This window comes from Papaver somniferum, chromosome 1 (assembly GCF_003573695.1).
Source record: "Papaver somniferum cultivar HN1 chromosome 1, ASM357369v1, whole genome shotgun sequence".
Lineage (NCBI taxonomy): Eukaryota > Viridiplantae > Streptophyta > Magnoliopsida > Ranunculales > Papaveraceae > Papaver > Papaver somniferum.
This window is the reverse complement of record NC_039358.1, coordinates 194,462,498-194,534,586: the sequence shown is the minus strand read 5'-3', so window position 1 is coordinate 194,534,586 and position 72,089 is coordinate 194,462,498. Positions and strand designations below refer to the sequence as shown.

The window sequence follows — 72,089 nt, the reverse complement described above, 5'->3', positions numbered from 1 at the left end:
ATTGTGAAGCCAGACCCAACTATTTGCTTTGTAGTTGCGTGATATGATCTTGCATTTTCTATCGTATTTAGTACTATCTTCTTTAAGATTGGCTCGAGATTTATTCTCTTATAGGCAAGATAAAAAGTAATGACAAACATCTTCGTCTCATCGTTTGTGATTCCACAATATCTTGTTTCGCTACCATACGATTAAGATTATTGTGAGGTGATTGATATTTCTAGGATGTTCTTCGGGAATATAAGTCTGGTATATCAATTGGTTCCTGTTCACCTTGATTTATCAAAAAATGGGACAAAAATCTTAGGTTTATCTGTGGGAGACAGATTTATCTATACAATAGACTTTTCTATGTGAGACAGATTTGTTTATCAAGTCTTCAACTTTGGGTCGTAGCAACTCTTAGTTGTGGGTGAGATCAACTATGGGAATCAAGTGCGTAGAGTCCTGCTGGGATTCAGAGAAGTAAGGAGCGCAACTTTACCTTGATCAGTGCGAGATTGGTTAAGGCTCAACTACATTCCAGTCTGAAGTTAACTTAGAGTAGGCTAGTGTCTGTAGCGGATTAGTACAGTGTGGTGTTCAAATCTAGACTAGGTCCCAGGGTTTTTCTGCATTTGCGGTTTCCTCGTTAACAAAATTTCTGGTGTCTGTGTTAATTTTTTTCCGCATTATATTTTGTTATATGATAGAAATATCACAGGTTGTGTGTATTTTCAATCAACTGGGAATCCAACCTTTGGTTGTTGATTAAATTGATTGACACTTGGATATTGGTTTTTGATACCATCCAAGTTATTTCTTATATTCAATCAGGCTCGCAAATTCTTATTTGTTTGATTGCGGATTGAATTGAGAGACGGGGATACGAACTCTTGGATATATTTTCATTGATTGAGTCTGATTGTCTAGTTGATTCTCTTGGAATTATATTGGAGTTTTTCCATACAGATTGCTAAGCAAAATATTGGGTGTGGTTGTTGTACCTCCGTTTTTTCAAGGATCAATGTCAAATAATTTGGACTAACGTACGTGTATAATTTACTGAATTACAATAACTATTATAATGCGAAAGACAAAGTAAATGACACTGCAGGATTTTGTTAACGAGGAAACCACAAATGCAGAAAAACCCGGGACCTAGTCTAGTTTTGAATACTCTCATATTAAGCCGACATACAAAATATAATACCAACTTCGTATAGTTGAGACCAAGTAGACTACCCCTAGCTACTTAGTTTCCTCAGTATCTCTGTGACTTCGATTTCTAGAGTCATGCACGTGAATAGCAAGTCCTTTGGATCGTATTCCAAACAACAAAGGAAGAATCTGGTTGGTAATCACTCTAATCAATCTTTGCTATAAAGATATTTTTTGAGTTGTTTACAATGGCTCTTCTGTTTAAACTAATGAACTCCTTTGTCTGGTTAGATTAACCTAAACTTTGATTATCGAAATAACCAATATTTAGATTTGCAATCAATCAATATAGATCTCAACGAGAAACTATAAAGCGATGCCGATCTTAGACAACTAGGCAATCAAGTCTATCAAAGATAAACATGATTATAGTTGGTTCCCAGCGGATCAAGGTTTGTGCACACAGTTCAAAAGATACGAAAACAATAAGAAATACTTCGTCGTCTTCAAATTTTCCCTTGTCTTCAATAACAACATGCACAACACAACTTGAATCCTCTTGTGATCAATCACACACAGAACGGAGTCTGTTAACAATGGATTATCATAATATGTCTTTAGATACGAATATGGTTCTAAATATCCCGTTAATACTTTGATCTAATTTATATCAGAAGAGAAGGTTCTCAAGAATAAACAAACTAGTCAATCAAAGTTTCAACAATCGTTAGTCAATCAAATCAATAACCGAAAACTAAAATAACAATGCAATTATCTAGTTTCCCACCAACGGTGCTCGTAAAGCTTCTTTATCCTACGAAAGTATTTAAATGGGCGGTCATAATAGATTTTACCAAACCATATTTCCGAAAAATCCCTTAGAAAACTTCTATTATTAGTCTATCACATTAACTAATAATATTTTCCAGAGGATACACTTTAATTGCTGGTAATTAGAACAAATGTTTTGAAAATCATAATTAAATGTTTTTCAATTTTTCGGTATGGGATCACCTTGAGTATCAAGGAATATATTTGAGCAATTAATGATAAGGGTTATGTACATGTTCAAATAATGTCGAAATCTAGAAGTTTCTTAGCAAACCCTAATTCCAAGCTTCACAAAAAACATAAAGAGATATGTGAATATTGGAAACTAGGTTTTGCTCCTTGGGATCGATTCTACCATGGCTCACAATGTAAGTTGTGACCGGTTATACCATGCTTTCCAAACTATGTTGTGACAGGTTACACCTTGCTTCCCGGAGGCAGGTTGTGATCGGTTACACCTTACTTCCCGAGTTAGCTTGTGCTCGGTTACACCTTGGTTCCCCAAGTAACTTGTGAACGATTATAACTAACTTCCAAAATTAGCTTGTTACCGGTTATGCCTAGCTTCCAAAAGGTAGCTTGTGACCAATTACAACTAACTTCCCAATGTATCTTGTGACCGGTTACACCTTGCTTCACAAAGTAGCTTTTGACCGATTACAAGATGCTACACAGTATATGCCATGACTAGTTATTCCTCAAATCTCAACAAGTTAAGATAGGTTCTACCTTGTCTTCTTGTATTGGTCATTCAAAAGATTCAATAAAGAACCTGACCAATCATGATTTCCTTTCGATTATGAAACAAGTTCATATATGTACTTCCTTTAAACAAATGTTATAAAACATTGTTTCTCTAGGGTGAAATCATACCTATATCTTACACATAACCAAGTAAGTAAATACAAAGATTATGTTGATGTCGTATTTACGAAGTTCCAAAATATAAGTTTTTGTAATTCGTAGTTCAATAAATTCTTTGACACTTTGATCATAAAGATATGACCAAATCTAACCACTAGAGTATTATGTATACAACTTCACAGTTATGTTTTCAATGTAATCCGACTTGAAAGATATGTTAGGAATAGAAACAAGATCAAGTCAATATTACTAACCTCAAGTATAAGGATGATGTCCTCGTTGCGCTCGTTAATTCTTCACATTCTTCAGGTCTTCGGAGTAATACTTGTACGTCTCAACATTCTTAGACTTTCTAGTCTAACCTAAACAAATTTGACTCTAGTATTTAATCAAGCGTTTCTAGATGAGTTTTGATACTAAAATATGATAACCAAACTTGACATACCAACGCTTGGTGGGTTCAACCAAGATATGCTCTAACAATCTCCCCCATTGTCAATTTTAGTGACAAAACTCTATAACATATGGAGATAAACGAATTACAAAATAACTCATTCTTCATACGCTTGATTCCAAGTTTCAACAATATAATAACCTGCATATACTCAAAAATAAATGTCGATGTTGACATTTGAATAACTAAAGCTTTCACTCCCACTAAAGGCAAGCTAGGTAAATATTAAATCCGAACATCTTTGTTATACACCTTTTGTAGTATGAAATACTACACAACATGATGATATGTTTCTCCCCCTTAGTCTATGCTTTAATCTTTCGTTAGATGTAACATTTAAGCACATATATCCTTTCCTAGTGATTAAAAATCACTTTTTTACCCCATATATTTCTCCCCCTTTTTTGTCACAAAAATGACTAAGGTTCGAGCAAACAAAAGGACAAACCGAAAGGATCTTACAAATCCATAAGAATTGTACAACCTATAAGAGTTAAGCATGAAGGTTTCACATACCATTTTAGATAACCAATACTAAAACCGAAACTACAAAAGTTATTTAGCTTTAGTATGTTATCAAGGAAACAATTTCCCAAAACAATTTTCCCTTTAGTCCTACAAACCGACTAATTCTTTTATCGAACCGATTGTGTTTGTATAATTGCTTATTTCGATAAGACACAAATAGAGATTGGGATTAATTCTATTTCTCTTATCTGGCTCTAATTATTCCATAAAATAACTTGGACCTTTTCATTTAGACAAGACAAAGGCTAGGTTAGTTAACTAGTTTATCTTTTCAAGGAATTCGATTAGATTTGAGTAACTGAATCCTCCAATTGATAAGTCTAACTAAGATCAGAATTAACTTAGTTTCTCTTATCCGGAATCAAATGGACTAAACACATGACCCCGTAATTTCGTTAAGCCAAAAACAATAGAAACAAACCAAATAAATTAACTTGTTATATTTTTCCTTAACTAAAAAAAATTGAAATAAATATAACCAATGAAAGCACCGCAATTTCACCGAATTTCGTTAACCAAAATCACTTGATACCAAACAATAAAAAAGATACCAAATCATAAGTCAATAAATTGACACCGTTTTTCTTAACCGGAAACAATTGAATCACGATAATTAATCCATACAACATAAAGGAAGATTCAATTGTACCGAAATTTTGTTAAGATAAAGCAAAATATATGCAATAAACTCAAGCTTTTCTTAAACAAGAAAAACGATTAAATAAAAATCGTTACCTCAAATTTCGCGGCCACTTCTCCCCAGAAAGATAAATCGTTTAAGCGCATGCTCAAATAAGAACTCTCCCCCAGTTTGTTTTCATCCTCTCGCAAGGACAAAAGAACAACAACAAGAGCAACCTTTACCAGAGAAAGGTTGAATCGGTTTTAACTAATACGTGCCAATAGCGAATATTTAAACCCGAACCACATATGTTTTCTAAATACAGCTCATGTAAACATAAATTTATTATCAACATACTTGACTTTTCACATTGAGTTTCAATCGGAACACCTTATGATCCTTTGATAAAGCCTGCCAACAAGGGCTAGAACTTAATACCTCTAAATCAAAAAGCCACACAAATCATAAGGGAACCACAATATGAGATCGAATATTTAGGTTAATAAAACCCGAAACTAACATCTCACAATCGAAAGCAAATAACATAAATATATTCACACATGCTATACAATCGGAAACTGTCAAATAATGAAACACACAGAGTTATACAAAAATATTTTATTTATTCATAAAAAATTGATAGTTTTATTCAAATATACCTTATACAAAATATTGAAATAAATCAACAAATTGAATAGTCTATTTATCGAATCAAGTATCTCATCATATGACTTAATCCTTAGAGGTTCTCCGATTGTTCAATGAGATTTCTTCAGTGTCAAGATTTTGAGTTTCCTATTTTCTTTCAGCTGCCTGAATCGCCTCTTTAAAAGATTCAAATCCACAATCTTCTTCAGAAGTTTTGACTCAAACCATTCCTTATTCTTTACAAATGTTTCTAATTGTTCATGCGCAATTTCTTTTTTTTTTTGGTAAGTCCAAAATTGTATTGATGAATAACAAATATTTACAAAAAGTTTACAAGAAAAGAGGTCAAAAGACCCCAAAAACTTACAAACTATTTAAATCTGAAATAAGAGACATTTGGATATTCTAAATTTCTTAGAAAATAAGGTCTCTCATCATAATTCAGCCCTTCACCATTCCTTAGTAAAAAAACCTCTTTTTGCCATGGAATCTGCCGAAAAATTCGCCTCACGATAAGTATGAACAAACTGAATCGAATCATAGCTGTCTTGAATCCTACGCCATCTTTATCTAGCAAACCAAGGCACGGAGTTCTCAAAAGCCGTAACCGCACCAATTTTGAATCAGAGTGAACCAAAACTTTTCGAACATCCCACTTCCTTGCCCATTCTAAACCAACTATCACGCCATATAATTCTGCCAAAAAATTATTTGTTTTCCCCAGGCCAATGCTCATGGCTCCAACAAAATTACAATCATGATCACGCACAACAACTCCCGCTCCAGAAATACCAGGGTTCCCCTCGGCAGCACCATCGCAAAAAAAAAAGTAATTCATCCCTGTTAGGCGGAACCCAAGTGCATTCAATTGGCTACACTAGTTTCACTTGTCTATGACGAACACGGAAGCAGTTCAGAATCTCTAAATATGCTGAAGTATTGTGCATAAAACTCTTCAAGCGCACAGCATAATCATGGATCAAATGAAAAACTCATTGCTTAAACAATTGAATACTGACGGTTGTGTTTTGGAAACATGCCATATTCTTTGTATTCCATAGCTCCGAGCGAATAACAAGGTTGGTTAACAGCCATAAATCTTTGATAATTCTGCTCCTTCCTTTGGCTGATTTATAAGAGGTAACCAAATCATAATGAGGTTGTAGATTAAACAAACCTGAGCACCACTGCCAAATTTGAGTTGCAAACGTACAACTCCACAAAATATGCTCCAATGACTCTTCAACCACCTTGCAAAGATAACATCTGTTGGCTATTTCATCTTTGAATCTGCTCTTCAACTTGTCTTGAGTCGCACAGGCCTCTCTTAAAATTTTCCAATTCTGCGCAGCTAATTTAGGGTGTATTGCACTTCTCCACAAAAGGCCATACACATCTGAAGTTGCATACTTTTTTCTAACAAGTTCTTTAGCTGAAGAAACCGTGAAGTTACCCTTCAACTCTGGCATCCACACCTTGCAGTCAGCTCCTCCTTGTAACACCGGAAAGTTGTTTAAGTCCACTCCATCCCTGACCAAATTCTGAATATGTTCTCCCTGCAACTGCCAAGAATTGCTAGCAATAATCTCACTAACCATGACCGTACCATCCAGATCAGAGTCCCCTAGCACATCTGCAAGACATTCAGTACCATACCACACATCAAAATAAAGAGATGTATTCCTTTCGTCCACTAGAAGTACTTTGGTATTCTTGTCCACAGTGTTATGAATTAATCTAATACCCGGAAGGATCGAAGAATTCACACCATATTGCTTAATACGGCCTAGTCGAGAAGTATATTTTGCCCATAAGAAACGAGCCCATTTCTTGCTAGAAGAACGAATGCTCCACCATAACTTCATAAGTAGCGCTTTGTTAGTGACAGCCATACTGGTAATACCCAAACCTCCTTCATTCAAAGGGCATCAAACTTTAGGAAAACCGACAACAAATTTTCTTGCACTTCAACATCTCCGGACCAAAGAAAATTGCGAATCACCCTCTCAGCTTGTTGGATGAACTTCTTAGGCCACTTATACACTGTTGTGAATGGCATAGTTAGCAACCACTGAATTAATAAGTACAATTCTGTCATGAAAAGAAAGCAATTTTCCTTTCCAAAAAGCAAGCCGGTTCTTAATTTTATCAATCACATTGCTAATGTGACGATACTTAACAGCCCCGGGCATGATTTGAACACCTAGATACTTGTCTGGAAAAGTAGAGACCTCCATACCAAGCAAATTGGTGATTATTCTACAACGACTCAAAAAACCACCACCATAGTAAACCTTACTCTTTTGACGACAAACAGTTTGGCCCGACGCTATTTGATATTTACCAGTCAAATCAAGAAAATTATTGAAACTCCTCATATTTTCCTTACAAAAAATCATTATGTCATCAACGAAGAAAAGGTGAGTGGTAGAAATACCTTTTTTTGAGAGCATTGGCATCATCTTCTTATCAAGAAATAACTTGGTAAGGTTTCTACTAAGAACATCTTCAATCAAAACAAAAATAAGAGGGGGTAAAGGATCACCTTGCCTTAAACCTCTATTAATCTTGAAGAAACCCTCTGGATTTCCATTAAGAAGTATAGAAATACGAGCCGAGCTAAGAATCGTAAAGATCCAAGAACACCAACTCTTAGAAAAACCATACTTCCGAAAAACTTCCAAGACAAAAGACCAACTAACCGTGTCAAAGGCTTGAGTGATGTAAAGTTTAAGACCCACATTTCCATCTTTACGCTTAGTTTTAAGCTCATTTAATTCATGCGCAGTTTCAAAATCTCGCATTGGCATAAATATGAGCTCAAGAGATAATTGATTTCTCTTATGTTCCCTTGAAAAATAACACTTAATCTCAGAAGGGAGATAGGTTTCAAGCTTCTATAATTGAAAATCGATATCAATATTATTTTCACCCATCTTGAACCGCAATATTTTTGTGGAGAAATAATCGATTTTTTTTTCAAGATGTTTTATATATCAAATAAAACTTGATTTCCAAGTTTCGAAACAACCAAAAAGGTATATTTGATATTAAAAACAGGTGAGAACATACTCAAATTCGTAAATAAAATCAAGGAAGATTTTTCCTAAATATTGACATCAAGTGGGTCCGAGGATATCTTGTACAAATTTATCATTAACCGAAAATATTACTCCAAAATGTGAACATAATGCAATTTTTTAGAAAATACTTGTACAGTTCATGATGCAGATTGATCAAGTACGGATTTCACAAATCTCTTATATTCCCTTGTGCTCTTTGAGAACTTCCTCATTTATTCAAGTCGAGCACAATTATGAGGAAGTTCCAATCAACAAACTTAGTTGTTGAATTGAGCTCTCATCAGCTCAATATTGCACATGGAACAATATCTATCATAGTAATCAATAGCTTTTACAAGATATGCTTGATGTTTTCGGACACTCCTTTTTCTGGAGCAATTCCAAGAATAGTTTTCACAATTTTGTGGATCACAACTTGATAAATTTGATTTAATTGATAGTTCTATTAGAACATGAATAGAGTCGTAAGTGTGATTTGAAACCATTTGAGTCATGAGTTGAGTAGTACTGTTAGATTGACCCAATTGTTTCTTGGAATAAGATAACATCTTTTGATGAGATTGTTTCTTTGATCCTAAATTGGAAAAACTATCAAGAACAAAGTTAAATGGTTTGAAATCATTAGTTTGTGTGCATTCAAGCTGATCTTTGTCTGTTTCAGAAAAATAATCCTTGTCACTGTTAGAAACAGTATTTCTTGACTGGATATTAGTCAATGGATTATGTTTTGAAACACATCTCTTTTGATTCTTGTAGGTGGTTAAACTGTTTGAATCAAGATATTGTTTACTTGTTAAGAGATTCTGAGAACTAGAATCACATATCCTTGTCTTAACTAATAAATCTTTTCTGACATTAAAACAATTGTCAGAATTTTCAGATTCCCTTTCAAGAGGAAATAAGACTGTATTCTCATCTTGAGATTGACTAATGTGATTATCATCCTGTTAGGAGGTTCATGAATTTCAAGAGTTTCTTGAAGCACATTTTTTCATGAGACCTGTATTTTATCAAAGAATATTTGATAATCCTTTTGGCACATGAATAATAAATATTATCTTTTAGATTATATTTTTCCATCAAGCTTTATGAAAAATTTAATATCATCACTGTCATCTAAATTTGAATCGTGCATTATAGGTGTTTGTTTTCTTATTAACTTGTTGTGGTTAATATTGCCTGAGTTGTGTTCAACAAATGAACTGATAGTATTGAGTGATTTATCAGCATTTGAAAACAAACTGACTTACTATATAGTATGATGTAAATACAGTATATCATCTTGTTCTACGTTAACTGAATCTCCCATAGATTCAAATATTATAGGTTGGATCGCACCAAACACATATTGTTATATTTTTTCATGTTTGCCTGCTCTGATACCAATTGAAAAGAAGAGGGTACCCAAATACACCAAATCTTTTAAATATCAACCTATAAGTCTGGTATCTTAAGTGACCGTTTATGGACAGAGTTGATACAATACAACTTAAGTCATATACCTTGTGTGCTTGTTTATGGACGAGGTCGAAACAATACAACAACAAGATATTTACTTGACAATAGTTACGGTAATAACCGATTGACTGTTATGATCAATGTCAAGTAATTCAGATTAACGTACGTGTGTAATTTACTTAATTATAGTAACAATTATAATGCGAAAAACAAAGTAAATGATACAACAGGATTTTTATAACGAGGACACCGCAAATGCAGAAAAATCCCGGGACCTAGTCCTATTTTGAATACTCTCAGAATTAAGCCGTTATACAAAATATAATACCAACTCTGTATAGTTGAGACCATGTAGACTACCCTAGCTACTTAGTTTCCTCAGTATCCCTGCGCCTTCGACTTCTAGAGTCACGCACGTGAATAGAAAGTCCTTTGGATCGTATTCCAAATAACAAATGAAGAATATGTTTGGTAACTACTCTAATCAATCTTTGCTATAAAGATATTGTTTGAGTTGTTGACAAAGGCTCTTCCGTTTAACCTAACAAACTCTTTTATCTGGTTAGATCAACCTAAACTTTGATTACCGAAATAACCAATATTTAGATTCGCAATCAACCAATATAGATTTCAAAGATAAACTATAAAGTGATGCAGATCTTATACAACTAGACAATCAAGTGTATCAAACATAAACACGATTCTAGTTGGATCCCAACCGATCAAGGTTTGTGCACGCAGTTCGAAAGATACGGAAACTAATAAGGAAAACTTTGTTGTCTTCGAATCTTCGTTTGTCTTCAACCTGCACAATACAACTTGAATCCTCTTGTGATCAATCACACACAGAATGAAGTTTGTTAACAATGAATTATCACAAGATGTCTTTAGATCTGAAGATGGTTCTAAATATCCCATCAATACTTTGATCTAGTTTGAGTGAGCGTTATATCAGAAGAGAAGGTTCTCAATAATAAACAAACCAGGTGCAATCAAAGTTTCAGCATCCGCTAGTCAATCAAATCAATAACCGAAAACTAAAATAACAATGCAATTATCTGGTTTCCCACCAACGGTATTCGTAGAGCTTCTTGATCCCAAAAAAGTATTTAAACGAGCGGTCGTAAGAAATTTTGCCTTTAGGGTACTTCCCTCTCCGGATAGACGGCTCCACCAGAGACAACAAGAATGAAGTTTTCCTAGCTCTTAGGATAGTTTGAAAGAAATGAAAACTCAAGTATTTATAGACCAAGGTTGTTCGGACAACAAGGAAATTCCAAAACTAAAAACATTCTTAAGATATTAACATTAAAGTACCTAATTTCGTTTTTCCTATTTCCAATTAATTGCCAAACCATATTTCCGAAAACTTCCTTAGAAAACTTCTATTATTATTCTAGTACATTAACTAATAATATTTTCCAGAGGATACACATTAATTGCGGGTAATTAAAACATATATTATGAAAATCATAATTAAATGCTTTTCAATTTTTCGGTATGGGATCATCTTGAGTATCAAGGAATATCTTTAAACAATTAATGATAAGATTTATGTACATGTTCAAATAATATTGACATCTAGAAGTTTCTCAGCAAACCCTAATTCCAAGCTTCACATAAAACATAAAGAGATATGTGAATAGTTGAAACTCGGTTTTGCTTCTTGGGATCTGTTCTACCATGACTCACAATGTAAGTTGTGATCGGTTATACCATGCTTCCAAAACTAGGTTGTGAATGGTTACACCTTGCTTCCCAGAGGTATCTTTTGATCGGTTACACCTTACTTCCCGAGTTAGCTTGTGATCGTTTACACCTTGGTTTCCAAAGTAACTTGTGACTGATTGTAACTAACTTCCAAAATTAGCTTGTGACCGGTTACACCTTGCTTCCAAAAGGTAGCTTGTGACCGATTACAACTGAATTCCCAATATAACTTGTGACTGGTTACATCATTCTTCACAAAGTATCTTGTGACCGATTACAACATGCTACACAGTATAGGCTATGACCGGTTATACCTCAAATATCAACAAGTTAAGATAGGTTCTACCTGGTCATCTTGTATTGGTCATTCAAAATATATTCAATAAAGAACCTGACCAATCATGATTTTCTTTCGATTATGAAACAAGTTCATATATGTACTTCCTTTAAACAAACGTTATAAAACATTGTTTCCTAGGTTGAAATCGTACCTGTATCTTACACATAGTCAAGTAACTAAATACAAAGATTATGTTGATGTCATATTTACGAAGTTCCAAAAGATAAGTGTTTATAATTCGTAATTCAATAAATTCCTTGACACTTTGATCATAAAGATATGACCAAGTCTAACCACTGGAGTGTTGTACATACAGCTTCGCATGTTATTTTTCAATATAATCCGATTTGGAAGATACGTTAGGAATGGAAACAAGATTAAGTCAATATTACTAACCTCAAGTGGAAGGATGATGTCCTCGTTGCAGTCGTTAATTCTTCACATTCTTCAGGTCTTCTGAGTAATACTTGTACGTCTCAACATTCCTAGACTTTCTAGTCTAACCTAAGCGAAGCTTACTCTAGATGATCTTTGATACTAAAAGATGACAACCAAGCATATTTGAACCACCTAGTGAACATATTCGATGTTTTGAAAAAGGGATAAAGAATTCCAGTTAGAGTTGGATGGAAATCCAAAACATTATAAGTGGCTAGAATTAGCTGAAAGATTCCTGCAAATCTGTTATATGATGAAAGATTACATCAGAGTATTAAGATGGGTTAATCAATATCATCCCAGTGAAACTAATGAAGAAAAAATGAGTATCCCTAAAGCTTTATGTTGCAATATAAAGTAACTCTTTTTTTTTTTTTGAGAACTAACTTCTCAATCCTTTTTATTTTAGGATGCTAGAATTCAAAAAACTTTGGGAAATACGGCATAGAGGAAGTTACGATCTCGAAATGTGTTACACATGGCTTAAGAGAAGAATTCTGGGATTTATAAGAGACCTTTGTGTCGAGATTCGTTAGAGATTATCCGAGCGAGATCCATTGAATACTTATGCAAATAGAGATTAGGAGTACGTAATCTAAGTTTTTATTTAAGAGTTGTATTAATAAATCATTTGATCATTATGTACTCAAACTACCTTACATTTGAATGAGTAATGAGAGTCAAAACATTTCAAAGTTCGTCTTTTAAATCAAAATTTGTATCTTCCCAACCAAGTAGATTTTTCAAAATTTCAAAGATTGGCCGTTAAAAATAGTACTTCAAGAAGGGTTCGGCTCGAAAATCGAATGAAGTATCAGCCGAACCATATAGATATAAACAAAATTTCAAAAAATGGCTATTACAAATAGTACAATCAAGTAAGGTTCGGTTCAAAAATATATCCGTTGTTATTGTTAAACATATATATATACCCACATATGGTTTATCATTATCAAAGCACATCTCCTGAAAAATAGTAACCTCTAGTCTTAAGTATACTCTAGAAGAAGATTTGTCTCTTTGCAAACACTATGTAACATACTATCCGGAGAAGGGTGCTGAGGGACGGGTAAAGGGTCTAGAGAGTATGAAAATATTAGCCGAACCCAAATACTTGGGAAGTTTTATTTTCATAACTGACACAGTTCGGCTTTTTTTTTATATTCATATATAAGCGCTTTCAGCCGAACATTTGTCTGTATGTTACGTAATTGTGTTTAATCGACGTTCGGCTTACATGTACTAACAATTTTGAGTCGAACCAGACGAGTCGAACCACTGGTTCGGCTCTGAATAGTTTTTACAGTATAGCCGAACCTATCACTCATTATTCGCTTTCTTGGAAGCTTTACACCAACAAACAAACAAATTAAAAACGACAAAATATTTTATCCATAGTCAATGTTTGAGGATACAAATGAAAAAATATTCAACTCATCAGATGCGCTTTAGGATAAAGCGGACAAATTACTCTAACAGATAATGAGGATGAAGATTATGAAGCGGTTATTGAAGATAAGGAAGAATAGGTTATTGAAGATGTGGCAAGATTAGGATTACCATAACACTCTTAATACATCGGGTGGATATGTGTTGTTTATGCATTTTGTTTTCGTAATATGACGAGGATGATATGAGATTAGGAATGCTATATAAAGTGTAGATTTGGATGCAAACTTCTCCGAAGTTCCATTTATGTTGCGTAATTTTCACACCAATCCATTGAGTAATTTTGTTCGAGCCTAGGCCAAAGGCTAAAGAACATAACAGAGATATTGGGCGACCAGGTCTAAGCTTGAAACTGATATAATGGCATCTTTGAACAAACGCAATAACAAGTCTTCTATCTTTGACACCCTCATGGAAAGGTTTTGTTAGCGCCGCATCGGCATTTGCATCCAATGAACAATTCAATTGAAGGTCTCCGGGATTAAAAAAAAAAAAAACCCTCGTGAAGGTCTCCGAGAATAAAAAACCACATATCGGCATTTGCATCCAATGCTTACTTGTGATGACAACATCCTTATGTAAACACCGTTCAAAACTAATGAACTCTCGTGGCACCCCATGGTCCCCACCCCACCCTACCCCACCCCACCCACCATCATTGACTTATAGAAATCCTTGTTTCGGCGTACTGTTTGTAACAATCTTTTCCTTATATAATTTACTTCGTCACCTTAGACAATCGGATGGTTTCCATCTTTAAAAGGTCCTAGTTGTTCCGCGGCGACATGGAAACCACAATGGTCATCCCCTTCGACGTCGTCCATGGATATGATATACTCATGAATGGCTTCGGGTAGGTCTTGCAAATAGTTGTTGTAAATCATATTGGTAGGTTTCAAATACTTTCCCAAACTATCTCTTTTAGGACCTTTCATTTTTCCCTCCGCATATACGGTTTTTTTCTCCTTTTGCTTGGGTACCAGATTACTCTTGGTTGTTTCTATTTGTTGAGATGGAAACATCTTACCCTTAAGATTGACGTCTCCTTGCGACGACGGAGGAAATAGAGGACCATTATTCTTAAATTCTTTGTTACTTGTTTCACCTTTATCATTGCTCAGTCGACCACATTTCTTTGAGAGTTTCACTGCGTCCATTTTTTTTTATCTTCTCCAATTCCTTATTCTCTTCTTCGTACTTTTCATTATGGTGCTCGACCCCAGATGGATCTCTTCCCTTGGAAAGTCCATTGGCTTTTTCTCTAAGCTCTTTTCGGGTTTCTTTGGAGGGTGGCCTACCTTTTTTTGGCCCCTTTTCTGTTTCGTGTAGACCTTGTTGGGTGTGAGGATAGAGGATTAGCATCATGTTGTGCCATAGGAATTTTTTTTTTGATCTCGGAACATCCCCAAAGTATTTGTGTCCCAAATCTCTACATCATCGTCCTCGTTGGGTATAGGGTCACAACTCAATTGTTTCCAAAAAATATCAACATCCTCAAAAGGTACAATACCATCCTTGTACCGAAAAAGATTGTGCCGGCACGGAAGTCTCATGCTTTCCCTCATTTTACAAACACACTCTTCTTGAGAGTTATCATCCAATTTCTCCATCAAATCCACTTCCACCATTATTTTTTCAAATCACAAATGAGAAACCCTATGGGTTAGTCCCCGCAGCAACTTATGATCCAAAAACCCATTATGCTTCATCATTAGACTTTTTTTCGAATAACGCTTTAATTATTATAACATCACTCATGAAATATTCTTCTATTACGTCAAACACCGTGAAGAATATGTCCATGCACCCAAATAGATTCTTTTTCAAACGATAGTGAGCCGACTCTACCATACTTGTAGCTTGGTTGTCGAAGTGCTTGTGGTGGTTTTCAAATGCACTAATAAATCTATATTTTTGGGTATCCAAGAATTTCTTGCGTAAATATATAACGATTTCCGTGTGTTTGACGCCCTAATTCATAATGAGTTTTTCAATATTCTATTCATACACTTCTTCGGTGATTGACCATTAAAAACATCCTAATCGTTGGAGAAACATGCCCGCAACCTTTCATTGGCATCATATTCTTTCATGAATTTCTTCTTCTCCACTTCTCATTCTCCATTCGGTAATTTTGCAATCTTCTCTAGCTCTTTCAACTTGAGCGGTTGAATTATCGGTTGGCATTTTTTCCTAACATTGTTCCATATGTGAAAGGTACAAAGAAAGACTTGTGCACGCGGAAATACCTTCCTAATAACAAACATCAATGCGGCCTCTTGGTCGGTTACCCTGATCTTTGGAAGAACATCCTCCCGAAAGATTAACTTTACTTGTTCCAATGCCCAAGCATAGCTTTTTCTCACCGAAATTTATTTTTTCCTTTATGAAAAATGGTTGGATAGGCACTTTAGAAATACTATTTCAAATCCTGTGTTTTTTTCCTATTCAATATGCCTCAAAGGTTTTCCATATAGACCCAAATTAGGATTCTTTACAATACAATCTACGAAGTTTACAAAAGTACAACCAACTCTAGCACCGGTTGCGTGTTGTTGCAAGTGTCGGGCCTACTTGAGATGATTATAGCGGTCCTATGAAGTTTACAAAAGTACAATCAACTCAAGCACTTATAGCGGGTTGTTGCAAGTGCCGCTTGGAACTCTGCAGTTTGGAATGTCTGTTAACTCTTGACCTGGGCAGCTCCAACTACCTCAAGAGAGAGACGTTGGAAATCTTAAGGTTTTGGAGCACTTAAACACCAACCATTCTTATGTACATGTTGTTCTTTATGCTGCTTTGATAGATAATATCTGGGAAGGTTGATTCTATTCAAAGGATTAAGCCTCTGTTCAAACAATATAACCCTTTCAGTTGAAAAACATAATATTCATGTATATTTGTTTATTTATATATTTATTTATTCATTTTCATTTTATTTTTGTCATCTGGGGTAGCTCTAGGGTTTCTAATTCCTACTATTTTTGTAGCATAGAAAATAGCACAAGAGAAGTGAAACATGCACATCCACGCAAAAAGACAACCCATAAAAATCAAGTCCTAACAAAGAGGTTCAACTGCTTTATACTACTTCACACTATACATGAAAAACAACTTAAACCTGCAACAATTAATCTATGCAACATATTCAATGACAAAGGCCTTGAAGATTTTGAGAAATGATGAAGAAAGTCAGTACATGACGACTCTTAGAAGAAACTGTTAATAAACCTAAGTGAGAACAAACGGACAAATATAAAATTATGTTTCTCCATACCTATGGTTGAATATATACTCAACTCTCGTGATACATGGAAAAAAGGCTGGCCAAAATTATGCATTACCACCCATGTTCCCCATGCACATGTACCTAACCTGCATCATGTGGGGCAATAATAAAGAAACCATTAAAATATATATTGAAAATAATAAACAACAAAGAGAAAAATTATGGTTAAATTAGACTGACAATAACAAACAACAAAAAACGATAACTGGTTCAAAACATATGATGGCCGCACTGGTAAATGAATTTTGTAAAAGGGTCTACTGCTTACCTCCAGGTATTCATCCATCCCATACTTGGAACCCTCTCGTCCAAGACCAGATTGTTTAACTCCTCTAATCGGTGCCATGTAAGGGTAAGAACATCAAGTTAAACCAACAAAATTGCAGATCATGGCTTTAACTTACGACCTTTGGAATGGGAATAAATTTCCCATAAATGACTCACCTCTGTTGATGTTATTCCTTCTTTGACCCCAACTATTCCAAACTCAAGTGCTTCAGATACACGCCAAGAACGTTGGACATTTATTGTGAAAACATGAGCAGCAAGTCCTAAATATACACACAGAAAAACACAGAACAGTGTTACTTTCTATTGAATAAGTCTTGCACATGAAATATTTTGATGGATACTAAATTATTAATGTGCACTTCCATGAATTATGTAAACACCATAGGCATTTGTTATTTCTAATTACAGCAACTAGCTTCACTAAATCACTGCAGAAAAGGGAACTCCTTGCAACGTTGAACTTTTAGGAAGTATGACAGAAAACAACGATTATATGGAAATTTACCTGCATTTGTGTTATTAGCAATGTAAATTGCCTCCTCTTCAGTTTTGAAACGCAAAAGTGGTGCAACAGGGCCAAATACTCCTTGGATGTTGGAGAGAATAATAAAGAATATTTAAGGTGATGTGCAAGTCGAGGCGAGACAACAAGGTATTATAAGGTACACATTAGATAGCATTTCTTTGATAGGATATATCGCATAACCAATTTGAAATGCGAGCAATTCAGAGTTGTGTACGCACCACAACCACTAGTCGATTTGTATGTGTTTAGTTCTTTCAACTTCTAAAATCCAAATATAACAAACTTTTAAATTACCTAATATCACGTATTATAGCGATTAAATGTTCTTCCTAATCAATACCCATAAAGCAAACTTTTCTGTGCTTGTCCTATTATCATATATAGTCACTCATCAAGCTGCTACTAGGACTGATGGTTTTTTCTTCCAATTTTGGGACAAATTTGGTCAAGTAGCATCCATTTTGATTACATTTGGTCAAGTAACACTAACCAATGATTGCTGATTTCTAAGGTGAACTAAACTAAACTTTGAAGCACCAGCTCTAATCAATAATTGGCGGTTTCAAATGTGAACCAAAATTCATTGTGATGCACAAATGCTCACCATCTGCCCAAATGAGATTATTTAGAAACATTATCAAGGTTTTAAGTTTATCCTGTTTTCTGAAAATAGGACTACAGCAAAGTGAAAGCGTTACTCCTATTATTTTGCAGCATAGGCTCAGTACACCACCACTGCATCACCAATATATAAAGAAATATGCAGATTTTAGGGTGGATAGGTTACCATGTGTTGTGTATTTCAAATCATAAGAATTGTGTCATAATGGCAGGAGTTAAGGTTGTTAATACAGTGTTTACCATAGATCAGATAGGATACCGATAAGAAACCAACATTCTTAATAGTTGCAGTGATGTTGTGACAACACTCTTGATGGTGGAAGAAAAAGTATATGTACACGGGGTGGTCATAAACATGATACATTTGGAACCAAGTTATTTTCATTAGAATCATACAAATAGCTTCTTATATATAACATACGAGAGAGTAACTTAGGATTCATGTTAATTGATGATTATCTCTTAACCTTTCAGATGCTACACCTAACCTTAAATGTCAGATGTATACTTTTTTATCAATTAAGCTGAAGATAATGATATCTCCTAGTGACATGCTTCTTCTTTTGCAATACCTACTAGCAGGTTAGCCGCAAATGAAACCTTATAAAAATTAATGTATATGCTTTTTTGTTTTATCAATTAGGTTGAAGATAATGATATTTCCTAGTGACATGCTGCTTCTTCTTCTTCTTCTTTTGCAATACCTACTAGCAGGCTAGCCGCAAATGAAACCTTATAAAAATTAATGTGTATGCTTTTTTATTTTATTTACCTTGCTATGAGCATCTCGTTGTTGACTTCACCGAGTATAGTGGGCTCATAAAATGTCATCCCAAGGCTATGTCTTTTACCACCCAGGAGTACTTTTGCTCCCTAAAATAATAAAAAAGTGGAAAATTTTAAGAAAGTCATATCTCAGCACAAGTTTACCATCCGAATAATTGTTAAAATAAATACAATAAGCATATGAAATGACTAAAAATAATAATCAACGCGAATAAGAAGAAGAGCGATAAACCATACCTTTGAGGTAGCATCTTGAAGGAAATATTCAACCTGAGTGATTCAGAAAACCGCAGTCAATCAATATGGTTCTCACGAAAAGATAGTCAATAAACAGTTCAGAGTTAAACAACAGCTAACCTTTTGCACGACATCATCATTGATTAGTGGAACCTGTATAAGGTAAACAATAATTATACATCACTCAAAATCCTAAATTGGCTAATTCAAAGGGAAAACTCATAATTCAGAGTTACACAAAAACTAACGTCTAACGATTATGTTTATAGGTAACAAACCTCTATTTATAACAAATCCAGGTGTTAACTGAATACATAAGGTCCATGGGTGGTATATGCAAGTAAAAGTTATGCTTGAACATGAGTTGTGTCCCATGACAAAGATACCACATCAGATCTTGACATCGGTACAAGGTGTGTGACGCATCTATGGCAAAACAAAAAACATGGACTCGGTCGTAAACTGTTAAGAAGATACTGGTATTTTGGTAATTTTTTCAGTGGTGATTTGTTTGAGATTTAGCGTTTTTAATGCTGTCATTCAGATTCCCCTCGTAGCAAAGGACACTAATAGTTGTTAATGTTGTTAAAAATCAGAAACAAACAGACAAGCTAGGAAAATCATGCTCCTTTGATTATTAACATAATAATTAAGGATAGAAGAACGCCATCGTAACACTAATATGTGACTCAGGAGACTTCCTAACATGCCAAAATATATTTGACCTAATCAACAATTACTGGGTTTGCTTTTTCCACATCCTAATCTGCAGTCATCTGAAACTGACCTTCTACACAATCCTGAACTTACCCAAATCTGATGAAGCCTCATTCTTTCTGCAGTGTGAATTTACTTCTCTCTACTATCATTTACCTTCTGGTTACTAAAGTTTTTGTGGATCTCTAATACACAACCACAATAATCCTTTTCTGAACAGAGGCTTGGACTCGAACTTGAATGGAGGTTAGGTGATTTTGCATAGAGAGTGTTTAGCATCAATTTAGCATAATGGATACAAAAATAATTTTTCAACAAATTGGAGGCCAAGTAAATCGATACCTGTGAAACGCTTTCTGTGAAACCACACCCAACTTCAAGTTTTTTCACAGGAGTGACGAAAACATTAGCGAATTTTTCATAAATACCTGTATTATATCCGAGAGGCATATATCAATAGCAAATAGAATATAACAGATACAAAATCCTAGAGAGAGAGAGAACGAATCAGCTACAGCATCTTGAACGAAGTAGCTACACAACACTAGGAGAAAAAGCACAAACATGGTAATCATACTGTTGAATGTTTACTCCATCATAGTTACCTTCTTGCACGATAATCCTATTTGCACAGACACAAGTTTGGCCATTGTTACGGAACTTCGCTGCAAGCAGTAAATGCGATGGTATATTTAAGCAGAATGTTATAACCATGTTAGGACTAACTGAAATTTGTGAGGATGTTACAAAGAAAAGATTTGAACTACCTTTCACAACTTGAGGGTTCTAATTATTCTTCATGATTAAAGAAGAAAAAGAAAGGAAAGAGATTATTCTTTGACAAGCATTGACTACGACTCCGGTTCTGATACTTCCTGATTTCTCAAAGGAATTTTCATTGGAATGTGATGCTTATGGGAATGGGTTGGGTGATGTTTCAATGCAATGTGGAAAACCAATTGTTTATTATAGCAAAGGATTGTCTGGAAAGAACCTTAATTTATCTATATATGATAAAGAGATGCTTGCAATAGTTTCTGCAGTTCAAAAATGGAGACCATACTTACTTGGTAGACATTTCAAGATTTTTTGCCGTTCAAAAATGGAGACCATACTTGGTAGACATTTGAAGATTTATGTTGATCATCAAAGTCCGAAGCATTCTCTGAATCAGAAAATGCTATATTCTATATCCATTCCCCTCCTTTAATGACACCAAGGGAATTGAGAAATTCAATATCTTAACTAACATAAGCCCTCGGATCTACTATGTTTAAAACCGGAACCATTGGATGATAGAAACCAATTCCGTGTGAATGTTTTCGTTACTTCCCGACTATACCCTTACCTTTTCGTTACTTCTTCTTCTTCTCCCTCAACTATCTCACACTCACAACAGACATTAAGAAAGTCACCCATTAACGAATTTGTGAGCAAATGATAGGATAACATCAACTTTTTCTTCCCCCTCACCTTCTCCATCAACATATTTCGTATTCGGCATCAATTCCATCTCTCTATCTCACACCAAAAAGTTTAACTTCTTCTTCTTCCTCACATCTTCCATGAAAAAACCCTAGAACTGAAATTAGAGATTGGTTCAAAAAATGAATCGGATGCTTTCAATCGATCTATTTTTAATTGAAGAATGGTGGTTCACAGAAATAGGGTTTGATTGAATTTTCATCTTCTTCATTAGGTATGTAATTCCAAACTCTTAATTATTTGATTTTTACTTGAAATAGGGTTAACCCTGAACCAAAACCAGGACAATAAAAAATAATATCATTACTGTCTTTTTTAATCCGGTTATTTGAAATTAGGGGGTTTTCTCAGTTAGGGCAAAAGAAATAGGTAAATTTGTGTTTGGCACTAAGTGCATGGTTTCCAATTTGGGTTCACATGTGTAGCTCAGTTTGTTATGCAATTTAGATATTAGGCGTTCGTGATTTGATTGATATGCAATCTGATTGCTATTTTAGGTTTACGTTTCCCATACCAACTATATCATTTCTGTTTCTTTGGTACTGCTGATTTGTAGGCTTAGGCACTAATTTTAGGTATGATGTACTGATCTAGGTTGTATCAATAGGTTTTTAAAGAATTGTAGTCACACTCTGTTGCTGTCAGTTTAAAAGCACTTACTATGAAGGTCATTATTTCATACACCGATCTCGGTTTGCTGTTGCAGGCTGTAGCATTACAGATGAGGTGTATTATGTAGTAGACTGGGCACATATCTTGGTTATTAATGTTTGCACCACAGACGGTTGAGTAATAAACAATATAGGGGGAAGATATATAAGTTGTTAAGTGTTGCCAGATAGAGGGGTACATCTCTTTATGACTAGTAGGCTTGACATAATTAAAGATTGACGTTAATTTACATCACTTTACGAATAGTATGCTTGACAAATTGATTGATTCATTCACGAATCAATCAAGATAACTCGGTACCAGTTGAAATTCATTTGAACATTATTAGCAGAAATATGAATGGTTCTCACATTCATTTTAAATCACATACACAATTCAGGTTTAATTGCTGCTGCAGATGGAAACTGCACGCCCTTGCTTTGTAGTTTGGAGACAAAACATGTCCAAAGAACAGCTGGCTGCTGAACGAGAAAGGAACTGGGTTTGACAAAAAACCCATCGGCTAAATACGATGGAGGAGCAGCTGCCACCAAAAATAAGTTGAACTTCCCTTGGCTGAATGTCGACGAACATTACCGCTGGGTTTATTGAATTGGGACCAGAACATAGAGGTACGTTCTTAGCATGAATTCGACGTCTTTCATTGTAGAATAATGATTCTTTATACAATGGTCAAAATACTTCCAATTGATAGAACTTTCTTGGAAATTTTTTAGCTCCCTTACGTACATGGTAAGAAGATACAATTGTGTTTGATGAGCAAATCAACTGATCCAGAATCCAGAAGACGGTCCCAATGAGAGTAACCAGGACTATATGCAGGAAGGTACGTATATTTTTAGCAAGTTATTGTACAATACTGTGAGGAAAGTTCATCTTGGGATCATTTCAGGCATTCTTCGATTGACAAGAATTTACTGTACTTTAGACTATATATATGTTGAAAGTGCGAAGTTTTATGTGCTAAACTTCAAAAAAAATGTGATATTCGCTCATTTTGTTTACATCTGTGATACAGTCTAACTCACACTAGCTATGAATTAATGGAGAAAATACTTAAAGTTTACTAGATTAGAACCGATGGCTAGAGCCTGCATCAGTAATATATGTTGTATGATATCATGCCAGAGTCTGACTAGGAACTGGAAGCTGAAGAGACACTACAGCTGCTGGTCGCTGAACATCGTATCCTAATGTGAAAATGCATTGATAGTCGGACTTTATCGTGGCTTGAAGAAAGAGAAGTCCAGAACTTATGATAGGCGCAAAGAGAAGTCCAGAACTTTTGATAGATGGAAGTCGCAAAGATAAATTTGAATTTATGCAGGATTTCTAGATTCGTGAGTTCGCAAGGCGTTACAGTTGAGCAAGTGAATCAAGAGTAGGTTCTGCAGGATGCAGCTTTTACTTGGCAGCTATTTGTATATGGTGAACAGATCTAGGAAGATTCGTGAGTTCCCAATGCAGGTATTAGGTTATTAGGCTTAGATGCTAAACATATAATGAATAGATTCATAAGAAATTAAGTGTTCACATGGTGTGGGGTGCTGAAGATGATGGATATAGAATATACACAACTCATTCAACCAGGAGCTATGTACATTACTTTACTGTGCTATTTGACTGTACGATTATAACACATTCTGTTAAGAGTGTTATGATTTTCGAACATGGAAAATGCATATATTTAACTATTGTCCACCGAAGTGCAACGCACGTGCACTCCACTTGTTGTGATTCACTCACAGCATAACTGCCCGGATTCGAATCCTAAAGAAAGGGGAAGAACTCTACAATTCCAAACATTTCAGTCACAAACCAGATATCAAGGAATTCTATGTACAATTCAATCAGGAGCAATTTTGATACTAAAAAAATGTGAACAATATCCACAAAGGAAAAAAATCTTTACATTAACACGGAAACTTGAACAATATTTTCGAAATGGAACATCATCCTTTAGCAGCCCGTAACTTGCAGAACAAAATAAATGAAAGCCAATAGAAGTCCCATTAGTTATATGCTGGATAGTCCGAAAAAAACTGGAAGCATGAGACTCTTACTAGATGCAAAAAGGAGAAACTGGAACATAGAGCATCCAATAGCACCAAAAAGAAACATATAGCAGAAGTGCTAAGAGAGAAAATAATGAAACTCTTACATATTAGGACACCAAGTAGAGAATTTCAAGAGAGACTGGAACGTACATAGGACTGACGAAGCACAATTACTAAACTAGCCTATATACTGTGAAATGCACTTCTTAATTCCTGGTATCTGCCACTAGCATTTTATCAATTAATATTTTGAATAAGAGTACGATTTTACCACAGGATATAGTCTTAATCAAGCGTAGAACAGAAGCTAACATGTGAAACCTTGATGTATGATGACTTTTCACGTAACCAGGTGGAACTTTCAATATTTGTCAATGTATAGTTAGTTATTCAACAGTTTGTGCAGTTTGTGCAGCAAAACTGACCATCAATTTTTTCCCAACAGCCGTTGATCCCGTGAACGTGATCTTCTTTACCTATGGTGCAGATTACTGACCATCTCAGTTTCTAATGTTTTAACATTTGCTGCAATATAATGTTTAAATATAGTGAATAATTCAGTTTGCTAAGTGTATCAAACCTGTGAACTTTTTAAGAGACTGTCTCCGATTTCCGAAGCATTCCCCATAACCACATTAACAGCACCCTGAAATAGCAAAACAAAGAATTCCAGAAAAAATCAGTTGAATCAGAAACTCATAATCAATCCAGTGGTAACGAACTAAGTTAGATTATAAACACAAGGAAAACCAACAAAATATTAATTCGACTTTATTAGAACATGGTCAAATGTTCCCTTGCGTCCTAGTAAACCGGTGCATAGTTAACGAAAATACTGGAAACACTTTTACATCGTCATAAAGCCTGACACAATTAACCAACAAAGATGAATTGAGAGTTCACAATATACTATACTAGCAGACGTGACTTCAAAAATGAGCAGTCAAAGGAGTAAACTATCATGATCATTTCTTGCTCATGTTAAGACAACGTTGGCCTTAGCGGAAAATTACCTGATATTACCAGGAAGTTCGTTAGTGCGACTAACGCCACTTTTGTTGATATATACAATAAAAACAGCAACATTGAGGAGAGCTTTACATTTTAAATGGAGATGCTAATGTCCCACTAGATTGATCAACAGTACTCTAATTTACTCCGACAATATAAACTTAACCCAGTAAGGAAATTTATTGAGGCTTCTCCTCATCATTCTCTCTTTCTTCTATCTTGTTTTCTTCAACGAATATCATCTTAGTCTTATATGTCCACGATATAAAAATCACATATCGAAGTTACTTCCACGAGACTGATAAGGTTTCTAGTATACTGCTGAAATGATCCACTAAGCAAACTTTCAAAAGTATACTAGTAAGAAGTACCGGAGGTATTCTAGCTTGAATTTGTTAGGCTTCTTGACCAATCACTAGAAGTATCTTAAAAAGTAGAACTAAGAACCCTAGACAAACCCTTTGAATTGGAGGTTAACCAACTATTGAGAAGAGAGTTTGAGATAGAAAGTAATGGAAGAGTTTTAAGAAAACTGAGTTCTATTAATTGTCTGCCGAAAACAAAAACCAGGAGCAAGTATTTATAGTTTAACTTGCTTGATAAACCCGTAATAAAAACTGAATTAAAGAAAGCTAACTTAAACTAGGAAACATCAACTAAATATGGTAATTCTAAATAAGGTAAACCATTATGAGGAGTTGGTGGTGTAGCAACATCCCTCCCTGGTTGAAAAAAATGCTTGTCCTCACGCATTGAGCTCTGGAAATCGCGAGATCAACTCATATGCGTCTTCCCATGTTGCTTCTTCAGTAGTGTTATCCTTCCATTTAATTAACCATTTGGTGCTTGAGCTCCTTTTTTGAACATTCTTCTTTCCAAAATAGCCTCAGGTTCCCATTTATCATAGTCAATAATATTGGGTAAAACTATCTCAGCAATAACAGAAGAGCCAAGTTTAAGTTTCAACTGTGAAACATGAAAAACTGGATGGATTCTACTTGCGGCAGGTAGTTGTAGCTTTTATGCAACTTCTCCTATCTTCCCAATGATACAAAATGGTCCATAGAATTTAGGAGAAAGCTTTGAGAAGGATTGATTTGATACAGTTGATTGTCTATAAGGCTGTAGACGTAAAATCCTTCATTCTTGTTTGTGCAGCTTGAAGATGAAATTTTAAGAGCTTCAAAACACGATCTCTAGCTCGTAAATTGAGATCAACATCATGAACAACTGTGGAACCAGGTAAATAACTTGAAATAGTTGGAGGAGCTCGACTATATAATGCTTCATATGGTGTCATATTGATGGATGAATGATGACTGGTATTGTACCACCACTCAGCCCACGACAACCACTTAGACCACTCGGTTGGTTTAATACTAGCAAAGCAACGTAGATAACATTCAAGAGTTCTATTTGTTACCTCAGTTTGTCCATCTGATTGTGGGTGGGATGAACTTCTACATAATTGAGTGTCTTGTAAAGAAAAATATGCTTCCCAGAATTGACTCAAAAATATTGGATCACAATCAGTGACAATGCTCTTAGGCATACCATGTAGACATACCACTTTTCTGACAAACACATCAACTATATCAGCAGCAGAATAAGGATGTGCAAGAGCGATGAAGTGTGCGTATTTTGGTAATCGATCCACAACAACCAAAACTGAGTTTTTGCGATTAGATGCTGGAAATCCATCTATAAAATCCATGAAAATATCCAACCAAACATCACAGGAATAAGAAGTGATTGCAACATCCCTGGAGGAGCTATTGATTCAGACTTACTTCTTTGACAAATGTCACACTGTGCAATGAATTCCTTAATCGAGTGTTTCATCCCTTTCCAGTAAAAGTTTTGTTGCAGACGCTTATAAGTACGTAGAAAACCAGAATGACCACCTAAAGGTGAAGAATGAAACTCTTGAAGAAGTTTAAAACACCATGATGAAGTAGATACTACCACAATTCGATTCTTTTAGCGGAGTACACCATCAATAAAAGTATAATGAGTTTTACTGTTAGGTTGTACTCGTAGTTTATTAATAATGAATTGCATTTCAACATCATTGTCGGTCTCCTCAATAATGGCAGTAACACTCGAAAAAACTGGTGTAGAAAGTGCAGAAAAAGTTGGCCATGTATTACGAGATAAAGCATCTGCTGCAACATTTTCTTTGCCTTGTCGAAAGATAATCTCATAATCGTAGCCTAACAACTTACTTAACCACTTTTGCTGCTCCATAGATGAGATTTTCTGATTCAGAAAATGCTTCAGACTTTGATGATCAGTATAAATCTTGAAATGTCTACCAAGTAAGTATGGTCTTCATTTTTGAACTGCAGAAAATATTGCAAGCATCTCTTTATCATATATGGATAAATTGAGGTTCTTTCCAGACAATGGATAAATTAAGGTTATTTCCAGAAAATCCTTTGCTATAATAAGCAATTGGTCTTCCACATTGCATTAAAACAACACCCAAACCATTCCCAGAAGCATAATATTCCAATGAAAATTCCTTTGAGAAATCAGGAAGTATCAGAACTGGAGTTGTAGTCAATGCTTGTTGAAGCAGATGAAAAGTATTAGTGGCATCTTCATTCCATACAAATGCATCCTTCTTTAATAACTGAGTTATGGGTGCACAAATTTTGCCAAAATCTTTGACAAATTTTCTATAATATCCAGCTAAGTCTAAGAATCCTCTTAATGCTTTAATTGTGGTTGGGATAGGCCAAGATGAAATGCTTTGTATCTTCTCATTTTCGACTGCTACTCCTTGAGATGAAATCACATGGCCAAGATAACCAATTTATTGTTGAGCAAATGTGCATTTGGATTGCTTAACAAACAACTGATGTTGTCGTAAAACTTCAAACATTGCAGATAAGTGCTCTAGATGTTCTGAAATACTCTTACTATAGATCAAGATATCATCGAAAAATACTAGAACAAACTTTCTTAAATAAGGCATGAAGATATGATTCATAAAACTTTGAAATGTGGCTGGTGCATTTGAAAGTCCAAATGGCATAACCAGAAATTCATAATGACAATCATGTGTTCTAAAAGCAGTTTTAGGAATATCTCCTTTGTATAATCGAATTTGATAATACCCAGAGCATAAATATAGTTTTGTAAAAATGCATACATCATGGAGTTCATCCAGTAATTCATCTACCATAGGAATAGGAAAACGATCCTTGATTTTTAGCTTATTCAAAGCTCTATAGTATACACATGCGCCATGAACCATCTTTTTTACGAACCATTAAAATGGGAGAAGAAAAAGGACTGGAACTAGGACGAATCAAACATGCTTGTTGTAACTCAGAAACACTCTTCTCGATTTCATCTTTTTGAAAATACGAATAACGATATGGACGCACATTGACTGGCACAGAACCTGGTATTAAAGGAATATGATGATCATGAACTCTTACCGGAGGAAGTGATTCTGGAATCTTGAAAATATCATCAAAACTAGCAAGTAGCTGTTGTATCTCAGGTGGTAATGATTGTATCTCAGATATAGGTGGAGAAGGAGTAATGATTGAAGTATTAATTTCAGATAGTTGTAAAAATACGCCATAAATTTCTTTTTGGGGTAATCTTTGCATGGGAACAGTATCCAGTATCATTAATGCAGAACAATTATTACCAATTAGTTTGATATCTGCACCGGCAAACTTGAACTTCATTAACAACTTCTCAAAATCCTAAAGTTCGTAACCATTATACCCCTAAAACCGCATCACAACCACTAATAGCCAATACTTGAAAATCAGCTGAAAAGGAATAATCTTGTAATTGAAAAGGCACATCCAGACACAGGCCTTGAGTGCTAAGTATACCTCCATCACCAACTGTAACTTTCAGCGTATTATCATTAGTAGGAACTCAATAACCACATTGTTTGGCCAATGAAGGACTCAAAAAATTATGAGTAGAACCAGAGTCTATTAAGAATGTAAGTGGTCGAGCTTTTGAAAAACCATTGATGCGCATTTTCGAAGGAAAAGTAGAACCCATAAGAGAATTAAAAGATATGGAAGAATCTGTGACCTCTAAAGTAGGAAACTCATCAACAAAAGTAGGTGTTCGAGTTGAAGATTGTTCATCATCGATGGATTCAGCAGTTGGGGGTCATCTAACAACAACAGACTAGGCTTCACACACACATGACCAGGTTAAAAAACTTGATCACAATTAAAACAAAGACCTTTTCCTCTTTTTTCCTTCATTGCTTCCCATCAAAGCTTTTTATATCCAGGAGGTAATGGAGTTTTCTTTACCTTAGAATTGGTTTTTTTTTTTTTTTTTGTAAGTCCAAATTGTATTAATAAATTACAATATGTACAAAGAGGTTACAAGAAAAAGAGGTCAAGAGACCCCAAAAAACTCATAATCTACTTGAATCTAAAATACGAAACATGAGGAAATTCAATAGAAGAAAGAAAAACAGGTCTTCCCACATGATTCATACCTTGACCATTTCTTAATAAACAACCTCTTTTTCCATGATATCCGCTGCAAAATTAGCCTGTCTATAAGTATGCTCGAAAGAAATTGAGTCATAGAAACCTTGAAGAATCTCCCAACAAAGCTTGATCATCCAAGGAACATTCGAATTAGAAAAATCAGTGACTTCACTTATGGAATCAGATCGAACAATAATGTGTCTCATACCCCATTGTACAGCCCATTCAATCCCCACAAGAATACCAAATAATTCAGCCATATAGTTATTTGCAACACCAAGGCCGATACTCATAACACCAACCACATTGCAATCAGCATCCCTAGCAACCACACCTGCTCCCGCACGACCTGGATTACCCTTAGCCGCACCATCGCAACAGAGAGGTAAAACGTCTCTTGGTGGAAGACTCCAAAAACACTCCAAAGGCTGGATATTCCTAACCCTCCTATGTTTCACTCTAAAGAAATTTAGAATGCTCAAATCATACACAGAGTTGTGCATGAAACTTTTTAAACGCACTGAATTTTCATTCACCAGGTGAAAAACACGCTTCTTGAAAAACTCCAGATTTGTTGTTTTCTTCTCATAAACAATTTTGTTGCCAGTAAGCCACAATTCAGCCCGTACAACCAGAATTGTTGTTAACCAAATATCTTTGATCATGCGACTCTTCCCCTTGGCAGCTTTGTAACAAGTAATAAGATTCAAATGAGGATTCAAGTTAAAAATATAGGTGATCCAGTCCCAAACCTGAGCAGCAAAATGACAATGCCACAAAAGATGTGCCAGCGTCTCCTCCTCTGCCTTACACAAGTAACATCCATTCACCAGATTAATTTTTAATCTACTTTGAACCTTGTTTACGTCGCACAAGCCCCCCTTTCAATCTTCCAGTTTTGTGCTGCCAGATTTGGATGCAAAGTTTTACGCCATAAAACATCATAAGTATCCTCCTGAATATACTTCTTGCGAATTATATCCTTAGCAGAACGCACTGAGAAACGCCCCTTCAAGTCTGCCATCCAAACTCGCTAATCATCACCCCCCAAAACTTGCAGTAATTCAGCCAAGTTCACCCCAGCACTTTGTAAGTTATTAAGATGTAAATATGGAATGACCCAATCATTGTTACTAATTAAATCACTGACTTTAACAGTGTTGTCCAGACCTTATTCACCAAGCATTTCAGCAATGCTAGTATAACCATACCAAATATCAAAATATAAGGAAGTAGAACGCCCATCACCTAGGAAAACTTTTGTATTTTGATCCACAACATTATAAACTTGCTTAATCCCTGGTAAGATAGAAGATTTCACACCATACATCTTGATTCTACCCTCTTTTGTGGTATACTTGGCGAAAAGAAAACGAGCCCATTTTTTTTTAAAGACCGAATATTCCACCACAACTTCATTATAAGAGCCTTGTTGGTAACTCCCATCTTTGTAATGCATAAACCCCCCTCCCTAACCGGACATCAAACTTTCTCATAAGCAACAACAAATTTTCGGCTCACTTCACAATCCCTGACCAAAGAAAAATACGAATAACTCTCTCACATTGATCAATAAACTTACGAGGCCATTTATAAACCGCCATGTTATGCAGTGAGTAGCTAGCAATCACCGAATTAATGAGCACTACCCTATCTTGAAAAGAAAGTAACCTCCCCTTCCAAACCGATAGTTGCTTCTTAATCTTCTCAATCACATTACATATATGACGATATTTAACGGCTCCAGGCATAATTTGAACACCCAAATAACGATCAGGAAAAGTTGAAACTTCCATTCCTAACAAGTTCGTGATAGTCCTACACCTGCTTAGAGAGTTACCACCATAATACACCTTGCTCTTTTGACGACAAACAGTTTGCCCAGAAGCAGCTTGGTATTTACCCAATAAATTGGGCAAATTATGAAGACTTTTCATATTACCCTTGCAAAAGATCATAATGTCATCAACAAAGAAAAGATGGGTAGGATAAATACCTTTTTTAGACAACATAGGAGTCATCTCTTTCCTATCAAAGAGCATAGTGAGGTTTCTGCTAAGGACATCTTCAATCAAAAGAAAAATAAGAGGCGATAAAAGATCACCCTGTCTCAAACCTCTATTAATTTTGAAGAAACCCTCCGGGCCGCCATTGAGAAGGACCGAAATACGGGCTGAACTGAGAATAGTAAGAATCCAAGAGCACCAAGATTCCGAAAAACCATACCTTCTAAAAACTTCCAAAACAAAGGACCAACTAACAGTGTCAAAAGCTTGAGAAATATCAAGTTTTAGACCCACATTTCCATCCTTACGTTTAGTTTTTAAATCATTCACCATCTCCGAAGCCACAATAATATTTTCATGAATATTCCTACCTTTCATGAAAGAAACTTGTTCTTCTGAAACAAGTTTATCAAGAAATCCACCAAGTCTTGTAGCCAAAATCTTAGTAAAAATTTTAAAGAAAAAATTTCTAAGACCTATAGGACGAAAGTTGCGAAGAGTGTTAGCACCTCTCACCTTGGCCAAGAGAATTAAAAGGCTAGAATTCGAACCCTGGGGAATAATATTATGCTGCCAGCAGTAAGTAATTGCATTAATGAGATCATGTTGAATGATGTCCCAACAATGCCTATAAAAACACCCAGAAAAACCATCTGGCCCAGGTGCGCTATTAGCACCCAAGTTATAAACAACCTGCTTAATCTCCTCTGCCAAAGGAATAACATCCATCACGATGCTCTCTTCAGCGGAGATACTCTCATGCTCATAAAGAAAAAGACTATCATCAATAGGTTGCGCATCTCCATTGAATTTTGATTCAAATAATTGAACCGTATAGTCTTTTATCAAGTCAAAATCAGTAATAGAATTCCTATTCTCATCCACCAGCTCCGAGATCACATTGTTAATACTACGAGTACGAATATTAGCATGGAAAAAGGCAGTATTACTAGCACCATCAACCAACCATTTGTTTCTTGATTTTTGTTTCAACATAATAGCATGCTGCATACGAACCTCATCAAGGAAAACCGAAGCTTATTTCATAGCATTTAAAAGATCAGCATCTTCTGGATGTTCATCTGAGAGCTGGAGCGCAACTTCCATTCTCAGCTTGGCTTGCTTTAAACGAGCATAAACATTACCAAAAGTTGAAAAATTCCAGGCTTTAATTGCAGCTTTAAGGCACTTCAGCTTGTAAGGAAAAATATAAGCAGGAGAAACCTCCACTGGTTCATTCCAACTGTCCATTACCATACGCAAGAAATCTGGATGAGTGAACCACATCTTCTGAATACGAAAAGGAGCACGTTTTGGCCTTGTATTAGAAAAAGGGTAACCAACAAGAGTAGAATGGTAGGAAACTTCCCTAGGAAGAGCTTTACACCTCCAATTCTCAAACTTAGTTAACCAAGCCTCATTGATAATCGCTCGATCGAGCTTACAAAGAACTCTATGAACACCAGATTGTCCATTAGCCCATGTGAATTTAGAACCTAGTGAGTCAGCTTCAAAAAGATTATTATCATCCATCCAGTCACTAAACTCCGTAATGACTGAAGTTATGGGTTCACGGCCTCCTTTTTTTCCATCATTTCACAAGATACAATTAAAATCTCCCATAACTAGCCAAGGAGTATTATCATTAGAGGAAGAAAGTTTCTGCCATAACCTTCTTCTAGTAACTTGAAAGCAACTAGCATGAACAAAAGAGATAAAAACTCCCCCTGTCTCAATCGTAATTGCTTGTATACTAGAATTAATAATTACCACAATAGCTATATCCTCTGACCAGAAAATCCAAATATTACCCTTAGTAGAACCTTCAGAATTATTAATAACATCTTTTTGGTAACCATCAACATGAAGTTTTTGTAAGAAATGCAAAGTACAATGCACTTTAGGTTCTGCCAAACAGAAAACTTCAGGCTTAAATTCCAAAAACAACTCTTTCAACTTGCATTGAGCATTATCACGCGCAATGCCATTCACATTCCAATATAAAACACAAATTAAAAACCAGGCTTGGATGGCTTGGTTATCTTTGCTTGCTCTCCAGGCATTATACGAGGAGAACTTCCTTTAGCAGCCCGTTTTCCTAAACTTGAATCAATATCCGAAACTTGTTTAGACTGGGCTGCCTGTTGATCCCCAGTCTTATTACCCTTACAATTAATTTGAAGAGACCGCATTCTGTTTGTTTCTAACGAAGACAGTGCACCACGATCCTCCAGACTAGACGACGTACCATCCGTAGCTTTAAGTAGGTTGAACTTGTTTCTTGTCAGAAGTTGTTCACCAGCCATAAACTCATCAGAAAGAGGAGTTGAAGAATTAGTCCTATCAAGATTTGGAATCTGATTTCCAACCAATCCTGACTTAGTTTGCAGTGTCCTAGTTTCACCCACTAAGCCACTTTCAACTAAAACTGAATTCGAGTCTAACACCTGTTTAGTTCTCGCCAATTCAACAGATGCAGCTTCCATATCAGCTTTGGACTTTGCAATAACAATCTCCAACTGCTTAGCTTTCTCCAGCTGAACAATATACTCCTCATTAACAGCCTCATCCACCCTCTTATGTACTTCAGGAACCACAAGAATGTGAGGAGCACTCTTCCTTTTCTTATGCTGTGCAGCCTGCCAATCTTGGCCATCAGTTACAGCGCCATTAGAAGTACCATCGCCATAGCGTAAATCAGCAGTACGATTATCACTTCGATTCTGACGAGAATTTGGACGAGCATTACCATTCTGTTGATTAGAAGAATTATTCTTCTTCCCGCATTCTCCATCAGCGTGACCAATAATCTTACAATACGGATAGAATTTAGGCCTTTTATGGATGTCGAATTTTTGCCAAAAATCCAAACCACCCACTGTTACATGAATAGAATCAGTATCAAATTCAGCGAAATTGATATCAATAAGGACTGATGCATAGTAGCCATATTCATGCGCTAAGGTGCGCTGATCAACAACAATTGGCGTGCCTAGGGTTTTAGCCATAGCCAACAACGTTTTCTCCAGCCCAAATTCCATAGGTAAACCAGGAAATTTCACCCAAACAGTAGCATGAGATGTTTCTGTTTTGAGGATCAAAACTAGGGTACCATTCCAAAAGATTAAGCTTCTGGTGATCAACAATCCAATCCTCAGCATCAAAAATCTTACTTTTATCTTCTTGTGATAGTAACTTGATAATGAAGAAACCCCTAACCATAGGGATGAATTGAACACGACCATTCCCAAGCTGTCGTTGAGATTCCAATTCATTCTTCGCATCAGTAAAGTTAATATCCTTGAAATCCAGTTTCCCAATGAGACTAAATCTCCACACTTCGCAACCCTCCTCACAGTATTCCTGCGGAAGAATCACAGCTGGTTTACCCTCTTTCACCGTAGGGTTTGGTAACTTGCTCAAGTCAATAGTTGTTGATGGTAACATTTTCCTTCCTTGAAGTTTTTCAGCATACGCTAGCGATTTAGGTTGGGAAGAATCAAGTTGATCCCCCATCTCGAATCACCAAAATGATGATCGAAGACAAGGCGCGCAAATTTTTTTTTTTTTTGAAAAAAGCCAAAACCCTAAAATCGCCAGAGCACTATTTGACATACTCCTTTCTAAAAGAAGAATCCTTTAAATATTTTTGTTGAATATCAAATTTTGTAATTGTACAAAAAATCTCTCATTCTTCCTTTGTTAACTGAGTAGATAAATTGGCACTCACCTTGGGTTGTGCCGTAACAGCCCAAAGTTTTGATATGTTATCTAGAGTAGATATAGTATAACTTTTTTTTTCTGCTACACCGGCAGCGTTCACATATTTAATGTGTTGATACGGTGGCTAGTTTAGATAGATCATCAATATTTGTAGTTCTTATTTTGTTTTTAGGGTACTGGGTATGACCAAAGTATACAAAAAGGCTAAATAAAATGGCATTGTAAGCAATTCTAGCACTGGTAGAAGAGAAATCACTAATCAAGTATACGATGTCATCCTTGTTAACGTTACTTACCACAGGGTGTCATTCGTTGTAGTTCCTCGTGATGATGGTATTGGATAAACTATCTCAGCTATGTTCAGCTAGTTGGCTTATGAAAGTCAGAGTAGAATTCTCATCCAATCCGTACATTAGCCGATGTGTTTTTTTTTTCTTTTCAATCTTGCTACGCACACCGAAGGATTTCACCGAGTGAAACAAAAAAGTGGGCCAACCCTTCACGTGGTTAGCAGGGGCTGTTTTTAGGGACCACTTTTTGTTTCATGCGGTGCATTTTGCTCGGTACATTTTGCGGGACAATCCTTTGGTGTATATATCATTTCTGTTTTTTTCACACTTTATATTGAAATTACCCAGATAAACTTGGAGTAGGATTTGCTTCTGTGACTGCCTTTAATAAGTTAAAATTAGTGCTTAGAATTTTAGATGCTAATGTGGAGTGAATTGAACTTTTGATGCTCTTTGGCAATTCTAGAAAGTCTGAGTATGATAACATCTTCTAACGTTGCACAACAAACAAAGCTGGAATTTTGCAAAGAAAGGTGATGGTGTAATGCGATCCCTACCATTTAATTTCAAACTAAAAAATAAGAAGAGGGGAAAATGTACAACTAAGTTCGACCAATTCTATACCACCAAAACTAATAGTTAAGCGGTAAATCAAAATGATCATATAACTTGCTACTCCAACCAATTAGTTTCGCACTCCGTACAATGTTAATTGGATGTATAGTAAGTGCTCTTTGATACATCAAACTATATTCACAAAAGTTAACTTCGTATCGTCATGTCAGGCTAATTCATTTTGTTAGCGCCGTGATTCAGGACCTGCAATACCGAAAAGTAACCTGGGTTAATAATCTAATTTTATGGAAACAAACGTAGTCTACCAAATAAAATGAATTGTTCATAAAACGTTCTCATTGTATTCTCAAAAAGAAAATAGTGGTCACACAATTCATAAATTCTACACACATTAAGGCTTCTCAGAAGGGTAAATCCCACATTGTGCTAACCATATACAATGAACACTCGCACCTTCATTCCTAAACCTGGTAGTAAGATTTAAGCACACTAATCTTCATAATAGGAGTAGAACCATTTTTTAGGGAATAATCTAATTTTATGACCCGTACAATGAATAATCTAACAGAACCACTAATTTAAGCACACTAATCTTCATAATAGGAGTAGAACCATTTTTTGCGGAAAGAAGAAGTGTCCTCATTTGTGACCCGGATCGGTCACTAATGAGGATTGGAATTGGTAGTAGATTGTTTAAACTGGCTAGATCGTGGTTGCTGTTCTGAAGTTGTCAATAATAGTTCCTCTTGATTTAGTGCTTTCTTGAAGTCTGAAGCCAAAGTAGGAGGTTCAAGTAATTTCACCACAGAACCAATCTCAGGTTTTAAAGAGTGGATGAACAAATTAATCAAGTGAGCTTCAGGAAAATCTACAAAATTCAATAGACGTTCAAAATCAGGGATGTGATCCTTAACCGTACCTTTTTGTTTAATTGTGCTAATTGCCATCTTAGCATCAACAAACTTCTCAGGAGAAATTCGTTAACGAACTAGTGAACAAAATTGTGGCCATGTGGGATTGAGAATTGTAGTGCGCTTCCAACGAAACCATGCATTAGCATCTCTCTTCAGATGAGCAGCTGCAAGTTGAACCTTCATATTATTGGCAATAGAGTGCCAAGAAAAATATTGTTCAGCTTGAAATAACCATCCATCAGAATCATCGCCATCAAAAGAAAAAATTTTCAGATTAACTAGCGGTGTACGAATTGGAGTTTCAAGAACGCCAAGAACATTAGTATTAGAACGTTGAGTATTTTGTTGAGGAATACCATCATTGGATTGAAGCTGAGGAAGAAATTCTTGAAATACAACACGTAATAAATTCTTAAGTTCTGAGCTCAAAGCTTTTGTTAAACTTGATGTTAGAGCCTTTTCATGTTCAGCTAAATCAAGTTTACGATTATTTCTATCTTCCTCACGAACCAACTTGTCCTCTGCACGAAATTTCAGAACTTGTTCTTCGTCATGTTGATGATGTTTGGTATTGGTTTCAACCAGTTTATCAAGTGTCTCTGTAATACCGTAAGACCATCTTTTACTAACGCAAGATTCTCTGTATAAGACATTGTGAATGAAAAAAATTGGTCGAAAATTTGGCTAAGATCTATGAACCAGGTGTTAGGATTCTTGACCAATCACTAGAAGTATCTTAAAAAGAACTAAGAACCCTAGAGAAACCCTTTGAATTGGAGGTTAACCACCTATTGAGAAGAGAGTTTGAGGTAGAAAGTAAAGGAAGAGTTTTAAGAAAATGAGTTCTATTAATTATCTCCCGAAAACAAAAACCAGGAGAAAGTATTTATAGTTTAACTTGCTTGATAAACATGTAATAAAAACTGAATTAAAGGAAGCGAACTTAAACTAGGAAACATCAACTAAATATGGTAATTCTAAATAAGGTAAACCATTGTGAGGAGTTGGTGTCGCAACAGAATGGAGAGCTCAACTGCTGCTAATGTTGTCAATGGTGTCAGTTCAGAAGGATTACTAACAACTGTACAACCACATGCAAGAGCTGGGCCAACCTGCCAAGGATAAAGATAGAAATGTGACCCTCAAAACAAGCATGTGAGGAGCGGACATCAAGGTTCCTTGGTGATTAAACAGACATACCTTTCGAGTGATCATGGCCAAAGGAAAATTCCAGGGTGTAATTGCTCCAATAACACCTACGGGCTGCAAAAATCACAATAGAGAAAAGGGAGAAAGATGACAAACTGTATATGGAGAAAATTTCTGAAAACACCTTTCTCTTTCTTTTTTAGTGTATGAGCTTTATCATTAAGAAATTAGTGCTAATTAATATTTCAATGGGTATGTAATGAAAACTCATTGAATATCAGTGCCAAATTCAGCTGCCCGACAAGAATAAATTATTAGATGTAAGAAATGGTGGGACTTTAGATGGACCCACAAAAGAACAACAAAAATTATATATGAAAACAATAAACATGAGTATTGAGAGAAAGACTGCTTCATGTACTTTTCCACTACACTATTATTGATACCACGTAAAACAGATTTTGCTTTAGTCAATTCTAAAACTATATGCAGATATATATTTCCGCATTAACATGACTTTTATTACATATACACAATTGTGGATTTCACTTTACATCATTGCACTCGCACATGAGTGCATATGTTTATGTACTAGAGAACGGGAGATAACATATTGTGCTTACCTGTTTTAGAACAAATAATCTACGATCAGTTAGAGTGGTTGGTATTATATACCCATATATTAGTTTTGCTTCTTTAGCATAAAACTCAATGAAATTAGCCGCATAGGTTACCTGTAACAGAACCAAAGAGCTACATAAGTTTAAACTTAAGTCATGATGAAACCAATCCTTTTTAGAACTACTTATAGCAATGGATAGATTTGGATACCTCTCCAATAGCTTCCTTTAAAGGTTTTCTTTGCTCCAATGTTATGAGTTTCCTAAGATCTTCTTTGTGAGCAATCAGCAAATCGTACCTTCAAATGTGTGTGAAACAGACGTGCCATGCGTAAGAGATAGTCAAATTAGATTTAAAGGCATCACTGAACAAGTGTATTTTCATATTACGTAATGGTGCATGGGCCACATTAACTTGGTAATATGAAAATTGGCAACAAATATAACTTAGCTATCATCTAATTTGGTGTTAGAGCATTGGTCGGTCGAACTCGCAAGCCTTGTTATATCAAGTATGTTTGTCAATATTAGTGATCAAAATTATATGTCTTGATTTCTAGTTTACTTATGACTAAGTATCGTCCTAGGATAGTTAAGTGTAGTTGAGCTCCAGACTCCATGGCGATCATCTTACGAAGAGGAAGAACTACTCGAGGAACCAGTGGAACTTCATTCGACTAAAAAGGTGTGTGGAGACTTGAACTTAGCTATCACTCAAAAGTATACTCTACCTCCTTCTCTTGAGACAATAGTCGTATAAATATGATAGTTTTCATACATACACATTTGCTATTTCGAGCCAAGTTTACTCGCCTATCTTTTTCTCGAAATATGTGTTGGTAAGCTTTTGCTTTAACCACTTTCATTTTTACCCGTGACGAAAGTCATGATAACGTTTCAATCTTGAAAATAGCTTTGATGACGATAGTCGTGAATAACGATTGTTATAACATCATAGAAGAATGTTTCAATGATTGAAATGTAGAGTTGAGATTACCAACTATGAATATAAGCATATATAATGTGTTCGCACATTAGTGTATGAATCCATGTGCCAGAAACCAAGTGTGTGCATACGGTATTGGTGAAGGAGACAGGTTGGGTACGCGTACCAGCGGAAGTTTTCAACCGAAAGATTCTGCTGAGTTTGTAGTTTGCAAACTAGTAAACCAGTCACCTTAGGTACGCATACCCGTACGCGTACCCACGGAAGTTTTCGAACCGAAAATTTCTGCAGAGTTTGTAAACAAATCCGGTAGCTAAGGTACGCATACCCGTACGCCTACCCAAGCTGATTATTTCACAAATCGGTAGTTTATGAACTTAAAACAATAAATTATAAGGAATGCAATCTTTGCAAACCGTGGGTATATTGTTCATGAATTTGATTCAAATGGATCAAACCAATTTTGTTTCAATTGTGTCTATGAATAAATACCTAAGCAATTGAACAACTCTTCAACTAGTTCTTATGAGTCTATTGAACTAGTTATGAGAAAGATGAATACGTTAATATGAAAGTGTTCATATGGCTAACCATTGGTTAACTATTTGTGAACCAACTGAGTGTACACTTTTAGTTACGGTTACTCAAACCTAAATGAATATATTTCATTTGTGTGAGACAAGATAGGTTTCGATCTAACGGTTGAAAGATATTAGCTTGAATAAATCAGGTTTTTCATCTAACGGTGAATATTGAATGCTTTGTTACCAAGGTAACTTGGATTGCAAACCCTGATTTGAAAACTATATAAAGGAGACATCTAGCAACTGGAAAAACTAATCCCCGCACCTCCTGTGTGATACTAGTTGGTTTTTCTAGAGTCGATTCTCCTTTAACCTTAGGTTTCTTCTCGAGACCCTATAGGTTAACGACTGAAAGACTTTATTGGGATTGTGAAGCCAGACGAAACTACTTCTCTTGTAGTTGAGCGATCTGATCTTGCCATTTTCTATCGTACGAGTTCAATTGAATAATTGACTTGAGATTATATCTCCGATAGGGCAAGATAAAAAGAAATCACAAACACCTTCGTCTCATCGTTTGTGATTCCGAAATATCTAGTTTCGCTACCATACGATTTAGATTATTGTGGGGTGGTTGATAATACTAGGCTTTTCTTCAAGAATATAAGTCCTGGTTATCAATTAGTTCCTGTTCACCTTGATTTATCAAAAGACGGAACAAAACTCATAGGTTTATCTGTGGGAGATAGATTTATCTATTATCGTAGACTTTTATGTGTGATACAGATTTGTTTATTAAAGTCTTCGACTTTGGGTCGTAGCAACTCTTAGTTGTGGATGAGATCATCTAAGGGAATCAAGTGTGTAGTATCCTGCTGGGATCAGAGACGTAAGGAGAGCAACTGTACCTTGAATTAGTGTGATATTGATTAGGGTTCAACTACAGTCCAGACCGAAGTTAGTTTGTAGTAGGCTAGTGTCTGTAGCGACTTAATACAATGTGGTGTTCAATATGGACTAAGTTCCGGGGTTTTTCTGCATTTGCAGTTTCCTCGTTAACAAAACTTCTGGTGTTTGTGTTATTTTTATTCCACATTATATTTTGTTATATAATTGAAATATCACAGATTGTGCGTTGTATCGATCAATTGTGAAATCCAACCTTTGTTTGTTGATTGGAAATTGATTGATCCTTGGATATTGGTCTTCCGTACCATCAAAGTTTATATCTCTTGTATTTGATAAAGATTCACAGATTTTTATTTGTTTGAGTATAGATCAAATCGAGAGATTGAGATATTAACTCCTTGGTATACTTTTTATTAAGATTGAGTCTTGACTGTCTAGTTGATTCTCTTAAAAGTATATTAGAGTTTGTCCATACAGATTGCTAATGGAAATATTGGGTGAGGTTGTTGTATCCCCGCGTTTTCAGTTGGAAATCAGAAAATATTGGCCACTCTAACGTTTGTAATCAGGAAATAAAGGCAGCACTTAACGGAAGTATGTAGCTCCAACTACAAAGGGTGCTACTTGCTAAAATCTGGCATATTGAAAAAGCCCAAACTCTCAAGAATACACTGGATTTCCTTAGTAAGCAAAATACTGAAGGTTCTAATGTGTTAGTTTGTTGAATTAGAAATTAGAAAGGAAAGCATCAATATTTGTAACAACGACTGTTTTGAAAATGGATGTATACTGAACACTGAATAATTCACACAATAAACTTAAGACTTAAACACTAGCTAATTCTTCTCTTAATTGATTGTGATATAAATGACAATCAAGCCATTTATAGGTCTGGCATAACTGACCCTCGTGGCCTATTTATATCTAGACTACTGGAACTAAGTTTCAACAAACTCTACATCTGCTAGATAATTCTAGCAATTTCAAGTAGTCCCAAGTAAATAACAACGGAAATCTTTTCACACTATGTTGTTTGGTACGAGGCGTAAGACGTGGAGTTGGGGTATAGATATGTAGCCGCAGCGAGGTGGAGCCTCCCCAAGATATGGTTCACGAGCCTTGTCAGAATTAATATGCTAATGAAGGAAGTGTTGAACTACAAATATTTTCGATCATGGTGCTCAGTGAGCCTACCGGTATTATACATAAAACTTAAAAGAACTCCACATCTAATAATGGCTATAGACCCCCCATAATATCTTTCTTTACATACACCTACATCTTCCTTTTATTAGTAACTGTATCTTGCATTGAGAAGTGTATTTTAAGTGTCTACTTACTAATATTCCAAATATAGTTAGACAAAACACAGTTCATAAGCAGAGCAATACTAGAAGACTTCTTCAAGATCACAGGTTTGTTGTACCATTTGCGCATACATTTGCTCCGTTCGTTTGAAGTAAGCTTTCTCCAAGCTGTAAGAGAAAATATATGATATGGTTATGCAATATATATTTTTTAATTTGATGGTTTTTCTATATTGTCTGTTGTTAGAGCACTGCTCGGTCGAACTCGCATGCGTTGCTATCTCAAGCATGTTTGTCAATGTTAATGATCAAAACTATAAGTCTTGATTTCTAGTCTACTTATAGATGTCTCGGACTACGACATAGATTGTATAGTTGAGCCTTAGATTTCACGGCGTTCATCAATTGAAGACGAAGAACTACTAAGGAGATCTTGTGGAACTTCATCAACAAAAGGTCTATGGAGACTGAAACTCATCTATTACTTGGAAAGTCTATTTCTACTCTATCTCCTATATTGAGACATAAGTCGTGTTACGATATAGTTTTCTATTATACACATTTGAGATTTCGAGCTGAGTTTAACTCGCTTACATATTTTTCGGAATATGTGTTGGCAAGCTTTCGCTTCGACCAAGTTCATCTTATATTCTTGACGCAAGTCAAAAGATGATCATGTGAAAATTTCCAAGTAACATCTTGCATGGTTTGTGTAATACAATCATTTGGTGTAGACTTGGAATGTTTCGTTATGATTATTTTAATAACTTGAAAATCGGTTTGATGTTAATAGTGTGTGAAAAGGGCTATTGTCATCCTCTAATAAAGTTTCAATGATTGAAATAAGAGTTTAGAACACTTAACCATTATTGTATATGACATGTTGTGTACTCTTGCACATATGTAATCCATGTCCGGGAACCATAGTATGCGTACCCGTACGCGTACCTGTTGGCTTGAGAAATCCAGGAACCTAAGTATGCCTACCCGTTTGCGTACTGGCATAAGGTTCATGTCCGAATATTTATGCTGGGATTGGAAGTACGCGTACTCGTTTGCGAACTGGCGAAACCCAATCTTGGTCCGGGTATTTCAAGTATGCGTACCTGTTTGCATACTTGAAGGTTAAAGTTTAAACATTTATAAAATAAGGAATGTAATCTTTGCAAACCGTGGGTATAATGTTCATGAATTGATTCGAGTGAATCAAACCGATTTTGCTTCAATTGTGTTCTTGTATACTTCTATGAGAATATAGCAATTGAACAACTCTTTAACTAGTTTCATTTGAGTCATTTGAACTAGTTATGGTTAAGATGAACAAGGTTGATATGAAAATGATCATATAGCTAACTTCGGTTAACTATTGTTGAGCCAACATGGTGTACACATTTAGGTATGGTTACATAAACCTAAATGAGGGTATATTTCATTTGTGTGTAACAAGCTAAGTTCGATCTAACGTTTGAAAGATATTAGCTTGGTTGAATCAGGTTTTTCATATAACGGTGATTATTGAATGCTTTGTTACCAAGGTAACTTAGATTGCAAACCCTGATTTGAAAACTATATAAAGGAGAACTCTAGCAACTGGGAAACCTAATCCTCACACTTCCGTGTAATACTAGTTACATAAACTAGAGTCGATTCTCCTTTAACCTTAGGTTTCTCAAGAGACCCTGTAGGCTAACGACTTGAAGACTTCATTGGGATTGTGAAGCCAGACCCAACTATTTTCTCTGTAGATGCGTGATCTGATCTTGATATTTCTATCGTGTTGAGTACAATTGAAAGAATTGGCTCGAGATTTATATCTCTGATAGGCAAGATAGAAAAGTAATCACAAACACCTTCGTCTCATCGTTTGTGATTCCATAATATCTTGTTTCGCTAGTCGATTAAGATTATTGTGAGGTGATTGATAATACTAGGCTGTTCTTCGGGAATATAAGACCGGTTTACCAATTGGTTCATGTTCACCTTGATTTATCAAAAGACGGAACAAAAACTCATAGGTATTTCTGTGGGAGACAGATTTATCTATTCCAATAGACTTTTCTGTGTGAGACAGATTTGTTTATCAAGTCTTCGACTTTAGGTCGTAACAACTCTTGGTTGTGGGTGTGATCAGCTAAGGGAATCAAGTGCGTAGTATCCTGCTGGGATCAGAGACGTAAAGAACGCAACTGTACCTTGAATCAGTGTGAGATTGATTAGGGTTCAACTACAGTCCAGTCCGAAGTTCATTGGTAGTAGGCTAGTGTCTGTAGCGGCTTAATATAGTGTGGTGTTCAAATATGGACAAGGTCCCGGGGTTTTTCTGCATTTGCGGTTTCTCGTTAACAAAATTCCAGTGTCTATGTTATTTCTTTTCCGCATTATATTTTGTTATATAATTGAAATATCACAGGTTGTGCTTTGTATTGATCAGTTAGGAAATCCAACCTTTGGTTGTTGATTGAAATTGATTGATCCTTGAACATTGGTCATTGGTACCGTTCAAGTTACTTCTCTTATATTCAATCGGGCTCGCAAATTTCTATTTGCTGATTGCAGATTGAATTGAGAGATAGAGATATAAACTCTTGTATATACTTTTCTCTAGATTGAGTCTGATTGTCTAGTTGATTCTCTAGAAGTATGTTGGAGTAAGTACTCTCAGATTTCCAAACGAATTGTTAGTTGTGGTTGTTGTACCCTCGCATTTTCATTTGTAATAATAGTTTCTTTGCTCTTTATCTAAGTGCTAAAATCTCTTTCCATCAGGAACTCAGAAAGTTCTTTTCCAAGAATTATTTGTTCAATCTTTAGCTGCTATAGACATTGTTATGAAAATTATCACAGAACCAAAAACAATTACATGAATTTCACGAAGACGAGCATAACATAACATTTATCTTTCATGTGGTAACATAAATCCTCCAATCAAATTCCCTCCAACCTCAACAGTCTAATTGATTTTATGACAGGTTATTTAAGCTAAAATTACTAAGGGTCCATGTGGTGTCTTAAGCAAATTAACTATCTGCAACTGACACACTTATTGTACCACCAGAATTAGCAAGTCTTCATTGGCAGGTTCAGTTTCTTTACTTTCAAGGGGACAATGGGCCAAGACATGTAAGTGGGTCTCATATGTTCAACAACACAACAAAAAAGAAAAACCATTGTGTCACCTTTAGGTCCTAAGATGAAAATTATTTAGAAATTCCTAAAAGCAACGTAGAAAAGAACTTTCAACGAGATTCTCTTCAGACCAGCAATAAGAAATTATATCACCAACACTATGACAAGTTAGGTTGCAGGATATAAAGCTACATACTTTTAAAAGCTTCAGAGGCTGATGATATTGCATCCATTATCTCCTTCCTACCCATGCATGGGACATTTGTTATCACCTCTCCTGTGGCGGGGTTGTTTACCTGTCATCACAGGAAACTTCTTCAATTTCTAAGCAACATCCAACAACATAATTCAACTATTCAAGAAACTATAAAGAATGTGAAATTGTCCATAGGAGGTTCTTTCTTTCGAGGGGAAATGATGAAGGTCATGTAGAGATCATACGATGTCAACTATATCATTGACAGGTCGAGTTAATCATTTTCCTAAAAAATATGGGTTATTGCATGATCCAGTCGGTATATAGGTTCAAACAACATTACCTTCTAACTAAAATAGTTATTGCATGATACTTGGCTTGTTTGTTTGTTTTTTTGAAGCAGATACTTGGTAGTTGGTATTAAGTCATTGCATCTACATTTCCATAAAAACATTCCTTCTCTAAAAACAAAAAAGAAAAAAGAAAACACCACAAATAAAAAAGAAAGTATAACTTCTAATCTTTGTGGTATGTTAATTCTAAAAGGTTTAAAAGAAGTAATATGTATCATACTGGAAAGGAAAACAGAAAAAAAACAGGGTAGGACTACTACTGTCTGCAGTTATAATGTTAGAACTTAAAATTACTAAAGGTAGCAACTAAAACTGGTCACAAAAAAAATGGATAGAAAAAGTAGATATTAAACATGTATGGTCTTTCCAGCATATGCTTGAACCCATTTCCCTCCTATAAGTCCTTGGATTCTTAAGAGACTAGGATCGCTAAGCATAGAGACAGCAAGATCAGATCACACAACTACAAAGATAATAGTTGGGTCTGGCTTCACAATCCTAATAAAGTTTTCAAGTCGTTAACCTACAGGGTCCCGAGAAGAAACCTAAGGTTAAAGGCGAATCGACTCTAGTTATGCAACTAGTAACACACAAGAGGTATGGGGATTAGGTTTCCCTGTTGCTAGAGTTCTCCTTTCTATAGTTTTCAAATCAGGGTTTGCAATCCAAGTTACCTTGGTAACAAAGTATTCAACAATCACCGTTATATGAAAACCCGATTCAACCAAGCTAGTATCTTTCAACCGTTAGATCGAACTTAGCTTGTTACACACAAATGAAATGTACCCTCATTTAGGTTTATGTAACCGTAGCTAAACGTGTACACCAGGGTTCATCTGTATTCCAAAAACAACTATGTGAGTGATAAAATATCAATACACTAGGGTACATTAGTTATCTAAGAAAACTCAACCCATGATAGGCACCTTAATATCAGGACCTAATGGAAGAAGTGTACACTTGTTTCGAAGTGTGGTATAATCGATTCCAAGATTGTAAATATGAAAAAGGATTTACAAAGAAAAATAAGATGTCAACATACTTTGAACATGATCAGTAACTCTTATCTTTTAACTAAATTAAAAGATATTCCTTAATAACTTAAGGAGATCCTGGACCGAAATAAATTAAAAATCTTTTAATTCAGGTTATTAATTTTATATGCTTTTAATTACCAGCAATTAAATGCATATCTCTGGAAAATAAAAATTGGTAATGTGCATTTACTAATTGGAGATATTCTAGTGAGGTTTCGGAAATATTGGACAAAGAATTTCCAGGAATTATGAAAACTGACTTGGGCATTTATTGCATATCTTAAGAATAATTGTGTTTTAGAAATTCCTAGGTGTCCAAACGTCCTTGGTCTATAAATACCCAAGTTTGCATTTCAAGAAAACTATCCTAAGAGCCAGGCAAACTTCATCTTTTTGTTATTTCTGGTGGAGCCGTCTATTCGGAGAGGAAAGTACCATCATTAGGAGAAATCTCTTACGACCGCACGTTTAAAGACTTCTGTGGGATCAAGAAGCGTCTACGAGTACCGTTGGTGGGAAACTGGATAATTGAAGTTTATTTTTGTTTTTGATTGATTTGATTGACTAATGGTTGTTGAACTTTGATTGCACCTAGTTTATTCTTGAGAATCTTCTCTTCTGATATATGATTCACTCAAACTAGATCGAAGTTTCGACGAGATCTTTAGAACAGTTCGTAGATCTAAAGACGTCTTGTGATAATCCATTGTTAACAGACTCCGTTCTGTGTGTGATTGATCACAAGAGATTCAAGTGGTGTTGTGCAGGTTTTCATTGAAGATTAAAGAAGATTTGAAGACAAAGAATATTTCTGATTTGGTTTATATTTCTTTGGGTGTTCACGAACCTTGATCGGCTGGGATCCAACTAGAATCGGATTTATTCGATTGATTAGTTGTGTAAGATCGACATCACCTTATACTTTCTTGTTTGATTCTATATTGATTGATTGCAAATCTAAACTCTGCTACTTCGGTAGTTGTTGGATAGATTGATCTGACCAGGCAAAGGAGTGGTCTATATACAACCGTTATCCGCACTCTTACCTCAACTGGAGTTGCACCCAATAATGATGCCACTTTAGCTGAACTTCGATGCAAGCACCCCTCTGCTCGTTTTCCAGTAATCCCATCTACTCCACCTTCCCAAACTACCATGTTAGCTTCGGATGAGTTGGTGTTAGGCAGATTGAAGAGTTTCCCCAAAGGGACCTCCCGTGGAAGAGATGGTTTTCGTGCGCAACACCTTCTCGATGCTCTTAGTGGAGCTGCTGCTGTTTTATCGGATGAAATAATTGCATCTATTACGGATGTGGTTAACTTATGGTTGGCAGACTCCTGTCCTTCTGTTTTGGGGGCTTTTGTGGCTAGTGCGCCTCTCACCCCACTCACCAAGCCCGATGGTGGTTTGCGTCCGATTGCAGTAGGCCAAATTTGGAGAAGGCTTGTTTCTAAATCCGCTGCTTCATTCATTGGCCAAGAGATGAGTTCTTATCTGGGTGACTTCCAGTTTGGAGTTGGAGCTAAATGTGGTGGAGAGGCGATTATACATGCTGTAAATCGTGTGCTGGAAGAAAAAGGGGACCAAGATAATCTTTCCATGTTGCTGGTAGAATTTTCTAATGCATTCAATCTCATCGATAGAACTGCAATGATCACCGAGGTACGTAATTTATGTCCCTCTATATCCCGTTGGGTTGAGTTTTGTTATGCTTCGCCGACACGCCATACTACATGGATCATGTACTTTCTTCAGCTCCGAGGGTTCAACAAGGTGATCCTTTGGGACCGCTTACGCCAACTTAAAATTTTTAAAATAACTAGGGTACATTAGTAACTAATAATATCAGGACCGGTTACGCCAACTTAAAAATATTAACTACTCAACAGTTAGTAGAACTAATATCATGATAGGCATTCAATACCCAGGAGAAGAAGATCTAGTCTTAAGCTTATACCTCTTTAATGTTTAGAACTTAAGTATTTACTTCAACTTGAGTTCTCTCTATTACTTTGGGAAGCATTTGAGATCTTTGTAACCACCACAACTTAATACAAACAATCACTCATACCCCGTGGACGTAGAAAAAAGTCGAACCATGTAATCTCACCTATAAATGTAGAACTTTTACATTGTGTATCTTTAGTCGACGAATCATGGCAAGACTTAAATCTTTGTGACGAAGAAAATAAGCTTCACGGACAATTAAAATGAGTAGTCGTACTTGTGATGACAGCATCCCTATGTAAACACATATCGGAGAATAAAAACCCACATATCGGCATTTGCATCCAATGCTTACTTGTGATGACAGCATCCCTATGTAAACACCGTTCAAAACTAATGAACTCTCGTGGCACCCCATGGTCCCCCACCCCACCCCACCCACAATCATTGACTTTTAGAAATCCTTGTTTCGGCGTACTATTTGTAACAATCTTTTCCTTATATAATTTACTTCGTCACCTTGGACAATCGGATGGTTCCCATCTTTAAAAGATCCTAGTTGTTCCGCGGCGACATGGAAACCACAATGGTCATCCCCTTCGACGTCGTCCATGGATATGATATACTCATGAATGGCTTCGGGTAGGTCTTGCAAATAGTTATTGTAAATCATATTGGTAGGTCTCAAATACTTTCCCAAACTGTCTCTTTTAGGACCTTTCATTTTTTCCTCCGCATATACGGTTTTTTTCTCCTTTTGCTTGGGCACCAGACTACTCTTGGTTGTTTCTATTTATTGAGATGGAAACATCTTACCCTTAAGCTTGACGTCTCCTTGCGACGACGGAGGAAATAGAGGACCATTATTCTTAAATTCTTTGTTACTTGTTTCACCTTTATTCTTGCTCAGTCGACCACGTTTCTTTGAGAGTTTCACTGCGTCCATTTTTTTTATCTTCTCCAGTTCTTTCTTCTCTTCTTCGTACTTTTCATTATGGTACTCGACCCCAGATGGATCTCTTCCCTTGGAAAGTCCATTGGATTTTGCTCTAAGATCTTTTCGGGTTTCTTTGGAGGGTGGCCTACCTTTTTTTGGCCCCTTTTCTGTTTCGTGTAGACCTTGTTGGGTGTGAGGATATAGGATTAGCATCATGTTGTGCCATAGGAATTTTTTTTTGATCTCGCAACATCCCAAAAGGATTTGTGTCCCAAATCTCTACATCATCGTCCTCGTAGGGGATAGGGTCACAAATCAATTGTTTCCAAAAAATATCAACATCCTCAAAAGGTACAATACCATCCTTGTACCGAAAAAGATTGTGCCGACACGGAAGTCTCATGCTTTCCCTCATTTTACAAACACACTCTTCTTGAGAGTTATCATCCAATTTCTCCATCAAATCCACTTCCACCATTATTTTTTCAAATCACAAATGAGAAACCCTATGGGTTAGTCCCCGGAGCGACTTATGATCCAAAAACTCATTATGCTTCATCATTAGACTTTTTTTCGAATAACGCTTTAATTCTTATAACATCACTCATGAAATATTCTTCCATTACGTCAAACACCGTGACGAATATGTCCATGCACCTAAATAGATTCTTTTTCAAACGATAGTGAGCCGACTCTACCATACTTGTATCTTGGTTGTCGAAGTGCTTGTGGAGGTTTTCAAATGCACTAATAAATCTATATTTCTGGTATCCAAGAATTGCTTGCGTAAATATATAACGATTTCCGTGTGTTTGACGCCCTAATTCACAATGAGTTTTGCAATATTCTCTTCATACACTTCTTCGGTGATTGACCATTACAAAGCATGCTAATCGTTGGAGAAACATGCCCGCAACCTTTCATTGGCATCATATTCTTTCATGAATTTCTTCTTCTCCACTTCTCATTCTCCATCCGGTAATTTTGAAATCTTCTCTAGCTCTTTCAACTTGAGCTGTTGAATTATCGGTTGGCATTTTTTCCTAACATTGTTCCATATGTGAAAGGTACAAAGAAAGACTTGTGCACGCGGAAATACCTTCCTAATAACAAACATCAATGCGGCCTCTTGGTCGGTTACCATGATTTTTGGAAGAACATCCTCCCGGAAGATTAACTTTACTTGTTCCAATGCCCAAACATAGCTTTTTTTCACCGAAATGTATTTTTTCCTTTGTGAAAAATGATTGGATAGGAACTTTAGAAATACTATTTCAAATCCCATTTTTGTCCTATTCAATATGCCTCAAAGGTTTTCCGTATAGCCCCAAATTAGGATTCTTTACAATACAACCTACGAAGTTTACAAAAGTACAACCAACTCTAGCACTGGTTGCGTGTTGTCGCAAGTGTCGGGCCTACTTGAGATGATTATAACGGGCCTATGAAGTTTACAAAAGTACAATCAACTCAATCACCGATAGCGGATTGTTGCAAGTGCCACTTGGAACTCTGCAGTTTGGAATGTATGTTAACTCTTGGCCCGGGCAGGTCCAACTACCTCAAGAGAGAGACGTTGGAAATCTTAAGGTTTTGGAGCACTTAAACACCAACCATTCTTATGTACATGTTGTTCTTTATGCTGCTTTGATAGATAATATCTGGGAAGGTTGATTCTATTCAAAGGATTAAGCCTCTGTTCAAACAATATAACCCTTTCAGTTGAAAAACATAATATTCATGTATATTTGTTTATTTATATATTTATTTATTCATTTTCATTTTATTTTTGTCATCTGGGGTAGCTCTAGGGTTTCTAATTCCTACTATTTTTGTAGCATAGAAAATAGCACAAGAGAAGTGAAACATGCACATCCACGCAAAAAGACAACCCATAAAAATCAAGTCCTAACAAAGAGGTTCAACTGCTTTATACTACTTCACACTATACATGAAAAACAACTTAAACCTGCAACAATTAATCTATGCAACATATTCAATGACAAAGGCCTTGAAGATTTTGAGAAATGATGAAGAAAGTCAGTACATGACGACTCCTAGAAGAAACTGTTAAGAAACCTAAGTGAGAACAAACAGAAAAATATAAAATTATGTTTCTCCATACCTATGGCTGAATATATACTCAACTCTCGTGATACATGGAAAAAAGGCTGGCCAAAATTATGCATTACCACCCATGTTCCCCATGCACACGTACTTAACCTGCATCATGTGGGGAAGTAATAAAGAAACCATTAAAATATATATATTGACAACAACAAACAACAAAGAGAAAAATTATGGTTCAATTAGACTGACAATAACAAACAACAAAGAACGATAACTGGTTCAAAACATATGTTGGCCGCACTGGTAAATGAATTTTGTAAAAGGGTCTACTGCTTACCTCCAGGTATTCATCCATCCCATACTTGGAACCCTCTCGTCCAAGACCAGATTGTTTAACTCCTCCAAACGGCGCCACCTATGTAAGGGTAAAAATATCAAGTTAAACCCACAAAATTGCAGATCATGGCTTTAACTTACGACCTTTGGAATGGGAATAAATTTCCCAGAAATGACTCACCTCTGTTGATATTATTCCTTCTTTGACCCCAACTATTCCATACTCAAGTGCTTCAGATACACGCCAAGAACGTTGGACATTTATTTGAAAACATAAGCAGCAAGTCCTAAATATACACACAGAAAAACACAGAACAATATTACTTTCTATTGAATAAGTCTTGCACATGAAATACTTCGATGGATACTAAATTATTAATGTGCACTTCCATGAATTAGGTAAACACCATAGGCATTTGTTATTTCTAATTACAATAACTAGCTTCACTAAATCACTGCAGAAAAGGGAACTCCTTGCAACGTTGAACTTTTAGGAAGTATGACAGAAGGAAACGATTATATGGAATTTACCTGCATTTGTGTTATTAGAAATGTAAATTGCCTCCTCTTCAGTTTTGAAACGCAAAAGTGGTGCAACAGGGCCAAATACTCCTTGGATGTAGGAGAGAATAATAAAGAATATTTAAGGTGATGTGCAAGTCGAGGCGAGACAGCAAGGTATTATAAGGTACATATTAGATAACATTTCTTTGATAGGATATATCGCATAACCAATTTTAAATACGAGCAATTCAGAGTTGTGTACACACCACAACCACTAGTCGATTTGTATGTGTTTAGTTCTTTCAACTTCTAAAATCCAAATATAACAAACTTTTAAATGTATTTTACCTAATATCACATATTATAGCGATTAAATGTTCTTCCTAATCAATACCCATAAAAGCAAACTTTTCTGTGCTTGTCCTATTATCATATATAGTCACTCATCAAGATGCTACTAGGACTGATGGTTTTGTCTACCAATTTTGGGACAAATTTGGTCAAGTAGCATCCATTTTGATCACATTTGGTCAAGTAACACTAACCAATGATTGGTGATTTCTAAGGTGAACTAAACTAAACTTTGAAGCACCAGCTCTAATCAATAATTGGCGGTTTCAAATGTGAACCAAAATTCATTGTGATGCACAAATGCTCACCAACTTCCCAAATGAGGGTTATTTAGAAACATTATCAAGGTTTTAAGTTTATCCTATTTTCTGAAAATAGGACCACAGCAAAGTGAAATCGTTACCTCTATTATTTTGCAGCATAGGCTCAGTACACCACCACTGCATCACCAATATAGAAACAAATATGCAGATTGTAGGGTGAATAGGTTATCATGTGTTGTTTATTTCAAATCGTAAGAATTATGTCATAATGGCAGGAGTTAAGGTTGTTAATACAGTATTTACCATAGATCAGATGGGATACCGATAAGAAACCAACATTCTTAATAGTTGCAGTGATATTGTGATAGCACTCTTGATGGTGGCAGAAAAAATATATGTACACAGGGTGGTCATAAACATGATACATCTGGAACCAAATTATTTTCATTATAATCATACAAATAGCTTCTTATATATGACATACGAGAGAGCAACTTAGGATTCATGTTAATCGATGATTATCTCTTAACCTTTCAGATGCTACACCTAACCTTAAATGTCAGATGTATACTTTTTTATCAATTAAGCTGAAGATAACGATATCTCCTAGTGACAAGCTTCTTCTTCTTTTTTTCCAATCCTACTAGCAGGTTAGCCACAAATGAAACCTTATAAAAATTAATGTATATGCTTTTTTATTTTATCAATTAGGTTGAAGATAATGATATCTCCTAGTGACAGGCTTCTTCTTCTTCTTTTGCAATACCTACTAGCAGGCTAGCCGCAAATTTATAAAAATTAATGTTTATGCTTTTTTATTTTATTTACCTTGCTATGAGCATCTCGTTGTTGACTTCACCGAGTATAGTGGGCTCATAAAATTTCATCCCAAGGCTATGTATTTTACCACCCATGAGTACTTTTGCTCCCTAAAATACATAAAAAAGTGGAAAATTTTAAGCAATCCATATCTCAGCACAAGTTTCCCATCCGAATAATTGTTAATATAAATACAATAAGCATATGAAATGACTAAAAATAATAATCAACGCGAATAAGAAGAAGAGCGATAAACCATACCTTTGAGGTAACATCTTGAAGGAAAGATTCAACTTGAGTGATTCAGAAAACCGCAGTCAATCAATATGGTTCTCACAGAAAGATAGTCAATAAACAGTTCAGAGTTAAACAATAACTAACCTTTTGCATGAAAACATCATTGATTAGTGGACCCTGTACAAGGTAAACAATAATTATACATCACCCACAATCCTAAGTTGGTTAATTCAAAGGGAAAACTCATAATTCAGAGTTACACAAAAACTAACGTCTAACGATTATGTTTATAGGTAACAAACCTCTATTTATAACATATCCAGGTGTTAACTGAATACATAAGGTTCATGGGTGGTATATGCAAGTAAAAGTTATGCTTGAACATGAGCTATGTCCCATGACAAAGATACCACATCAGATCTTGATATCGGTACAAGGTGTGTGACGCAGCTCTGGCAAAACAAAAAACATGGACTCGGCCGTAAACTGTTAAGAAGATACTGATTTTTTGGTAATTTTTTCAGTGGTGATTTGTCTGAGATTTAGCATTTTTAATGCTGTCATCTAGATTCCCCTCGTAGCAAAGGACACTAATAGTTGTTAATGCTGTTAAAAATCAGAAACAAACAGACAAGCTGGGAAAATCATGTTCCTTTGATTATTAACATAATAATTAAGGATAGAAGAACACCACCATAACACTAATATGTGACTCAGGAGACTTCCTAACATGCCAAAATATATTTGACCTAATCAACAATTACTGGGTTTACTCTTTCCACATCATAATATGCAGCCATCTGAAACTGACCTTCTACACAATCCTGAACTTACCCAAATCTGATGAAGCCTCATTCTTTCTACACTGTGAATTTACTTCTCTCTACTATCATTTACCTTCTGGTTACTAAAGTTTTTGTGGATCTCTAATACACAACCACAATAATCCTTTTCTGAACAGAGGCTTGGACTCGAACTTGAATGGAGGTTAGGTGATTTTGCATAGAGAGTGTTTAACATCAATTTAGCATAATGGTTACAAAAAGAATTTTTCAACAAATTGGAGGCCAAGTAAATCGATACCTGTGAAACGTTTTCTGTGAAACCACACCCAACTTCAAGTTTTTTCACAGGAGTGACGAAAGCATTAGCGAATTTTTCATAAATACCTGTATTATATCCGAGAGGCATATATCAATAGCAAATAGAATATAACAGATACAAAATCCTAGAGAGAGAGAGAACGAAGCAGCTACACAATATTGAGTGATTGCATCTTGAACGAAGTAGCTACACAACACTAGGAGAAAAAGCACAAACATGGTAATCATACTGTTGAATGTTTACTCCATCATAGTTACCTTCTTGCACGATAATCCTATTTGCACAGACACAAGTTTGGCCACTGTTACGGAACTTCGTTGCAAGCAGTAAATGCGATGGTATATTTAAGCAGAATGTTATGACTAACTGAAATTTGTGAGGATGTTACAAAGAAAAAATTTGAACTACCTTTCACAACTTGAGGGTTCTAATTATTCTTCATGATTAAAGAAGAAAAAGAAAGGAAAGAGATTATTCTTTGACAAGCATTGACTACAACTCCGGTTCTGATACTTCCTGATTTCTCAAAGGAATTTTCATTGGAATGTGATGCTTATGGGAATGGGTTGGGTGCTGTTTTAATGCAATGTGGAAAACCAATTGCTTATTATAGCAAAGGATTGTCTGGAAAGAACCTTAGTTTATCCATATATGATAAAGAGATGCTTGCAATAGTTTCTGCAGTTCAAAAATGGAGACCATACTTACTTGGTAGACATTTCAAGATTTTCTGCGGTTCAAAAATGGAGACCATACTTAGTAGACATTTGAAGATTTATGTTGATCATCAAAGTCCGAAGCATTCTCTGAATCAGAAAATGCTACTCCCTCCGTTCCGATTTAGTTGCTGTTTTAGGGTTTCTTTTTTGTTTCAAATTAGATGATAGTTTTAGTTTCTTTTCCCAATTTTCACTAATATGCCCCTGCATTGGAATCACATCAGAGAATTAATTCTCATAGTAATCAACAAAGAAAAAATTACTTCTCATTGTAATCTGCTCCATGGAGAATATATACTCTATGTTGGTTGGTTCTTCATTTATCATCTCTTCATCTTCTGCTTCAACAAAAGAAAGTTCATCTTCTTATTTTCAAACACCATGGATGAGGATATGCTAGATTATCTACTGTCTTTGGCTTACACTCTTCTACGATATTATCAAGTTACTCCATATGGTCGACCAACAAGAAGAGTGAGTGGAGAGATTGATGTAAATTTGCCGCCAAGAGAAGATGGTTTTGAGAATACGGCACAGGCTCGTCAACAAGTAACTGATGAGATGTTGAAGATATATTTACCCAATTTTTTTTATTAAGAAACACCTAATACCTCCCCGATCTTTGTTTTTTTTTTTGCTTGGGTTTTTTCTTCCTGCTAAGTCTTATAGCTCTGTATCCATGACTGTTTGTATGGCATTTAGCTGCTGTTTTGGTTGCTAATCTTATCAATAGTATCCTTTCTTTATTGATAAAAAAAAATGCCTGACACTTTACAGTTTTCTAGTTTTTCTTTTCATAACTCTATGTCCATAATTTTCTTTTGTACTGTACATGGTAAAAACGGTTTCAAGCAAAATGCTTCTTTTCTTGTGGTGCACGAGAAGCTTGTGAAGACACATCTTTTCTCATTTTTACTTTCCAGGTGAGACGTTATTGTCCGTAGGTTGGGGAAATGAAACTGTGGTAGGGAAAATTGGAACAGACAGTTAAGAATATTGCACATCTATTTTTATTTTTATTTTTTCTTCTTTGGAGTAAATGAGCACTGGATGTAAATGATAACTTCTGCCTTTTAGTTCAGGGTCTCTTCATTTGTGTTCATGATATTTTTAACATGCATATGTCTAGTTTATTTTCTTCTGCTAGTTTCAACTTCGTTGGTACTTCCTCCACTAGCAATTTGCAATATCATATTTTCTCTCTCAAGCTTCTTGTGTGTTTTGTCTTGTTAATTGACTGAGAACCTCATCTACTATTAGTGTAAAAGAAATGCCTGCCCCGTTCTTCTTAAGATAACTGCTCTATTGTTCCCAATGCTCTCCTCTTCCCACTGCTCTCTTGTCAGTACAACACAGGTACGCTGCAGTTCACTGCAGAGACGAAACCATAGAGCTTCATGACGAAATTCTCAAAGTGGACAGTGTCTATAACCCAAAACACTAAGACTGATTGACATTACAGCAATTTACTGGCCCAAAACTAAGACTACGCGACATTTAAAGACATAAATACTGCAAAGCAGAAGAGAATGCTACTGCACATTCTCAAAGTAGACAATGTTACTGCACATTTTTTTCTACTGCACATTCTCTTCTGCTTTGCATTAGACAAAGTAGACAATGCTACTGAACATTCTCAAAGTAGACAATGCTACTGCATATTCTCAAAGTAGACAATGCTACTGCACAAACTAGAGAATGCTACTGCACATTTTTTTTTCTGTGTTCACTATATTTGGACCCAATTAAAATGTTGATGTTTTGTGCACTGCAGTAAGCAATCAACAAATCTAGCTCATTCTTTTCTTCATTTTTGTCAGAACAACAACTACGTGTTCTACAGTATTTGCACTATTTATGTAGCAGAGAATTAGCAGAGGAAAAAACAGGTTATTGCAGTACATAATTAACCCATTAAACCTTACTTCAACCACATTTTGAGCACAACATTGCCTGACTCGATTACATTACTGCAAATTAATGAAAATAAATCCGGCAACTCTAACACACTAAGCATCAAAATAAAACTACTGCACTCATAACCTGACACTAAACTTGAACCCATCATACTTCTGGATTAAGATTTTCATTAAGATTTTCACTTCTGGATTCCAAACTTGAGCCCACCATGTTTCGTTCAAGAGTGGACCAGAATTCAGGCATCCTGTTAAGTTCCACTAATACGTCGTGAAGCAAAGCACTATCCGCTTCAATTCTCATTGGAAGATTACCTTCACGCTCTAACTTGTCCTTCCCGATGTGCGGCAAAACATAACGGATTTCTCCACGAGCTTTCATAACCTCCAACATGCATAATTGGTGGGTCAAGAAGACCTTATTGATAATGCGTGGTTCCATATCGTTGTAAGCCTTTTCTACCGCGACAATAAGCTCATCAATGTTATTCATTCTCTGACGATGTTGTATACTCTGAAGTGTATTGAAGTAGCCGAGGTCCAAAGTATTCATATCTGGACTATTTGCAGGTTGATTCTTCAGTTGAATATCGAACCCGTCGATTGATGCCGCATTCTTAAATTTTTCGTCATCCTTCGAAATATGAGGCTTCGCATTATCTTGTTGAATATAAATGGTACGTGTATTCCCGGTAGGCTATTTAGCACGAATTGCCGGTAGGACTTTGTCGATTAAAAACTCCATTGAAACCTTTTTATCAACTGGATCAATCAGTTTGGTTTCAAGTGTATCGGCTTTCCTATTCTTACTGTTTCTTGCTGCCGGCACTTTTTTAACCATTGCCCATATGCCAATTTTTCCATCAAAAATTAGATTCCCTGAGGAATCATATTGCGGACGTGCAATTGCAGCTGTAAACATAATATTAGGAATAAATCTCTTGCTTTGACACTCACGATGAGGTTTGGGTTCATCGGGAAGAAGATAATATCTCTGCGATATTTTTGTCATGTTAAACCACTTTTCATCAATATGTACATAATCGAACATATCCTTAAACATTGGTTTAGAATTAAAAGTACTTGTATCAAGCATGTCAATACAATAGTTTAACCTCTTTATTTTTCCATCGTCATTCAAAGCTGGTCTTACTGCACTTGTGTGTGGCTTGACTTTGCCTTCTTTTATCCTCCTATGCAATGTTGTTGTTGACATCTCTATCTCTGCCGCTAATGTGCGAATACAAGTACGGCGATTCAATGGAACTGCCAGTACCCTGTCTCTATCGATTTCCACACGTTTGCGACCAACTCTTGTTGGCTTCCTAGAAGATACATCAGCAGGCATGTTTGAGTTATGATTTTCTTTTGATCGATTCCAAATACGAGAAACAGTTGAAACAGACGTCTTGAATATACCAGCAACTCTTGGTATGGAACCTCTTTTAACTCTTCCATTATTGCTATGGGTTAACAGATATTGATAGATATCTAAACGTTCATCATTTTTGAGTTCTCTTGATGCTCTTATTATTGGATTATTAAGAACCATGTCGTCATATCTTGGTACTGCCTCTTCATCACTAGTATTGGATGCTACTTCTTCATCACTCGTTTCTTCAACATCAGAATTTGATAAAGAAAGGTAAGCTTGAGTATTTTCCATGAAAGTATCCATTCTAAAGGGAAGAGGAAAAAATGAACATAAGGAATTGGAAGAGATGAAAGAATAATTGGGGTTTATAAACAAATTGAAAAAAACAGGAGCGAAATAATTTTGGTTAAGAAAATTTAAATTTTGAATAAGTTTTCAAGTGACGCTTCATTCTTGACCTGTGTAATTTTAGGAATTGGATTTGGAGGGAATATTTGGTCCAATCAAAATCCTTGTAGGAATATTTGGTACAATCAAAATCTTTGGAGGGAATATTTTTCTCTAATCAGGAGAGAGTATTTGGCTTATCCACTTTCATTTGATTGATTCTAGAATTGGAGGGAATATTTGGTTGAATCAAAACCAAAGATTTGGATACATACTCAGTTGTACATCCCAAGATTAAGGTTTATCCAAGATTATGCACGTTGGCTAAGGTTTATCCAAGATTAAAAAAGCCAAAAATTAGCCTCGCAACATTATCTTGGTGCATACGCTGCTGAGCTCTCCGTTACAGATTTTCTAGGAGCAATAAATAAATTAGGAACAACCAAGCTGGTCTTACGGGATTGAGAGATTTCATATTTTCAAAAAACACAAACCTAGGTCATTTAATTGTTTAATTAGGAATTAATATGGGTATTTTAGAAAAGATTTTCCTCTCTTTATTATTTCTTAATATCCGTGAAAACTCCTAAAACAGCAACTAAATCGGAAGGGAGGGAGTATATTCTATTATCCATTCCCCTCCTTTAATGACACCAAGGGAATTGAGAAATTCAATATCTTAACTAACATAAGCCCTTGGATCTACTATGTTTAAAACCGGAACCATTGGATGATAGAAACCAATTCCGTGTGAATGTTTTCGTTACTTCCCGACTATACCCTTACCTTTTCGTTACTTCTTCTTCTTCTCCCTCAACTATCTCACACTCACAACAGACATTGAGAAAGTCACCCATTAACGAATTTGTGAGCAAATGATAGGATAACATCAACTTTTTCTTCCCCCTCACCTTCTCCATCAACATATTTCGTATTCGGCATCAATTCCATCTCTCTATCTCACACCAAAAAGTTTAACTTCTTCTTCTCCCTCACATCTTCCATGAAAAAACCCTAGAACTGAAATTAGAGATTGGTTCAAAAAATTAATCGGATGCTTTCAATCGATCTATTTTTAATTGAAGAATGGTGGTTCACAGAAATAGGGTTTGATTGAATTTTCATCTTCTTCATTAGGTATGTAATTCCAAACTCTTAATTATTTGATTTTTACTTGAAATAGGGTTAACCCTGAACAAAACCAGGACAATAAAAAATAATATCATTACTGTCTTTTTTAATCCGGTTATTTGAAATTAGGGGGTTTTCTCAGTTAGGGCAAAAGAAATAGGTAAATTTGTGTTTGGCACTAAGTGAATGGTTTCCAATTTGGGTTCACATGTGTAGCTCAGTTTGTTATGCAATTTAGATATTAGGCGTTCGTGATTTGATTGATATGCAATCTGATTGCTATTTTAGGTTTACGTTTCCCATACCAACTATATCATTTCTGTTTCTTTGGTACTGCTGATTTGTAGGCTTAGGCACTAATTTTAGGTATGATTTACTGATCTAGGTTGTACCAATAGGTTTTTAAAGAATTGTAGTCACACTCTGTTGCTGTCAGTTTAAAAGCACTTACTATGAAGGTCATTATTTCATACACCGATCTCGGTTTGCTGTTGCAGGCTGTAGCATTACAGATGAGGTGTATTATGTAGTAGACTGGGCACATATCTTGGTTATTAATGTTTGCACCACAGACGGTTGAGTAATAAACAATATAGGGGGAAGATATATAAGTTGTTAAGTGTTGCCAGATAGAGGGGTACATCTCTTTATGAATAGTATGCTTGACATAATTAAAGATTGACGTTAATTTACATCTCTTTACAAATAGTATGCTTGACAAATTGATTGATTCATTCACGAATCAATCAAGATAACTCGGTACCAGTTGAAATTCATTTGAACATTATTAGCAGAAATATGAATGGTTCTCACATTCATTTTAAATCACATACACAATTCAGGTTTAATTGCTGCTGCAGATGGAAACTGCACGCCCTTGCTTTGTAGTTTGGAGACAAAACATGTCCAAAGAACAGCTGGCTGCTGAACGAGAAAGGAACTGGGTTTGACAAAAAACCCATCGGCTAAATACGATGGAGGAGCAGCTGCCACCAAAAATAAGTTGAACTTCCCTTGGCTGAATGTCGACGAACATTACCGCTGGGTTTATTGAATTGGGACCAGAACATAGAGGTACGTTCTTAGCATGAATTCAACGTCTTTCATTGTAGAATAATGATTCTTTATACAATGGTCAAAATACTCCCAATTGATAGAACTTTCTTGGAAATTTTTTAGCTCCCTTACGTACATGGTAAGAAGATACAATTGTGTTTGATGAGCAAATCAACTGATCCAGAATCCAGAAGACGGTCCCAATGAGAGTAACCAGGACTATATGCAGGAAGGTACGTATATTTTTAGCAAGTTATTGTACAATACTGTGAGGAAAGTTCATCTTGGGATCATTTCAGGCATTCTTCGATTGACAAAAATTTACTGTACTTTAGACTATATATATGTTGAAAGTGCGAAGTTTTATGTGCTAAACTTCAAAAAAAATGTGATATTCGCTCATTTTGTTTACATCTGTGATACAGTCTAACTCACACTAGCTATGAATTAATGGAGAAAATACTTAAAGTTTACTAGATTAGAACCGATGGCTAGAGCCTGCATCAGTAATATATGTTGTATGATATCATGCCAGAGTCTGACTAGGAACTGGAAGCTGAAGAGACACTACAGCTGCTGGTCGCTGAACATCGTATCCTAATGTGAAAATGCATTGATACTCGGGCTTTATCATGGCTTGAAGAAAGAGAAGTCCAGAACTTATGATAGGTGCAAAGAGAAGTCCAGAACTTATGATAGATGGAAGCCGCAAAGATAAATTTGAATTTATGCAGGATTTCTAGATTCGTGAGTTCGCAAGGCGTTACAGTTGAGCAAGTGAATCAAGAGTAGGTTCTGCAGGATGCAGCTTTTACTTGGCAGCTATTTGTATATGGTGAACAGATCTAGGAAGATTCGTGAGTTCCCAATGCAGGTATTAGGTTATTAGGCTTAGATGCTAAACATATAATGAATAGATTCATAAGAAATTAAGTGTTCACATGGTGTGGGGTGCTGAAGATGATGGATATAGAATATACACAACTCATTCAACCAGGAGCTATGTACATTACTTTACTGTGCTATTTGACTGTACGATTATAACACATTCTGTTAAGAGTGTTATGATTTTCGAACATGGAAAATGCATATATTTAACTATTGTCCACCGAAGTGCAACGCACGTGCACTCCACTTGTTGTGATTCACTCACAGCATAACTGCCCGGATTCGAATCCTAAAGAAAGGGGAAGAACTCTACAATTCCAAACATTTCAGTCACAAACCAGATATCAAGGAATTCTATGTACAATTCAATCAGGAGCAATTTTGATACTAAAAAAATGTGAACAATATCCACAAAGGAAAAAAATCTTTACATTAACACGGAAACTTGAACAATATTTTCGAAATGGAACATCATCCTTTAGCAGCCCGTAACTTGCAGAACAAAATAAATGAAAGCCAATAGAAGTCCCATTAGTTATATGCTGGATAGTCCGAAAAAAACTGGAAGCATGAGACTCTTACTAGATGCAAAAAGGAGAAACTGGAACATAGAGCATCCAATAGCACCAAAAAGAAACATATAGCAGAAGTGCTAAGAGAGAAAATAATGAAACTCTTACATATTAGGACACCAAGTAGAGAATTTCAAGAGAGACTGGAACGTACATAGGACTGACGAAGCACAATTACTAAACTAGCCTATATACTGTGAAATGCACTTCTTAATTCCTGGTATCTGCCACTAGCATTTTATCAATTAATATTTTGAATAAGAGTACGATTTTACCACAGGATATAGTCTTAATCAAGCGTAGAACAGAAGCTAACATGTGAAACCTTGATGTATGATGACTTTTCACGTAACCAGGTGGAACTTTCAATATTTGTCAATGTATAGTTAGTTATTCAACAGTTTGTGCAGTTTGTGCAGCACAAACTGACCATCAATTTTTTCCCAACAGCCGTTGATCCCGTGAACGTGATCTTCTTTACCTATGGTGCAGATTACTGACCATCTCAGTTTCTAATGTTTTAACATTTGCTGCAATATAATGTTTAAATATAGTGAATAATTCAGTTTGCTAAGTGTATCAAACCTGTGAACTTTTTAAGAGACTGTCTCCGATTTCCGAAGCATTCCCCATAACCACATTAACAGCACCCTGAAATAGCAAAACAAAGAATTCCAGAAAAAATCAGTTGAATCAGAAACTCATAATCAATCCAGTGGTAACGAACTAAGTTAGATTATAAACACAAGGAAAACCAACAAAATATTAATTCGACTTTATTAGAACATGGTCAAATGTTCCCTTGCGTCCTAGTAAACCGGTGCATAGTTAACGAAAATACTGGAAACACTTTTACATCGCATAAAGCCTGACACAATTAACCAACAAAGATGAATTGAGAGTTCACAATATACTATACTAGCAGACGTGACTTCAAAAATGAGCAGTCAAAGGAGTAAACTATCATGATCATTTCTTGCTCATGTTAAGACAACGTTGGCCTTAGCGGAAAATTACCTGATATTACCAGGAAGTTCGTTAGTGCGACTAACGCCACTTTTGTTTGATATATGACAGATAAATAATTTTCAGCATAACATTGAGGAGAGCTTTACATTTTAAATGGAGATGCTAATGTCCCACTAGATTGATCAACAGTACTCTAATTTACTCCGACAATATAAACTTAACCCAGTAAGGAAATTTATTGAGGCTTCTCCTCATCATTCTCTCTTTCTTCTATCTTGTTTTCTTCAACGAATATCATCTTAGTCTTATATGTCCACGATATAAAAATCACATATCGAAGTTACTTCCACGAGACTGATAAGGTTTCTAGTATACTGCTGAAATGATCCACTAAGCAAACTTTAAAAAGTATACTAGTAAGAAGTACCGGAGGTATTCCAGCTTGAATTTGTTAGGCTTCTTGACCAATCACTAGAAGTATCTTAAAAAGTAGAACTAAGAATCCTAGACAAATCCTTTGAATTGGAGGTTAACCATCTATTGAGAAGAGAGTTTGAGGTAGAAAGTAATGGAAGAGTTTTAAGAAAACTGAGTTCTATTAATTGTCTGCCGAAAACAAAAACCAGGAGCAAGTATTTATAGTTTAACTTGCTTGATAAACACGTAATAAAAACTGAATTAAAGGAAGCTAACTTAAACTAGGAAACATCAACTAAATATGGTAATTCTAAATAAGGTAAACCATTGTGAGGAGTTGTTATCGTAACATCCCTCCCTGGCTGAAAAAATTGCTTGTCCTCACGCATTGAGCTCTGGAAATCGCGAGATCAACTCATCTGCGTCTTCCCATGTTGCTTCTTCAGTAGTGTGATCCTTCCATTTAATTAACCATTTGGTGCCAGCTTGAGCTTCTTTTTTGAACATTCTTCTTTCCAAAATAGCCTCAAGTTCCCATTTATCATAGTCAATAATATTGGGTAAAACTGTCTCAGCAATAACAGAAGAGTCAAGTTTAAGTTTCAACTGTGAAACATGAAAAACTGGATGGATTCTACTTGCGGCAGGTAGTTGTAGCTTATATGCAACTTCTCATATCTTCCCAATGATACAGAATGGTCCATTGAATTTAGGAGAAAGTTTTGAGAAGGATTGATTTGATACAGTTGATTGTCTATAAGGCTGTAGACGTAAAAGCCTTCATTCTAGTTTGTGCAGCTTGAAGATGAAATTTTAAGAGCTTCAAAACACGATCTCTAGCTCGTAAATTGAGATCAGCATCATGAACAACTGTGGAAACATGTAAATAACTTGAAATAGTTGAAGGAGCTCAACTATATAATGCTTCATATGGTGTCATATTGATGGTTGAATGATGACTGGTGTTGTACCACCACTCAGCTCACGGAAACCACTTAGACCACTCGGTTGGTTTAATACTAGCAAAGCAACGTAGATAACATTCAAGAGTTCTATTTGTTACCTCAGTCTGTCCATCTGATTGTGGGTGGAATGAACTTCTACATAATTGAGTGTCTTGTAAAGCAAAATATGATTCCCAGAATTGACTCAAAAATATTGGATCACGATCAGTGACAATGCTCTTAGGCATACCATGTAGACGTACCACTTCTCTGACAAACACATCAACTATATCAGCAGCAGAATAAGGATGTGCAAGAGCGATGAAGTGTGCATATTTTGATAATCGATCCACAACAACCAAAACTGAGTTTTTGCGATTAGATGCTGGAAATCCATCTATGAAATCCATGGAAATATCCAACCAAACATCACAGGAATAAGAAGTGGTTGCAACAGCCTTGGAGGAGCTATTGGTTCAGACTTACTTCTTTGACAAATGTCACACTGTGCAATGAATTCCTTAATCGAGTGTCTCATTCCTTTCCAGTAAAAGTTTTGTTGCAGGCGCTTGTAAATACGTAGAAAACCAGAATGACCACCTAAAGGTGAAGAATGAAACTCTTGAAGAAGTTTAAAACACCATGATGAAGTAGATACTACCACAATTCGATTCTTGTAGCGGAGTACACCATCAATAAAAGTATAATGAGTTTTAATGTTAGGTTGTACTCGTAGTTTATTAATAATGACTTGCATTTCAACATCATTGTTGGTCTCCTCAATAATGGCAGTAACACCCGAAAAAACTGGTGTAGAAAGTGCAAAAAAAGTTGGCCATGTATTACGAGATAAAGCATCTGCTGCAACATTTTCTTTGCCTTGTCGAAAGATAATCTCATAATCGTAGCCTAGCAACTTACTTAACCACTAGATGAGATTTTCTGATTCAGAAAATGCTTCAGACTTTGATGATCAGTATAAATCTTGAAATGTCTACCAAGAAAGTATGGTCTTCATTTTTGTACTACAGAAACTATTGCAAGCATCTCTTTATCATATATGGATAAATTGAGGTTCTTTCCAGACAATGGATAAATTAAGGTTCTTTCTAGACAATCCTTTGCTATAATAAGCAATTGGTCTTCCACATTGCATTAAAACAGCACCCAAACCATTCTCAGAAGCATCACATTCCAATGAAAATTCCTTTGACAAATCAGGAAGTATCAGAACTGGAGTTGTAGTCAATGCTTGTTGAAGCAGACGAAAAGTATTAGTGGCATCTTCATTCCATACAAATGCATCCTTCTTTAATAACTGATTTAAGGGTGCACACATTTTGCCAAAATCTTTGACAAATTTTCTATAATATCCGGCTAAGCCTAAGAATCCTCTTAATGCTTTAATTGTGGTTGGGATAGGCCAAGATGAAATGCTTTGTATCTTCTCATTTTCGACTGCTACTCCTTGAGATGAAATCACATGGCCAAGATAACCAATTTATTGTTGAGCAAATGTGCATTTGGATTGCTTAACAAACAACTGATGTTGTCGTAAAACTTCAAACACTGCAGATAAGTGCTCTAGATGTTCTGAAATACTCTTACTGTAGATCAATATATCATCGAAAAATACTAGAACAAACTTTCTTAAATAAGGTTTGAAGATATGATTCATAAAACTTTGAAATGTGGCCGGTGCATTTGAAAGTCCAAATGGCATAACCAGAAATTTATAATGACAATCATGTGTTCTAAAAGAAGTTTTAGGAATATCTCCTTTGTATAATCGAATTTGATAATACCCAGAACGTAAATCTAGTTTTGTAAAAATGCATGCACCATGGAGTTCATCCAGTAATTCGTCTACCATAGGAATAGGAAAACGATCCTTGATTGTTAGCTTATTCAAAGCTCTATAGTCAACACACATGCGCCATGAACCATCTTTTTTACGAACCATTAAAATGGGAGAAGAAAAAGGACTGGAACTAGGACGAATCAAACATGCTTGTTGTAACTCAGAAACAATCTTCTCGATTTCATCTTTTTGAAAATACGGATAACGATATGGACGCACATTGACTGGCACAGAACCTGGTATTAAAGGAATATGATGATCATGAACTCTTACCAGAGGAAGTGATTCTGGAATCTTGAAAATATCATCAAAACTAGCAAGTAGCCGTTGTATCTCAGGTGGTAATGATTGTATCTCAGATATAAGTGGAGAAGGAGTAATGATTGAAGTATTAATTTCAGATAGTTGTAAAAATACGCCATAAATTTCTTTTTGGGGTAATCTTTGCATGGGAATAGTACCCAGTATCATTAATGCAGAAGAATTATTACCAATTAATTTGATATATGCACCGGCAAACTTGAACTTCATTAACAACTTCTCAAAATCCTAAAGTTCATAACCATTGTACCCCTAAAACCGCATCACAACCACTAATATCCAATACATGAAAATCAGCTGAAAAGGAATAATCTTGTAATTGAAAAGGCACATCCAGACACAGGCCTTGAGTGCTAAGTATACCTCCATCACCAACTGTAACTTTCATCGTATTATCATTAGTAGCAACTCGATAACCACATTGTTTGGCCAATGAAGGACTCAAAAAATTATGAGTAGAACCAGAGTCTATTAAGAATGTAATTGGTCGAGCTTTTGAAAAACCATTGATGCGCATTGTCGAAGGAAAAGTAGAACCCATAAGAGAATTAAAAGATATGGAAGAATTTGTGACCTCTGAAGTAGTAAACTCGTCAACAAAAGTAGGTGTTCGAGCTGGAGATTGTTCATCATCGATGGATTCAGCAGTTGGGGGGCCATCTAATAACAACAGACTAGGCTCCACACACACATGACCAGGTTAAAAAAGTTGATCACAATTAAAACAAAGACCTTTTTCTCTTTTTTCCTTCATTGCTTACCATGAAATCTTTTTATAACCAGGAGGTAATGGAGTTTTCTTTACCTTAGAATTGTTTTTTTTTTTTTTGTAAGTCCAAATTGTATTAATAAATAACAATATGTACAAAGAGGTTACAAGAAAAAGAGGTCAAGAAACCCCAAAAAACTCATAATCTACTTGAATCTAAAATATGAAACATGAGGAAATTTAATAGAAGAAAGAAAAACAGGTCTTTCCACATGATTCTGACCTTGACCATTTCTTAATAAACAACCTCTTTTTGCCATGATATCCGCTGCAAAATTAACGTCTCTATAAGTATGCTCGATAGAAATTGAGTCATAGAAACCTTGAAGAATCTCCCAACGAAGCTTGATCATCCAAGGAACATTCGAATTAGAAAAATCAGTGACGACACTTATGGAATCAGATCGAACAATAATGCGTCTCATACCCCATTCTACAGCCCATTCAAGCCACACAAGAATACCAAATAATTCATCCATATAGTTATTTGCAACAGCAAGGCCGATACTCATAGCACCAACCACATTGCAATCATCATCCCTAGCAACCACACCTGCTCCCGCACGACCTGGATTACCCTTAGCCGCACCATCGCAGCAGAGAAGTAAAACGTCTCTTGGTGGAGGACTCCAAAAACACTCCAAAGGCTGGATATTCCTAACCCTTCTATATTGCACTCCAAAGAAATATAGAATGCTCAAATCATACACAGAGTTGTGCATGAAACTTTTTAAACGCACTGAATGTTCATTCACCAGGTGAAAAACACGCTTCTTGAAAAACTCCAGATTTCTCATAAACAATTTTGTTGCGAGTAAGCCACAATTCAGCCCGTACAACCTGAATTGTTGTTAACCAAATATCTTTGATCATGCGAATCTTCCTCTTGGAAGCTTTGTAACAAGTTAAAATAGAGGTGATCCAGTCCCAAACCTGAGCAGCAAAATGACTATGCCACAAAAGATGTGCCATCATCCCCTCCTATGCCTTACACAAGTAACATCTGTTCACCAGATTAATTTTGAATCTACTTTGAACCTTGTCTAGAGTCGCACAAGCCCCCCTTTCAATCTTCCAGTTTTGTGCTGCCAGATTTGGATGCACAGTTTTACGCCATAAAACAACATAAGTATCCTCCTGAATATACTTCTTGCGAATTATATCCTTAGCAGAACGCACTGAGAAACGCCCCTTAAAGTATGGCATACAAACTCGCCGATCATCACCCCCCAAAAGTTGCGGTAATTCAGCCAAGTTCACCCCACCATGTTGTAAGTTATTAAGATGTAAATCTGGAATTACCCAATCATTGTTACTAATTAAATTAATGACCTTAACAGTGCTGTCCTGACCTTCTTCACCAAGAATTTCAGCGATGCTAGTATAACCATACCAAATATCAAAATATAAGGAAGTAGAACACCCATCACCTAGCAAAACTTTTGTATTTTGATCCACAACATTATAAACTTGCTTAGTCCCTGGTAAGATAGAAGATTTCACACCATACATCTTGATTCTACCCTCTTTTGTGGTATACTTGGCAAAAAGAAAACGAGCCCATTTTTTCTTTGAAGACTGAATATTCCACCACAACTTCATTATAACAGCCTTGTTGGTAACTCCCATCTTTGTAATGCCTAAACCCCCTCCCTAACCGGACAACAAACTTTCTCATAAGCAACAACAAATTTTCGGCTCACTTCACAATCCCCTGACCAAAGAAAATTACGAATAACTCTCTCACATTGATCAATAAACTTACGAGGCCATTTATAAATAGCCATGTTATGCACTGAGTAGCTAGCAATCACCGAATTAATGAGCACTACCCTATCTTGAAAAGAAAGTAACCTCCCCTTCCAAACCGATAGTTGCTTCTTAATCTTCTCAATCACATTACATATATGACGATATTTAACGGCTCCAGGCATAATTTGAACACCCAAATAACGATCAGGAAAAGTTGAAACTTCCATTCCTAACAAGTTAGTGATAGTCCTACACCTGCTTAGAGAGTTACCACCATAATACACCTTGCTCTTTTGACGACAAACAGTTTGCCTAGAAGCAGCTTGGTATTTACCCTATAAATTGAGCAAATTATGAAGACTTTTCATATTACCCTTGCAAAAGATCATAATGTCATCAGCAAATAAAAGATGGGTAGGAGAAATGCCTTTTTTAGACAACATAGGAGTCATCTCTTTCCTATCAAAGAACATAGTGAGGTTTCTGCTAAGGACATCTTCAATCAAAACAAAAATAAGAGGCGATAAAGGATCACGCTGTCTCAAACCTCTATTAATTTTGAAGAAACCCTCCGGGCCGCCATTGAGAAGGACCGAAATACGGGCTGAACTGAGAATAGTAAGAATCCAAGAGCACCAAGATTCCGAAAAACCATATCCAAAACAAAGGACCAACTAACAGTGTCAAAAAGCTTGAGAAATATCAAGTTTTAGACCCACATTGCCATCCTTACATTTAGTTTTTAAATCATTCACCATCTCCGAAGCCACAGTAATATTTTCATGAATATTACTACCTTTCATGAAAGCAACTTGTTCTTCTGAAACAAGTTTATCAAGAACTCCACCAAGTCTTGTAGCCAAAATCTTAGTAAAAATTTTAAAGAAAAAATTACTAAGACCTATAGGACGAAAGTTGCGAAGAGTGTTAGCACCTCTCACCTTGGCCAAGAGAATTAAAAGGATATAATTCGAACCCTGAGGAATAATATTATGCTTCCAGCAGTAAGTAATTGCATTAATGA

At 35.8% G+C, this 72,089-nt stretch overlaps 3 protein-coding genes and 2 long non-coding RNA genes across 8 annotated transcripts; 2 read left to right on the top strand and 3 right to left on the bottom strand.

The window, feature by feature from the left end:
• Positions 1-16,813: 16,813 nt before the first annotated feature.
• LOC113356511 (succinate-semialdehyde dehydrogenase, mitochondrial-like) lies at positions 16,814-48,552 on the bottom strand. Its single transcript, XM_026599666.1, is given in 20 exon segments — positions 16,814-16,940; positions 17,123-17,193; positions 17,292-17,405; positions 17,651-17,731; positions 19,048-19,165; positions 19,316-19,348; positions 19,436-19,468; positions 20,375-20,460; positions 20,638-20,818; positions 24,672-24,722; positions 24,827-24,892; positions 30,814-30,829; positions 38,271-38,365; positions 38,454-38,516; positions 39,026-39,136; positions 39,234-39,321; positions 42,828-42,876; positions 46,031-46,130; positions 46,737-46,812; positions 48,467-48,552. Coding segments are annotated over 20 exon segments (1,560 nt in total). The 3' UTR covers positions 16,814-16,898.
• Positions 21,398-23,890, top strand: LOC113310889. 2 transcript variants are annotated; one of them, XR_003341456.1, is made up of 3 exons: positions 21,398-21,731; positions 22,569-22,800; positions 22,906-23,890. It is a non-coding gene; the product is annotated as an uncharacterized LOC113310889 (long non-coding RNA). The 2 variants fall into 2 exon arrangements; XR_003341455.1 differs by having other exon boundaries at positions 21,399-21,731; positions 22,587-22,800.
• A 3,863-nt stretch (positions 48,553-52,415) lies between the features above and the next one.
• LOC113310874 (succinate-semialdehyde dehydrogenase, mitochondrial-like) lies at positions 52,416-56,011 on the bottom strand. The gene is made up of 7 exons (XM_026559693.1): positions 55,968-56,011; positions 55,029-55,061; positions 54,909-54,940; positions 54,657-54,757; positions 52,892-52,997; positions 52,712-52,789; positions 52,416-52,527 (listed from the first exon to the last, which is right to left on the bottom strand). The coding sequence occupies exons 4-7, from the start codon at positions 54,740-54,742 to the stop codon at positions 52,486-52,488; spliced, it is 312 nt and encodes a 103-aa protein (XP_026415478.1). The 5' UTR covers positions 54,743-54,757; positions 54,909-54,940; positions 55,029-55,061; positions 55,968-56,011; the 3' UTR covers positions 52,416-52,485.
• A 3,309-nt stretch (positions 56,012-59,320) lies between these two features.
• Positions 59,321-60,301, bottom strand: LOC113356501. Its single transcript, XM_026599660.1, has one exon. It carries the CDS (start codon positions 60,299-60,301, stop codon positions 59,321-59,323), a length of 981 nt encoding a protein of 326 aa, XP_026455445.1.
• Positions 60,302-61,188: 887 nt separating this feature from the next.
• Positions 61,189-63,680, top strand: LOC113310880. Of its 3 annotated transcripts, XR_003341442.1 has the most exons (4): positions 61,190-61,522; positions 62,377-62,590; positions 62,696-62,805; positions 63,108-63,680. It is a non-coding gene; the product is annotated as an uncharacterized LOC113310880 (long non-coding RNA). The 3 variants fall into 3 exon arrangements; XR_003341435.1 differs by having other exon boundaries at positions 61,189-61,522; positions 62,359-62,590; positions 62,696-63,680; XR_003341430.1 differs by having other exon boundaries at positions 62,696-63,680.
• Positions 63,681-72,089: the final 8,409 nt, after the last annotated feature.

Bases quoted from the DNA above. Each gene is read 5' to 3' on its own strand.
- LOC113310874 (XM_026559693.1), bottom strand. From the start codon at position 54,742: ATGGGTGGTAAAATACATAGCCTTGGGATGAAATTTTATGAGCCCACT. The intron at 52,998-54,656 runs GTAAATAAAATA...GTGTATATTTAG, and splicing joins AACGAGATGCTCATAGCAAG to GACTTGCTGCTTATGTTTTC. The intron at 52,790-52,891 runs GTGAGTCATTTC...ACCCTTACATAG, and splicing joins AAGGAATAATATCAACAGAG to GTGGCGCCGTTTGGAGGAGT.
- LOC113356501 (XM_026599660.1), bottom strand. From the start codon at position 60,301: ATGGATACTTTCATGGAAAATACTCAAGCTTACCTTTCTTTATCAAAT.